General features: G+C 29.9%; 2 protein-coding genes and 1 long non-coding RNA gene across 6 annotated transcripts; all 3 read right to left on the bottom strand.

Moving 5' to 3' along the window:
• Positions 1–32,060: 32,060 nt before the first annotated feature.
• On the bottom strand, positions 32,061–36,457 carry LOC107430319 (2-oxoglutarate-Fe(II) type oxidoreductase hxnY). 3 transcript variants are annotated; one of them, XM_025079458.3, is made up of 11 exons: positions 36,243–36,457; positions 35,898–36,090; positions 35,679–35,759; positions 35,290–35,346; positions 35,062–35,178; positions 34,430–34,530; positions 34,291–34,349; positions 33,928–33,984; positions 33,725–33,770; positions 32,971–33,050; positions 32,061–32,384 (listed from the first exon to the last, which is right to left on the bottom strand). In XM_025079458.3, the coding sequence occupies exons 1-11, from the start codon at positions 36,318–36,320 to the stop codon at positions 32,321–32,323; spliced, it is 933 nt and encodes a 310-aa protein (XP_024935226.1). In that variant the 5' UTR covers positions 36,321–36,457; the 3' UTR covers positions 32,061–32,320. The 3 variants fall into 3 exon arrangements, 2 of the variants coding, with proteins under 2 accessions (XP_024935226.1, XP_015896643.1); XM_016041157.4 differs by having other exon boundaries at positions 35,062–35,183; positions 35,290–35,341; positions 36,243–36,453; XR_009639463.1 differs by having other exon boundaries at positions 32,316–32,384; positions 32,971–33,080; positions 35,062–35,183; positions 35,290–35,341; positions 36,243–36,455.
• An 11,015-nt stretch (positions 36,458–47,472) lies between these two features.
• On the bottom strand, positions 47,473–53,495 carry LOC132804293 (uncharacterized). The gene is made up of 7 exons (XR_009639421.1): positions 53,206–53,495; positions 50,533–50,638; positions 50,372–50,409; positions 49,873–49,972; positions 48,746–49,789; positions 48,569–48,675; positions 47,473–48,495 (listed from the first exon to the last, which is right to left on the bottom strand). It is a non-coding gene; the product is annotated as an uncharacterized LOC132804293 (long non-coding RNA).
• Positions 53,496–55,069: 1,574 nt separating this feature from the next.
• LOC107430315 (E3 ubiquitin-protein ligase HOS1) lies at positions 55,070–62,469 on the bottom strand. Of its 2 annotated transcripts, none has more exons than XM_060818323.1 (10): positions 62,151–62,469; positions 61,094–61,481; positions 60,688–60,822; positions 60,405–60,580; positions 59,277–59,681; positions 59,017–59,175; positions 57,895–58,392; positions 57,024–57,161; positions 55,791–56,524; positions 55,070–55,661 (listed from the first exon to the last, which is right to left on the bottom strand). In XM_060818323.1, exons 1-10 carry the CDS (start codon positions 62,262–62,264, stop codon positions 55,520–55,522), a joined length of 2,889 nt encoding a protein of 962 aa, XP_060674306.1. In that variant the 5' UTR covers positions 62,265–62,469; the 3' UTR covers positions 55,070–55,519. The 2 variants fall into 2 exon arrangements, with proteins under 2 accessions (XP_060674306.1, XP_048320010.2); XM_048464053.2 differs by having other exon boundaries at positions 55,070–55,694; positions 62,151–62,467.
• Positions 62,470–72,089: the final 9,620 nt, after the last annotated feature.

The raw sequence follows: 72,089 nt of genomic DNA, 5'->3' as shown, positions 1-72,089 counted from the left end.
ACCCTTCCATTTAGGGTTTTGAAGAGCATGTTTTACATTCTTCGGTTTAGCTTCAACTTGGTCAGATTACTTGATGCATTATCTGACATGCTTCAAATTTGGATCACCTGACACTTGTGTTAGATTTGTAAGTTTTAGATTGATGCCGTGTTAATGACACTTTAGCTTTACAAATTCTACTCGAGGACCTAGTTTGCACAAAATAGACATTTGATAAACTAGGAAGATCAATATGAATACCAGTAGCTGGTATTGATACAACTATATAACAATGTCTACCAATATCTAAAATATGTGAATTTTTCTAAGCTTTAAGCTCTTTATTAGATGTCAAAGCTAATTCAATGGTAACTAGTTCTCCGTTGGTGTTTACATCATTATGAAAAATTGGAGTTGAAACTAAACTTGGCATCATAGAATTGATATTATTATTTGAAGATTGAAGAATACCTTAACAAGTCTTAGAATCATTCTTCTTATTGGAATTCTTAGTTGACTTAGACAAAGTTGTAGTTTCAGCAACATTTATATTAATATTATTAGATTATCTTTTAGTAGTCATTTGATTTATATTGACAAATTGAAGGCCATTCTGTATCTTCAAAATCCATCAAACTAGTGAATTTCTCATTCTTAGTATTTGAAGGAAAACCAACAGCATAGAATATTGTTTTTTGTTTTAATCACACTTTTGGTAATATAAACTCTCCCTGAAGCATTTAAACACTTATGTCCTTTATGCTCAAGACTATAAAACATAAACACACATTTAGTTGTCTGAAACTAAAACTTGTGAATGTTATATGGTCTAAGATAAGGATAAGAAGCACATCCAAAAACTTCAAGAGGTGAGTAATCAGGATTTTTACCACATAGCTTATGAAATGCACTACAGTAATCAAGAAAAGTTTATGGTAGTCTTGTGATGAGAGAAACTTCTAAATTGAATGATTTCCATAAAATGTATAATGACATATGTACTTGAGCTAGTATGTAGAATTCAACTTATAATGTGCCTATGCTTCCTTTCAGCCTTTTGATTTTGAGAATGTGTACAAAGACAAGGATGTCTTATGAAGCTACAAAGTTGCTTTAGAAAGGACATAAAACTTCTGTACTCACCTTCCTAATCAATTTGCAAACACTTCATTTTATATCCTATGATTCTTTCAACCATTTTATGAATACTCAAAGACTCTGATTTTGTTTTAAAAGGATAGATCCAAGTAAATTAGGTAAAATCATCAATGAAGTAAATATAATATTTATAACCTTCTTTGGAAAGAGTTGGTGTCAGACCTCACAAGTCAGAATTAACAAGCTGAAATGATGAGTTAGCTTTACTGTGTGAAGAAGGAAAAGATTGCATATCTTTACCAATTTTGTAAGCTTCACAAAAAATAAGATTCTTTGTATTAATGTTCTTGAATTGATTAAGCAATTGTAATACTCTTTGGAAAACTGAAAATGGCACATGTCTCAATATTTGTTGCAACATATTCATATCTGTACCAAGATTTTAAATGACAGATGGAAAATCCTTGGTTACATCAGAAAATGTACCTGAAAGTGCACAATCTGAAACATTAAAATTTCTTGGAATATTATTCAAGACAGTATGGCAGAAGTTTTATGAACTTTTATTTGATGCAGGAAGATTTACTCTTATTTGCACTCTATTTTGAGCTTGATAAACCATTTCCAACTTGTAAAGTCTACCTTCAAGAATCTCTTTAGGGAATGTTTGGTATACAGGATAGGTCTGGATCGGACTAGATCATAGAGGAAAGGTATGGATCGGATAAGATCAAACGAGGAAGAAATAGCCTAATCTTATGTTTGGCACAACTTTGGACTGAAATGAACTATTTGGTAATTATTTAAAATAATTAATTTTAAAAGTGAAAAAATTAAATCACATATTTATATTTACAAAAAAAAATATTATATATAATTAAAGTTGTAAATTTGTATATTTATATTTACATACAAAATTTTAATAATTTTTTACACCCACAAATTATATTAATATATTGTTTTAGAAATAAATTAAAATTAAATTATAACATGGTATTTTATAAATAACATTAACTAAAACTAAAAATAATTTAATTTCATATATAGCTAGAATTACAAATATTATAAATTTATATTCATAGACAATTGTAATTTTTTTATGCCCACAAATTATGTTAATATATTGTTTTAAAAATCAATTAAAATAAAATTATAACATGCTAAGTCACAAAGAACAATTAACTAACAATCAAAAAAAAAAAAAAACTTAACATTATATTTAATTAAGAGCTTGTTAATAACATAGGAATACCCACCTCCAATTGATCCTATAATGTCCTCCTCTCTACTAATTTCAACGTCTTCACTCATATCAAACTCAACTTTTCCAAGATCAAGTGGCATTTCTCTTCTAATAAGACTATATATAAGACAACATGCAGCAATGATCTTAATATGTGTTTTTATTGGATAGAAAGATTGACTTCTTAAAATTGCCAACCGCATTTTAAAAACCCCAAAGCATCTTTCTATGATATTTTTAACAAATGTATGCTTTAGGTTGAATTACTCTTCATGATTTACAGACGCACAACCATCTCTCCATTTGGAAAGTTGATATTTTGATCCTCTATATGGTGCAAGAAATCCTTCACCATTAGTGTAACCAGCACCACTAATTAATAACAACCCCAAAAAATAAAAAATTGCCTCCTATTTGTTTATGAAATGTTAGACCACTACAATATACAATTTGAGGATTAGTCTTACTAGTTGGTACTTTTAATCCATTTGGCATGCTTAATGCATCTTGAAGTACTCTCGAGTCTAAAGCGGATCCTTTCCATCCATGTAATACAAATATGAATTCCATATTCGGGTTACATACACCTAAGACATTTGTGGCTATCTCACCCTTACTTATTCAATATCTTGGCTTATCGATTTCAGGTACGTTTACCTTAATACAAGTTCCATCTAATGCTTCCAAATAGTTCTACGTCACAAACAAAGTTACTCAAGTAAAATAATGTTACAAATAATCTAAGTATAATATTATTAACCAAACTACTCCTCGAATGAACCTTGAACATTTTCCATCTACCATGCGAACAATTATTTGACGCATGTTCTGAATATCTCAACAAAATTCCATGTAAGCATAACACTTCATTCAATACTAAATTGAAGTACCTACTAATTGTTTTCTCCGATCTATAAAATCTAGTGAAAGTTTTATGATTCTTTGCATGATGAACAATTATGTGCAGAAAATATACATATTTACTCTTCCAATGTAATAGTACCATCATTTTTAATGTATCCTTCATGACGTAATAACTGACATAAAATATAAAATGTTCTCCTATCCATCCTAAGTTGACTAATACAATTCACATCATTGTCTAACAAACTATTTACTAAAGATGTATGCAATTCTATAACCCTAGTTAGTCGATTCTTAACACCTATATCATTTTTCATTCGCCATGATACATACATGTACATAAGCAAAACTATCATAAAACACATACAAAAATATTCTAATTCTAAATCATTGGCAAGCAACAAGAATGCAATGACATTTCTTCTATCCATATCTACTACATTAAAAAAGAGAACCAAAAAAAAAAAAAGCACAGTAAATTGAGTTGCTATATAATGTAAATAATCATTATAGAACATTTAAAAAATGCATAGAACAATATTAGCAGAAGTAGAACCTATTACCATATAGAATACTACTACAATTTCATAAAAAGCATCAAACACTTTAATATACAAAATTTGAGCCAAGATAATTACTTTGAAGCATGAGGTTAGGAGGAAGATATATATATATATATACATATATATTATATAGTCTTTAAAATTCCTATATGGCCTACATCACCATCAATAATAACAATAACCAATTAGATATTGAAACTTAAACAAACAGAGCAAAATAAAATATGCATAATATCTTCTATTATGGAACCATCCCACCGATCACTAGTGGGCTTGCCTTCATGTAAATCATTCACAATCTGGGAGAAAGATTAACAATGTTGACCATTATCCTCTTGGCTTTTCTAATCGATAAATGAGGAATAAGAAAGGTAAGCTAGCAGGCCTTCTACAACAACAAAATGGCACACTCTGTATTTATGTCAATGGCCGAGAAAAATTTCATTTGTGTATATCCATCCTTTCACATAAGATTTATGGGATTCACATACCTATATGAAAGGAAAATTGTATATATTCAATGTACTTAGGTTATTTTTCTTTAAAACAAAAAACATATTTCATTATTTTACTTAATTAATTTCTAAATAAATTATGAATCAATCCTTTTAATTCTTTTTTCTTTTCTTAATGTTTTTCCTTTCAATGATGAAAGACTCGTGACAAATAAAGAAAATAGGAAAAAACCAAAAATAGAAAAGTTGCTTTGTTTTTCTTTTTTTTTTTTTTTGTATATACATCTTAATTTCCTTTAACAAAAATTCTTTCATTTTATTTTATTTTTTTAACTATTCTGATCATCAAGTATGGAACATTTCTATAAATGTAAGAAACCCAAAACAATTCCAAAATTAAAAACACATATATAACATTTTGCACAAACTTTAAATACTCCAGTAAAATGAAACTTGCATCTTATTGTACATTAAGTTAACATTACAAAGTATCTACATTATTGTTTGGCATTGTAAATGAACCAGAAAGTAGAAAATGAAATAACCATAGCTGATAATTATTTTCAACTCGGAACAGTTCTATTTAAAGCAATAGTAGTCTACTGATCCGTAGTCGCATCACCTTCATTTGAGAGTCCGGAATCATAATGGCAATTGCTGAAGCAAAAGAGTATTATCTAATGGCTCATGACAATTTTAGTAATACTCATAGGAAAGATAGGGAAAAAAAAAGTAAAAACACAATCAATTATAAGAAAAAACATCTTTAGAAAATGCAATCCTAATTTTAACAGTACCATCTTTAGAGAAACTCATATAGAATCCTAACAAATCACATTCAACCAATTTGATAAATTAAATGCTATAGCCACTCCATGATTCCCTAATTCCAGTATATATATAAGAGTCTAGCATGTGTGTATGTGGAAAAGTAAGATGGTGAAAGATAAATGTTTAGAACTAGGCACATATATATACATATATAATACACACTTTAATCAACTTTTCAACCCCTTTTTAGGCTCATATATATACATATATAATACACACACATATATAAGCAATTATAAATGGAAAAGTAATCTTCAACTCAAAATCCACCATCATTAATGGACTTTTCAACCCCAATTCAGGCACATATATATACATATATAATACACACACATGTATAAGCAATTATCTGTATGTTTTAAATGGGATCGCACTATGCCCAAGAAGCTTATCCCATCCTTCTTTCATTAATATCTTATCTTTTTTCCTCTTCTAACTTGTGGGGTCTTAACTTTGAAAACTTTGAAAGATCATAAAAAAAATAGCTAGTCTAAAAGAGAAAAATAAAATATATCTATATATATATAGGAGGAGGCTACAGTGCGGTCCATCAGCATGCAAACCACACCAAAGCTGACACTTTTTGAAAAAAGCATCAGCTTTGCTATGTATGTGTACACAGCTGTACACAACAAAATCGACGCTTTTTTTCAAAGAGCTTCAGCTTTAGTGTGGGTCTGTATATGTAATAATATTATATAATATTATAATTATGAACATATATATAAATCACTCGAGAATGCATGTTTGCACAGTTTTGTATGAAGATTCATTATTAATGTACTGCATGGTAATATAAAAGGTGCAGCACAAAAATGGCATTTTAATCAGATTGCATATTTTAATCAGAGTAAACCAAGATATATTTCCAGCTTCAAATTCATAAGACAAACTCTTAAATTGAAGTTATGTGTCAAATTATATTTCAAATTCACCCTGTTAGCCATACATGAAGAACAATTATGGCTTTAGCCATTTATTACTGTTTCAAGTTAAATATATTTCATTCAATAAAGATAATAACAAGAAAAACCACCTAAGAGATACAAAACAAAGGCATATAGTAAGCAAACCTTAAACCATAGAAAATTGACAGCATAAAAGATTCAATCCTCATCTTCTTTTAATGCTAATTCCTTAAAAATTGTAGAAAGCATACTAAAATCGTTGACTACTTTTCCATCTGTAGGCTTCATTTTTTAATTCATCTTGTACTTATCAAGAACATTGCCACCAATCCAATTAATCCAAGAAGATAGCTACATGTGAAGCAATGAGCTAAGTTACAACCTCCCTTTTAGCCAAGTTGGTTGGTTAATAATGGACACAAAGTTAAAAAAAAGAGGACAAATAACTTCTTAGAATCATTTTGTAGCAATCATAAGTAACACATCAACGACTAAAACTCCATTGCAAAAGCAAATGTCATGCATGCTTAAAAAATAACAACACTATTTTGAATCTGCTGTCATTTCGACATACATTTCCTCATGCAATTTTAAATGAAAAGTAGAAGGAAAACACTGACTATCTTACTTTCTAATTTGCAATAGTTTTATATGGCTCTCCTTATTCCAAATTTGTATATCTAGACCACAAAATAAAGCCTCCAAATTTACAAATCAAGCCCTAATTTTGCAGATAACGAACTCTATTAGGATTAGAACTGAACTGAACTGAACTCCACCATAATAAAGATAAAACATTATGATTCAGGATTAACACAAAAATATAAAAAAATCACATCCAGCAAAGAAGTCACATAGAAAACGAAAAAGAAGAAGAAAATGGCAAACCCAAAGAATAAAAAGAAGAAGAAGAAGGCAGATCGAAGAAGAAGAATAGTAGATCGAGAATAAAACTCACTGAGGTTTTCAATGGGAGAGCTGTGGAGAGAGTAGGGGTGGGCTCGATGTGGGTTGGTTCATTTTTAGAGGCTTTTTTAAACCGAACGGACAAACTCGATTTGTGTTGGGTACAAAACCAAACCAAACTGACCACCACATTCAACCCGAAAACCAATCGTATTGATTGCCATTGGTCAATTTGGGTTGGGTTAATGGTTTGGGCCGGTTTAGGCTTCATGTTGGGCCTTAGCTCAAACTTCTTTATTTATGCTATTTTGAGATAGAAATTTTATACATTGGGCCAAAATTGTATAAAATATTTTTTGAGAACAAATCAAAGCCTCCACCATCTTTGGACCAAATGAACTTTAGAATGCATCAAGAACACGCCCTCCGATACTAAAGGCCGATTCAGATACTACTGTAGAAACTGGAATGGCATATACATCTCTTGCAATTGAAGATAAAATTCGATATTTTATGCAATTATTTTTTCACCAAGCCAAAATATCAAATTTCTTACTCTCCACATCCTCATATGGATCAAACAAAAAATTATCAACCTCATTCTTTATTTCCAATACATTTTTCTCCATTTTTCTTTTTTTAAATTATGATTCTTTTAAACGCCGATGATCATCTATGCTTCCATCATCCAATAAATCCACCATCATCCCACTTTATTGTGCTTGCATTGATTAACTATCATTGTGACCGGACACTTTAGAACTCCCATTCAACCACACCACTTTCATAGGCATCCTTAAAAAGATATGATACATATTCTAGCTTATATCGTGGACCAAGCGCAACAGCAATAAGTAAAAACCCGTTGACATTTCCAAGTGAACCCCAATATTTTTCAAACTTCATCAACATTTCCTTTGCCATATCAGCCATCAAATGGTTTTGACTATTATTCCATTCAATAAGTGCATTATACTTCAAACTCAATTCATGAAAACATATATTAGAAGTAACAGTCAAAGAGGCACTAAATTTTAAGGTAACCTCAAAAAAAGTAGAAAGGAATTTCACAAAAACCCTTGCACTTTCCCAATCTTTAACTTGAGGTGGTCCAGCTCTCTTCCTTCCAACTTCATCTCCTCAAAATATCCAAGAAAAATACCATCATCGTCTATCATCCTATCAAAAGCTTTTTGATACTTTAAAGCCGAGTTCAACATCAAATAGGTGGAATTCCACCTAGTAGACACATCCAAAACCATGGTTTCTTTAAATTCAATCTTCTCCTTTTCTACACATTCTTTAAATTTGTTTAATCTTGAAGGAGATGATCGAACTTATCTAATAGCATTATGAATTCCAGCAATACTATCATGGATTTCCCTTAATCCAAATGTCATAATCAAATTTACAATATGTGCAGCACAATGAACATGCAAAAACTCACCATCCAATCATTATCAACCGTTATTGTGAAAACCCTTTCAATACCCCCCATTCAATCAAACAATCTTTTATAACCTTGCCAATTGTCTCACCTTATGATTTTGGACAATACAAAAATTTATAATTCTCTTATGCAACATCCAATCATCGTCAATAAAATGAGCAGTAAGAGTCATATAATTGTTATTTTGAATGGAAGTCCATGTGTTCGTCATAAGACAAACACTTTGCTTCCTCAATGAAAACACTCTTTAAAGCTTTTTTCTCATCTAAGTACAATTGAAACACATCTCTATAAATTGTTCTATGAGATGGCGGTTCATACTTAGGGTTCAAAGTATTACAAAACTTTCTAAACTCTTCCCCCTCAACGTGGCTAAATGGTAACTCTTCTATAATGATCATTTATGCACATGCAAGCCTACATGCCTCTTCACTAAATGTTGTACTTGTAGACACCAAATTACTACTACCACTTTCAAAATAAAGAACTTGTTGCTTTTTTTTCCACCGTCCTATTACGATACTTTTTGCATTGTTCATCAAATGATTTCGCAACATACTAGTTGCACACCTCTTGGTATCACATGCATAATCTACCCCACAGTATTTACATTTGCATATAGGATTATTTGGATCACTATCTGAAATTTTTTTCAAAATGTTCTAAAACCCAAGATAAAGTCCTAGAACGTTTTCTCTTTTGTGTTTTATAAGGTTCATCTGACTATGAAGGTTAAAACTCAGCTTTCGTTGATTCATTTAGATATTCTTCCAATTCATTAATATCATACAAATAATTGTGGTCCCCATCCATCTAGAACCTATTAAAAACAAAATAAATCTATTGAAAAACATATAAAAAAAAAAGTATAATGAGATTTCATGCACAATCATGTGAGAAGAATTAGTTTTACTTAATTTGCTACATTAAAGTATTTGCTGTTTTTTTGTTGTTGTTTTTTTTTTTTTTCGTTAACTTGAAAAATTAAAGCACAATTGCATGTTCACATTTAAAAGCATTACTTATGGATGGGAATGGAGAAATATTAATATATATTAAGTTTCGAGTACCAGGCCAACCCTATCTATTAAAAAGCTAGGCACAATACATATCTAAGTTTCTTGTTGATCTGTGGGCAAAAGTCTGTACTTTTTCTTTCTAATACAAAAAAGACAACACTTATAAGTTTCATGGGTTGTAAAAGCTTCTATTTTTCTTTTAATTTTTTTTTAATATTAGATCTTGCTATTAATAAAGCTGTTAGAATTTATATTAGGTCTTGTTGTTAATATAAGTTTATTAGATATTTTTTTTTTTTTTAAATGATCAATTGTTTAGAATGGATGCAACTACCGGGAAAAGATGAAAAGGAATTACAAAAAGAATTAGAAGCTACTTAACTGTCAAAGGTGGATGCAAAGCTAATATGAGAATCACACATAGTTCATAGCAACTTCATAGCAATCAAATCATCCATAGTTCACTTCACAATCTCCAAACTTCATAGCAAATAATTTCACAGCCCAAGCTTCAGTACACTTTCCAAAAGTAATTTTTCACCTTCCCACTTCTAATGAACTTCAAATTTCACAAATTGATGCAAAAATAATGAGAAAAAAGGCTAAGTAACTTACCTCCAAATTTCTCAACCAAAATCAAACGAAACTAGGAATCCTTATCCATGCTGTTCTTCTCAAGATGCTTTCTAATTGAGACTGCCTTCTTCATAAGATGATACAAATCCTCTAGAATTTTAGAAGCAAGACCTAATAAAGCAAAACAAGTGTCAATAAACCGTAAAAAAAAAAATGCAAAAATCAAAGTTATAAATGAAACTAAAAACAGTTTAACTCATTATATAAGTACAACAAGCTTTTTGATCAAACTGCAGAAACCAAATTAAAAGAAGTTGATAAAAAAAATTATTTACTCACTCTAAAACATTTAACAAGTAATGAAAGAATTAATAAAAAAATCATTTACTCATTCTAAAACTTTAACAAGTAATTACCAGTAGCTAACTGCTACAATTTCATCCCAAGGGAAAAAAAATATGAAAAATTTCAACCGTGTACTTAGCTATTTTCCCAACAACCGAAATACCAATTTGAATGAGGTAGTCCATACTAGAAAAGAATGACAATAGCTAAAGATTATTACTCACTACTCAGAGAAACTAAATTGAATCACATAAAAGAAAATGAAAAACTTAAAAAAGGGAACTAAAACCTAATAATATGATATGCTAAATCTAAGGCTATATAAATGGAAGGGAGAAGGAGAAGAGTATAGTTTCAAAAAGTAAAGCATGTAAAAGTAAAACCTTTTTTCACAAAACACAAGGAGGAATTAAATCTTACGGACATGATCTTTCCCAAAATAAAGATACAATTTTATTTTTTTTGGCATTACAAAATCAAATGGAGAATTAAATCAATGAAAAAACAAAAAAAAAACATGGAAGCAATTAAACTACAAGTTTAGGAAGACCCAAAATAAAAAATAAAAAAGAAGACAAATAAAAACCTACTGGCTATTGCAAACGAACCTTGTAGTCTTTTTCTCTTCAATGTCAAAAAGATAATTAAAGGAACTTCAGCAGCCAGCCGGATCTATGAGAAAGAGAGAGAAATGAATGAGACAAAAAAAAAAGCGTAAAAATAAAACTCTAAGAGAGGAGCTAGACCACCAATCTGTCAGATTAGTTTCCGACTGTGCCGGACCATACACACACAGAGAGAGAGAGAGAGAGAGAGAGAGAGAGAAAGATAGGAGCTCTTTGAGAAATGGCCAACTTTTGGAGAGTTCAACAGAAATTTGGAAAGAGAGAGAGAGGAAAAGAGCAAGAGAGAGATATGATGTTTTGGTTTTGAAGCATCAGATTTAGAGGAATAAAGGTAATACTTCTAAAAGTCAAAACTAGTAGTGGGTATGGGTCGATTCAGGTTGGGTGGGGTAAAATTTTTCCAACCAGTAAGCCGAACCAAAAATTACAAGTTTTTTTAATTATATAACCGAACTGACCCAATTAAGCTGCTAAAACCAACGTAAACTGACCCAAATATTTTGGTTTGGTTAGTCCAATTCGGATTTTACCCACTCCTAGGAGAGAACACGTTCCGATAAGAGAGCACATTTTAGTGAGAGTCTATCCCAGCATGATCCAAGGGTTTCAACAAGTCAATCCAGTCCCTTTTCAGTAGGATAAGTTTTGCCTTTGGGATAAGTTATCCTATTAATTATTTTTGCTCCTAAACACTTCAATAGGTCCTAACCTAGCCAGTCCCGTAACATAAACCTGCCTTTAAGAACTGCCACTCCCAATTGTTGATCCTTAATCAAAAAGTAATTAGATTGAAAGTCCACAACAAAAGGATTATATTGAATAAGTTTACAAATACTGATAAGATTCTCTACAATATGTGGTACTAGTAATATTATCTTTAAAATGAGGGAATAGGTTGCACAACAAGGCATTGAAGTATAACTAATACTAGTTATTTCCAAACCTTGACCATTACCTGCTAGAAGCTGGCTCTTACCATTGTCATCCTTATGTTGAAGTAAACTTGTACTAACTCCAACCACACGATTTGTAGCTCCACTATCACGATACCAATTTGGATAACCAATAGGAATACATGTTGTAACATTGGCAACAGCTGATGGATCTGAACCGTGAGTCTACATTCCAATAATGAAAGCCTGATTTGAAAAAATTTTGATGCTTGACCTACTTGATTCATTCTAGTGCTACAAAATTGATATAAGGTGCAAAATATGGAAGTGATAACATGTTTTGATTGCCATTGTTATAACCATAAGCTTGAACACCAAAAGCGTGATTATATGGCATCATTGTAGTAACCAATTATGGTATGCCAGTCATATGAGAAAAAAAGTATTGTGCAGAGGAAAACCAAAGTAGTGGGAAATAAGACATATTGGCCACAGATGCTCCTTGGACATTAGTAATTCTTGATGCATTTGAATATTGATGTCCAAGTTTTATGTTAACTGAATTCCTTCTTGGATTGCAACTAAAAAATAACAAACATGGGCTATGCTTGTGTGACCAATTTTTTCACAAATCTAAGAGAGGTCTTCTTTTGCCACCTCATCCTCTTCCTTAAAAAGAACATTGCCTACTGTAATCTGACCTATTTTGATTCTCTTAGTAATGAGAGTATGTGTATGGATCATTTATTATAACCTTTACTGTTGGAACCATTTCTTTCAATCGTGCTTCTTTGATGCCTTTATTAATTGATGACATATTAGCACTTGCACAATTAGGCATTTGTATTGTATTATCAGTATTATGAGTACTACCAACTGATACAAAAGAATTATTATCATAATTAAGCATTGTAGGATATGTATTAACAGAACCTTGATAGTTATGACCAGAAGTAGCATATTGAAGTGCACCAATATGTGAAACAATAGTGTTTTGTCCAACTTTCTTAGAAAGCAAGTGTGCAGAAGTATTCAATTGCTCCAGTTTTGATTCAAAGGCAAGAATATGATTATTAACTCTTCTATGATATCTTGTTCGAACTTAATTCCCAAAAGTGTGGACATAAGCTTATAATCTAACCTAAACCTCCAAGTATATACATCATCAAATGAGTTTCTATAGCTTCATCTCTAACAACATCTAAGTTGTTTACCAAATCTTTCATCTTCAAAATATACTCATCAATATTCAAACTTCCTATCTTAGTGTTTTAACGTAGTTTTCGATAATGCGAAACCTTATTTGAATATCGACTCTCAGTTTCCTACCAAAGTTTAAATGTTGATTCTTTCCAGACCAAAAAATGTGAGTAAAAGAGTTCCTTTGAGCCAACCAATATCGATCTAATCTTAAACATACCAATTCTCTTTTTCTTGACCGAAAATCACTAATGTTTTGTTGGATTTATACTCTTAGAGCAAGCTAATTCATTAGTCAGGAGCCTTGAATAATAATGGACCATAGGATTCTAAAATTAGATCATTCAATGACAAAGTTCATTTAAATAGTTATTAAAATACAAGGAGCCAATTAATTGGGTCCAAGGTGTTATTAAATCCTTTGAGGACTAGAGTTAGCACTTTATAGATATACTATCTACTAGCCTCCAATCATATATGTTTTTATATATTGTTTTCTAAAAATTGAGAATTTCAATTGGAAAAGCAAACACCTTGAGAGAAAAATAGAAATTGTGAGATTTCAGTGCATTTTTTAGGTTGACCTTCTTATTTTCTCTTATTGTGATTAGGTACACACACATATAAATATGCCATGAAGAGAATAACTTGGAAGGGCTTATGAATTAGAAAAGATATTTTATGCATTACCACAAGTTAGTAATTGATAATGAAAATATATCTACTACATACTTCATTCAACTGTGCAATTCTTAGCTTTCGCTATATGATTCCAACAATTGGTATCAAAGTCTATACTCGACCAAAAGTGTGCCAACGAGAACATTAGGTCCCAAAAGGGGTGGATTGTGATGAACACTATGGGTGAGTATAGGGCACTAGTAGGCTACTTGGTGTCCAATCCCATATTGCGTGGGTTTGGCTCAAGGGATAGTAGTCTAAGGATAGATGACCTCCTAGGAAGCTTATAATAAAAAACTCCATACTGTGTGTGGTAGCTAAATTGGGGATAATATCAACAGTGAATGACAATTCCACCAGTGAAAGAGGGGTGTTGCAAATGGTATCAGATTGAATCCATATTTTATTTTCATTTATATATGATGCTTATAAATATATGGCACATAGTGTGATGACCAGAGTGAGCTGGTGTGGGGCATTAGCAGGCTACTTAGTGTTTAATTTCACATCGTCTTGGTATGGATCAGAAGATGGTTCAAATGTAATAATAATAACTTTCATAATGCCAAAATCGTTTTAGAGTAGTTAGTTTCAAGGTTCGAAAGAATTCCAAAGTTAGGCGTGCTCAAGTAAGAGTAATCTTAGGATGAATAACCCCCTAAAAGCTCTTAACCACCAAAAAAAGAAAAAAACAAAACTATACCGAGTGCGGTGGCTATATTAGGGGCAATATCAGCAAAGAATGATAGGTCTGCTAGTGGAGGTAAGGTGTTACAAATGGTATTAAAGTTGGTACTCAACTGAAAGTTTATCAGTGAGGACGCTGGGCCTTAACGGAGGTGGATTGTGATGACCAATATGGGTAGATGTGTGCATTGGCAGGCTATCTAGTGTCTAATCTCACATTACCCAAGTGTGGGTCAAGGGATGGTTCAAATATAATGATTGTCACTCTCATAATACCGAGACATTTTCAAAGCAGTTGGTTTTAGGGTTAAAAAAAACTCCAAAATTAAGCGTGCTCAAGCAATAGCAATCTTAGGATGGGTGACCTCTTGGAAAGCTCTAAACTGAAAAAATCCCAAATTGAATATGCGGTTAAATTGGGGTCAATATCAGTAGAGAGTAACAGGTCTGCCAATGGAGGCAGGATGTTACACAGAGTTTTAATATTCATGTTATTTATAATTTTAATATTATGAATGAATGATTGGCTTTTTACCTTAATACATGATAGAATTTAGCTTATAATTTTTTTATTGCAAATGCAACAAGGAGTCTAATAATAAGATTAGAATTCCAATTGATTTATTTATTTGTCCTACAATTTTATTTATTTATTTTGTAATAAAATTATATTTTTGAAAATATATATATATATATATAAAATACCCGAAGGAAAACTCACAATTGTAACTTTTCATCAACTATCGAGACCTTCTAGATATCAGTTTGAGATACAACCGTGGGATTTTACATATAGGGTTCTAAAATTCATGTTATTTATAATTTTAGTATCATTCATAATTTTAGTATTATGAATGAATAACTAGCTTTTGACCTTAATACATGATAGATTTTTGCTTATATATATATATATATATATAATTTTTTTTATATTGAGAATACAACAAGGAGGCAAATGATAAAATTAGGTTTCCTCCTTGATTTATTTATTTTATTCAACAATTTTATTTATTTATTTTGTAATGAAATTGGATTTTTGAAAAAAAAAATCTATAAAATTCCCAAAGGAAAATGCATAGTTGTCACTTTTCATCCATTTTCGAGACCTTCTGGACATTAGTCTGAGATACGCCTACCATGGACGGATAGTAAATAGAGAGACAAAGCCAACGAGTACTGAAACGTCGCCAAAAATGGTCAGACGAGCCTGCACACACCGCCAAAGGCTACTACAAGTGATTCTCACTTGCCTGTTTTCTTTAGGCACATGATGGTGCATGGATGGTCTGCGTGGGCTGGTTTTTTAGAGGGAGCTTCCCCAAGTGATGATCGACCTAGCTGTAAAATTACACATTGATCGGAGTTTTCTAAGGTCACCAATGATGTTTTCAGTGTTTGGATTTAATAGGGGAAGAGCTACGGTTTGACAATATTGGGCTTAGAAACTTAAAAAACCAGCTCTAGCATAGCCCACACCCTATGGACTTACAAAATCTAGAAAAAGAAAGAAAAATGGACCAAGAAATCAAGTTTGGTCTTTATGGCCGGGCTTATAATTTTTCTTTCTAAAAAACTATGGATAAAGAACCTATTTATTATTCATTTTTTTATAATTATTTAAATTATATAGACATAACATATTTATATGTGCTAGTATGCCATATAAAATAGGTGGTACTATATTATTACATCATATATATATATGCATGATAACATATGATTTATATCTAGATTATATTATTATTAAAAATCCCTAGATTAATTTAATATAAAATATTGATGGATGAAGGGGGCTCCATTAAAGGTCCAGTAATAAAATCGTTATATTATGCCCCAATGAATAAACATAACTGGGTTTTATTAAATTAGACCTAAATTAATTTTAAAATCTTGATTAGGTTATACAGCCCAACGTGCATAATACTTAGATATTAAGATAAGTTTGAAATTAAATTTATGGTTAATACATTCAATTTTAATATTATTAATAATTTTCCCAACAAGGCTTTGTTAATATTAGTAAAAACACAAAAATTATTGGAACAATGATTGATTTTTCTAAAATTAGTTTTGAATTATATGTTTTAGTATTATCTAAGAAAACTCTATCTAAAAAGGTAGATTTTTAAGGAGTTTGAGACTTGCCTCATCTTTCCTAGGAGTTGACTTAGCAAAACACGCTATATATTATGTTCAAAATGGTAGATTTTACTAAAATCAATTTTGAGTTGTAGGTGTTAGTGTTATCTAAGAAAACTTTGTCTAAAAGGTAAGTTTTTAAGGAGTTTGAAAATTATCTCACCTTTCTTGGAGCTAACTTAGGGGGACACTATACATGTCATGTTCAAAGTTTAGCTTATTACAAATGTCTTACCCAACGTAAATATTTATAATGAAAACTAAATTATTGTTACAAGGAACATAAGTAATAAGTCTATTTGCATATTTCTGTATTTGTTATGAATATTACATGTTAATATATGTGCACTTTTTTGGTTTTAAAAAAATGTCAAACCTAAATCTCTTAGCTGTAATTTTGAGTTAAAACCTATGGATGAAATTGACTATGAGCAATGGAGAACCAATCTTTTTATTATCCTTGAGTATGATACTATAATTCATTGTTATATTCTTGCCAAAGTTGTCAATCATCTGCAAAAGCAAATATTCAACTTAAAAGATGGATTAGAAATGATCAAGATTCTGGATAGAATGTTTGCTAAGAGTTGTAGTACTATTAGACAAGCAGCAATAAGTGCATTGATGTACTCTCATATGACTGAAGAAAGTATCCTAGAACATTGTCTCATAATGATAAGGCACTTCAGTCATGCGAAAGTGATGAGAGGCAAGTTGGATGAAGATATGCAGATCAATATTATCTTAGAATCTCTATCTGATAGCTTCAATCAATTCAAATTAAATTATAATATGAACAACTTGAAGCTTTCTCCTATTGATATCATGCACCAGCTTGAGAATGCTAAAAAGACTTTTATGAAGCCAGTAAATGCATAAAGGTTCTAAACTTAAAGGGTAATCTAAAGGTGGAAAAAAGACCAAAAGCATAAAGGAGCAATTCCAGTTGCCAAACCAACTACAATAAAGAAACTGAAAGGCAAGTGCTTCAAATATAGTCAAAAGGGTAACTGTAAAAAGGATTGTCCTAAATCAGGTATGGGTAATTTATATGTAGTGAAAGCTTTCTTAGTGGAAAATTACAATGATAATGGATCATAAGCTACTAACTATGTTTGTTACTCTTTGCAGTGATTCAAACAAACCAGCCCACTCAATAAAAAAATAAAGAAGCTTGACGTTAGGAAATAGGAAACATGTCTTCATGATGGCAATAGGACTAGTGGAGTTACCTTTTAATAATAAAACTTTATGTATATCAGAGTGTTTATTTGTTCCGAAATTTAAGAGGAATTTGGTTTCTATTAGTTGTTTATTTAAACATGGTTTGATAATACGGTTTGATTCCTCAGTTTCAACTAAGAGTAATGGTATTTTATTTGTTCTAGAGAATTAATGAATGGTATTTTATTTGTTCTAGAGAATTAATGAATGGTCTTTGTTTCTAATTCCTTTATCTTATAATATTAATATCATTGAAAATATAGATGATGAGCAACTTCCCTTAACTTAAAAAAGAAAAATATTGAATGAAACCTATCTTGGCACTTGTGATTAAGTTATATTAATTCTTACAAGATTCGTGGCTTGGTTAAAAGTGGAATTTTAAATTCCTTGCTTAGAAGATAAGATGACAAAGAGATCCTTTAAGGCCAAAATAAATCGTGATATTGTACAACTGGAATTGGTGCACACTAATGTAAGCAGACCAATGTGTGTTCAAGCTAGAGACAAGTTTAAGTATTTTATCACATTTACTAATGACAACTCAAAATATAGTTATGTTTACCTAATTCACAATAAGGCTGAAGCTTTTGATAAATTTTAAGAGTATAAGGTTTAGAAATTAGAATCTTGCACAAAGTCGTGTATGTTGACAAGCTACCCAAAGGAACAGAAGGTGAAATCTTTTATAATCCAAAGGAAAAGAAAGTGATTGTCAGTACTCATGCTACTTTTGTAGAGGAGGATTATATGTGAATTTTAAACCTAAAAGTAAGGTGATTCTTGAATAGCTTGACTCAGTTCGAGATCCACCTGAAACTCCTAGGCTTCCACCCCTTGTTTCCCATGCATATTCAAAGAAGGAAAAATCTATTAGAAGTACCTCAAAGTGAACAAGCATAGGAACCAATTTAGGACCAAACTTAAAAACAAGAATGGGATAATGAAGAGAGTAGTTATCACCATAACCATTAAACTTAGATCTTCCTGTACATGTACAACAACTAGTACAGCAAACTCATAGTGGAAGGGTGATACATATACCTAAAAGGTATGTCTTGTTAGGTAAGATGTATAAGGTCATTATAAATAATCCAGATGATGACCCTACCATTTACAATAAAGTACTGGAGGACCACTTAAAAGAAAGTATTAAAGGATGTTGATGTGTAAGAATGGAAAAAGATCATAGATGAGATGGAGTCTATCGATTCTAACTCTATATTCTCTTATAGAAGCACCTTAAGGGATAAAATACATTAGGTAAAATTGGATCTATAAGAGAAAAAGAGAATTAGATGGGAAAGTAAAAACCTCAAAAGCTAGATTAGTGGCAAAAGGTTATATTTAAAGAGAGGGTATAGATGATGATGATACTTTCTGCTAGTAGCCATGCTTAAATCTATTCGAATTCTCTTAGCTATATCAACAGCTCTCGATTATGAGATTCAGCAAATTGACATCAAGATAGCTTTTCTAAATTATAAGCTGAAAGATGACATCTATATGCAGCGATCAGAAGAGTTTATAGCAAAAGGCCAAGAACACATGGTATGCGCGTTGCACAGCTCAATTTAAGGACTTAAGCAAGCAACTAGATCAGGGAACATCAGGTTTGGTGGGTCATACAAATGTTTAGTTTTAAGAAAAGTCTTGATAAACCATATGTGTAAAAAATATTCAAGCTTCAGTAGTAGTTTTTCTAATTCTTTATGTAGATGATATCCTTTTAATAGAAAATAATGTGAAGTTGTTATCAATCATAAAAGCTTACTTGAAAGAACAATTTGATATAAAGGGCTTAGGTGAAGCTACTTATATTCTCTGGATCAAACTTTTACGAGACCAAAAGAATAAAATGTTGGCTTTGTCACAAGTTTCCTACATTAACAAAATAGTGGCCAAATACAGCTTGGAGACTTCTAAGAGGGGATTCTTAACCTTCAGACAATGAATACATCTTTCTAAAAAGCAATCACGAAAAATTTTTAAAGAGAAAGAATTCAAGAATATAAGAAACCTTATGCTTCGACGGTTGGTAGTCTCACATATGCCATGTTGTGCACTGAGCCAAATATCTACCACGCAGTTGAGTAGTGAGTCGTTTCCAATCAGATCCCAAAGTGGAACACTAGGTCGCAGTAAAGCATATACTCAAGTATCTAAGGATAGCGAGAGATTATATTCTCATGTATTATAGTGGGAATCTAAAAACCCTTGGTTATACAGACTTAGATCTCCAAGGAGATATTGACTCTAATAAATCAATCTCTAGCTATGTATTTACCCTAAAAGGAGGAGCCATTAGTTAGAGAAACTCAAACAGACTTGTGTTACTGACTCCACAACTGAAGCTGAATATGTGACTGCATCTGAAGTTGCAAAGGAAGTTGTGTGGCTTAAAAAATTCCTCATGGACAATCAAGTAATACCATGTGTAGATCAGTTCATTACCATTTACTATGACAACAATGGAGTTGTAGCACTATCCAAAGAGCCTAGGTATCACAAGTGATAGAAACACATGGGAAGGAAGTACCACTAAATCTATGATTTTGTACAAAGAGGAGATGTAGTGGTTATAAAGATAGCTTCTGAGAAAAATTTTGCAGACCATTTTACTAAGACTCTATCTCAACAAGTATTTGAGAAGCATATAGATAGTATGGGTCTGAAAAAGGGTCCCAGACTTACTTTAGAGTGAGTGAGGGTTAGTTATATTTATGCTTTAGGAGCAAGACAAGTTGTAGTTTCATTTTATGATTTACTAATATGAAGTTTTTCCTAAAATGTTTATGTACATTATATTTTATGTGTAAAGTCTAGATTAATTATGTAGCATATGATCATATGGATAAGTTCATAGAAAACAAAATCATAGGTTCTCATAATTAATGATTTGTCTCATAGCTGATAAATAAAGTTAGACACTTTATTTAGAATATAATATTTTATGAAATAATATGTCTTGGTTATTATAAAATATTGGAATGAATTATGGTCATTCTAAAAGTATCGAAAAAGATTTAATTGAGGATAAATTTATGTGGAAGGAATTAAATCTCAGACAATATTGGATATGTTATTTTTTTTAATCATGAGTATATTATAAATAGGTAATTAAATGACTATATTTCTTTAAGTTATCAATAAGTAAGGTCTATTATGAATGACAAATATCTTGATGATTTGGGAACATGGTTTTTTTTTTATTTTGATACCAAATATTTATGAAATATACAAAATGGAATTTGTATGAAATGTCCTTTCGATATGTTTTGGTACTCATATATTGAAAGCTATTGGCCAGTGTATTGGATCTTTTAGAAAAACTGATAAGTCAAAAGAATAAATAATTAATTGATCGACAAAAAATATTATCAATTAATTATTGATATTTTACAAAGGAAAAATACATTTAAGATAAACATTATTAATCTTGGAGTTCAAATATACGCTTTTAGTGGAGTAGAACTGGATTACATCAAAGTCACAGGCTTACTCAGAGCAAGTGGGAGATTGTTGGATTTATATTCTTGGAGCAAACTAATCCATTGATCAGAAACCTTGATTAATAATTGGCTATAGGATCCCCAAACTAACTCATTAAATGACAGGATTCATTTAACTAGTTATTGAAATACAAGAAGGAGCCAATTCATTGTGCCCAAGGTGTCATTAAATCCTATGAGGATTGGAGTTAGCAGTCTATAAATATATTATCTACTATCATCCAGTCACATAAGATTTCACATATTATTTTCTAAAAATGAAGAATTTCAGTGGGACAATTAAACATCATGAGAGAAAAATAGAAACTATAAGGTTTAAGTGTTCTTTCAGACTAAACTTCTTGTTGCTTTTGTGATTAGATGTGCCCACACATAGATCTATCATGTAGAGAATAGTTTGGAATGTCTTATGGATCCAAGAAGATATTGTGTACACTACTATGGATTAGTAACAAGTAATGAAAATATATCTATCACGTAATTCATTCAACTGTATGATTACTAGCTTCCACTATATGATTCCAACATGTTTAATTCAATATGATCTCCAATGATTATAGAATTTGAACTGTCTCGTTCATCCTCAGTTGAGTCCTTGAAAGATGAAAATTCAATGAGTTTAACAAATATGTGACCTTTAAGAACATGGAGTAACTGAGAGTTGTAGATGAAGAAGTTCCTCTCATCAAACAAATTTTTGGTTGTATTTTATGTGTTTTGCTTCCTTTCTGTATTGACGTTTTAAAAGATTATATTGGAATTTTTAGCTTATTTTGAGTAATTTCTTAAGAGTTAAGCTAGAGATTTGAAGATAAAGCCCTTTTTTATTGGTTGTTGGAGTGCCCCACTTATTCAAGGATGGAGAACATGCCTCATTTAGCTTCCAAGAGGAGAAAAATTCAGCAACATTTGCATGCTTGCCCATTCTAATGGATACACACGCCTACTTTGGCCATGGAAGAGGAAAAAGGTGGTGTGCCCACCATTCCAAGGAGGTGCCCACACTAACTTAGCTTGTTTCTACATGTGACTAGCCTTTTGTGAAGCTTAAATATTGACTACCACACCAACTTACCTTGTTTATACATGTGACTAGCCTTTTGTGAAGCTTAAATATTGATGTAGTTGGTTAAGTCTATGTCATTAAAAGGTCATGTGACTTATTTTAGAGACAATCTTGTGATCAAGATCAAAGAGAGAAAATTTAGTTATCTAGGTTAAAGATTAAAGGTGCTCTTGATAAATGGCTCTATATATTTATCTAGAGAAACATAACTTACGAATGAAAGGTTAGAGAAAGAATTTAGAGTGTAGAAGACATCACAAGTTAGAGAGGAAAGTTTTTGTTAGAGAGAAAAGCTCTAGAGTTTAAAATTCTTGAAGAGTCCAAGACTTTGAATTTGCTTGGAGTAGTCATCACCCATTGAGTATCTCTTAATCTCTTCATCTCTTCTCTAAATTTCTTTATATTCTATAATAGAATTTTTGTATTTGGTTGAGACAATTGTTAATTCTATGAAATTCTATTTTGTTTCTATAAGAGGCTAATATAAGGCCATTATGTATCTTGGATTATCTATTTGATGGATTGAATTGGTTTGTTAATGGTGTAATTTCTATCCTATTATTTGTATTTTTCTTGGATTAATTTGAGCAATATACCCTATGAGATTGAAAAACTGATTGGGTGTTGTCTAAATTAAAGAATTAGTGCTTGAGTAAGCTTAGTTTGATATATTGAGAGGAGGAAATACAATTGAAGAACTATTGTGAGCTTGAGAAAGCATATTTAGATTTTGAGCAACCTTAAACTTAGTTTTAATTGAGTTTTAAATAATCAATTTGCTTGGGTAGCTAGAGGGAGAATTAATTGCATGGTTAATTGGTAGAATAAAGAAGCTTGAATAAAAGTTTCACATATAATGCTTGCCTTGAGGAAGGAAGTAAATGAATTTAGAAACCCCGTTATTAATAATTGGATATATAATTAGTCATTAATAACTAGGGCTATAAATATGCTTGAATAGCTTATGATCGACTCAAGCTTGATTTGCTTTTATCTCTCTCGAACTCAACTCGCAAAGAAAACAAATCAAGCTTGAATAAGAAATGAAGCTTGTGAGCCGATCTTGAGCAATAATTTAAGCTCTTGAATAACTCGAATTTATCATTTATCTATATTTATATAAAAATTATATTATAAATTTAAGCACATTTAGTATTTATAATACATAAATAATATTTTTATATTTTAAATTTTTAAAATTTTTAAAATTAAATTAATTTTTATAATAAAATTAATAAAATAACTGAAATTATTAACTATTAATATTAAAAGTTTTATTTTAAGAAAATAAATATTTAGGTTTCAAGATTTTTATAATGTAACTAGCCAAGCCAACCCAAGTCAAGCCAAGCTAAGTTAGAACTTTTTCATGTACGAGCTGAACTGAGCTTAAGTAAGTAATTTCAATATTTTATGAGCTTGAATCAAGCTAGACCACTCCTAAAATCATGTGAGCCAAACTTAAGAATACTAATACTCGACTCGGCTTGGCTCATGTACAACCCTATTAATAATCAAATTAAGAAGTCATATGTTAGTCCAAATGAAATTGAATTCCTGGAACTTTTATTCATATAAATCAATTCCAATTTGTGTGGTTTTGATTTTATTTTGCTTTAATTTTTAGTTTCTAATTTAGTTTATTCTTAATTTGAATTGTTTTATGGATTAATTTCCTAGACAAAATTAATTAATGAAAATCTTTAGTATTTGATTGAATAAAAATAAAATTACTTTTAAAACCATCAGTTTTTGTGAGAACAATCTTGTACTTATGTAACTTTATTATTTGTTCGATTTGTGCACTCAAGAGGATTCATTATAATCAAGTTTTCAGCTACGTTGCCAAGGAAGTACTTTCTATTATAAACTAATTAAATCTCAACAAGAATATAATAAAAGATAGAACACAAAGAAAGTAGAGAAAGTGAGGAGATATTCTCATCTTATTTTTTATATTTTTTTAGAACAATGCCACTATATATATATGCTCATATGTGGCCATAGGTTGCAAAAATATTATCCATAAACATAAGAATTAATGTTATAATGATGCTACATCGGTTACACAATTTCTTTGTTAATGATAATAAAGTAGAGTTATACAATATCATAAATCATGACATCCATATTCCTAATACTCCACCTTGGATGTTCACTATTACATAGAATACGAATCCTTAAAACTTAATCATAGTGAAAGAAAAAGAGTACAATGTTCATATGGATTGATAATTTATATGCTAATTTGTCACGTTGAAAACCTTGGAAGGAAAAACCATTGGATCAAAACCTTGGTTAAGGAAAAAGCGTACATTCAATGTATTTATCCCCTTGATTGTAGCATTTTTGATACTTGTGAATGTTAAAACGTCTCATTAAAACATTGTCACAAAAACCCATTAGAATAAAATGTTAACAAGGAAAAAGATCACAATCAATATATTCCCCTTGACATAATATTTCTAGTATGTTTAAAAGCTAAATTGCCCCATTAAAATCATGCAAAGAAAACTTAGTGGGAAAAAAACAATCTCGAAGGAAAAACAGTAATTTATGCATATATTATACCAATATAGTACTGTTAATTCTTATCTCTATAAATTACTTATCATAATGTCTTGTTAAAACCTTATCAGGAAAATCCAATGGGACAAAACTTTAGTGAAGGAAAAAGAATACAGTATGTGTATTATTGTTATGCTTGCTACCCCTAATGTCAACATAAATATAAATACCATATATAATTTCTAAGTCAACAAATTCTAAATAAATATTTAACTTTATTTTAATATGAGCAATGCAATTATCATTATATTCATGCGGTATTATCATAAACTTGTATATCAAAAATATCTTGTATATAAGTTTTCTAAAAAGAAAACTCAATCTTTTATGATAAAAACTCTAACACACTTCAAGTGTGCTTTATATAATCTCATTTACAATTATAATAGCAAATTATCCTCCAAGGATTTCTATCTATTTAGGATTATTTACAATAATAATATTTCTCACTAGTAAATATAATATATTTTTAAATTTTAATGCTACTATTCTAATTTTGGCTTTCTCCCCCTAATGGCAAGAAAACTATCTTATTAAACTCCCCAAGAGTTTTAATATATTATAACCATAGCTATATTAGTGAATACACATATAGGCAAATTAATTTGTTGTTAATATATCATATCGTTCTTAGAGTGCTAATTGAGATGATCATAACTCATTCGTCTAATTTATGTAGTGTTTTGTTTGAACAAGTGTATATCTCGAGGTTTTAATTTAAACAATATCACATCCTTCAAGGATTTCAAATTTCAAAATTAAATATTTCATATAAAATTTCATATACCTATAAATGCAGTTCAATTATTTGGAGACTGTCAAATTTATAAAATATCGAAATATAGTTGTATTTAGAATATGTTAATATATTTCTTCATTGCAAATATTTTTAGAAGACTTGATGCTATAAACTAGGCTTTATATATAAACGTATTCAAACATAAAGTTCATATTTCGGTGTATTAATTGAGATTTTTGAAAAGTTAATACAATTCATTTGGGGACTATAAAATTTATAAAATATCAAAATATAATTGCATTTAAAATATATTAATATATTTCTCCATTGAAAATCTTTTAAGAAGATTTGATGCCATAAATTCGGCTTTATATGTAAATGTATTCTAACATTAAAGTTCATATTTTAGTGTATTAATTGAGATTTTTGAAAAGTTAATACAATTCATTTTGAATTGTTTATTTTTTTAATTTTTTCAATTTGCCAATAATATGTTGATAAAATCTACAATATGATATAATTTTAAGATTATTAATCATTTTTAGTGATTCTATTTAGCTGCTCTGAATAAATTGACAACAATTATCTTCTTGATCTTTAAATATTTAATTATTCTCTTTCATGAGAATCTCTTTAAGAATATTTCTTTTATAAGTCTTTAACCACTTTCCACATCTAATAAAGTTTTAAATTTTAAACACATGTCACTTCTAAGGCTTTTTCAAATATTCCAAGAATTATTAGATGTATATTTCTATTTCTATTTATAAAATCAACTTTTTCTTCGAGGAAATTAAATTTTAAATTTATTGATTATTCACTTTCCATCACGCTCTTGCATCTTTCTAAATATATGCTCTTTTGACATAATTAAAATATATACTTTTTGGCATGAATAGGTATATTAATTAGTTTTCATTTGTAGTATATGCACTTTGATACATATAGATCTTCTAGAACCAATTAAAATTTTTACCATACATATTTGCTCTTCTAAAAATTGTAATAGTAAAATAAAATTAATATATTAAATTAGATTAGGGTTAATATTATATATACCCCTTATAATTTACCTCTATTTCAATTCATCACGTGGTTTGAAACATTCAGAAACATCCCTCACCGATAGTATTTTATGTTAAAATTAACAACAAAGAGTAAAATTTCAATTGCGTTAATTCAAATTTACAAAAGTTAAAATTATATATAATTATGGAAAATGTGACAAAAGTGAAAGGAATGTTTTGGGGTGGTATACCGTCCGCATCCTCATCCTCCTTGTATCTTCTTCTTCCATTCTTTTTCTTTTTGTGAATTTCTTCCGTAGTGCAAAGTTGCAAAATTTTCACTCCATACAACTCATCAACAATCTTTAAATCATGAAAGTAGGATTTTCAAGCCAACATGTAGCAGTTTTGACCTTTTCAAAAAAAAAATCTCAAAATGGGTTTTGCAGAGCACAATAATAGTGTTGACGAAATCACGGTTCTGGTATGGCAAGTTTTTATTTTGGATTTTCATTCTATTTTGGATTTTGATAAGATTTTGATAAGATTTATAGATTTAAGGTTATGGGTGTAGATGAGATTTTGGTATTTCATTCTATTTTGGGTTTTGGTATTTAAGTGGTATATTTGAGATCTTGGTGTGTATATAAACAAGTGATAGCATTTTTTTTTTTTCCTTTTTTTTTCCTAACAATTTTTGCTTGGAATGGCACAAAAAGCTTGGAAATTTGAATGAGATAGATTTTTATTTTGGATAATTAATGACAGAATTGTGTTAGATTCAATCTGTATTTTTTTTTTTTTTTTTTTTTTGGTAATGATAGTTTATGAATTTGGAGGAAGACATTTTTTTTTAATTATTATTTGTTTGTTTGTTATTCTTTTTTTTTTTTTTTTTTTTTGGGAAACAAAAAAAGAAAATTGAAATGGATTATGAGGATTGTTGCTTTATGTTGGTATAAGCTTGGTAATCAAGGAAGAGGAATTGTTCTTGCCAATCGATTGGGGGGACATATGTCTATATATATATATATAGAGAGAGAGAGAGAGATAATTTTTTTCTATATATATTTTTAACTTTTCTTAGACAAAGATAAAATATGTGGAAATAATTTTTTTTTCACTTCTTTTCTTTTCTTTTTTTTTTTTCTTTTTTTTAAGAAAGGGATTTTGTTTTTATATTGACTGTTAAAAAAAATTAATATTTTTTTATATAAAATATTTTATTTATTTCATAATTATAAATCAATATACATTTTTTTAAGAAAATATTGTAAATCAAATTTAATATCTTTGAATATGTAAATATTTAAAATGAATGAGAAAACTATATACTATGTGATAAAATATTTTAATGGTAAAGTGAAAATTGTTTTTTTGTATTTTTAAGTAAAATTTGTAAAATAGCAAATATTAATAATTATGCTAATATTTAAATTAATATATCAAAAACAATCATTTTTAATTAAAAAATAACTTTTTAAAAAAATGTGAGAGTATCTATGACTTTTTATATTGGCAATTAGGAGAGAAAATGTTAGATAACAGAAGGGTACAATGGCGCGGATGTTTCTAAAATATTTCAAATTACAAGGTCAAATTTGAAATAGAGTAAATAAGAAAGGATCTCTATGATATTAATCTTAGAGATATTAATCCATTAAATTATATAAAACGGAAGCGCATTACAAAAATAAATAGTAAATATTACTTTAAGAATGACAATTCTATTGTCCCCTAAGATGTACAACATCAATTTTAAGTATTCCATTTACTCAATTTATAAGATTCAAGATTAATAATTTGCATTTAAAATTGTATTATATTTCCCTTTGATCATATATATAAATTTATCACTCCAATTTTCAAACAGACAATGTACCCATTAGAGGACTATCAAACTCTCCTTTTTTTATGTCTACTTCTTTTCTTTCTTTATCATAACAATGATTGAAAATTTCATGTTCATAGTTACTATATAACTTTTTCATAGCAAATTATATATCCGATAAAATAACGTTCACTTCAAGGATGATAATAGTACAATATTCACTTCAAAAAATATTATGAAATATTTTTAGCAAACTTTCAAGGATGGTTGGCCATGCTTCGTAGTATTAATGCTTCATAAATTATTTTTTGCCCAAATGTGCGTAATATAAATCTTTCATTCTAATAACATAGATGTTTTCAAAATTGTTCAATCTCTCAAGGATGACTTTATTCGTTGGCTAATACTGTAACCATTTTAGCTTGGTAAATTTCAGCATAGAAAGCATACCTTTTGATTCTAAATTCTATCTCCATTAACAAGAAAGAATCATATATTATAGGATTCTCAAACTTCATATAGAGAAAGAATATGTGAATCCAATAGTGTTCCAAATATATACATAGTATATGTAAAATTCATGGTTCAATTTAAAAAAATAAATAAATAAATACAGAAAAGTTTATTTGTCTAAACTGGCGATAAAATAACAGTTGGAGTAAAAGGTCTGTGCTGATATAGTCTCAAACATCAACCTGCATTTGACTTTCTTATGGAAATATTAAATCAAGCAATTCCAGTTGGCAATATGTAACATGCGCCAAAAGAAAATTGGTCAATAGAATTAAATATATATATATATATATATATGTATATATATATCCAAAAAGATCCATCAGTATAATTAATTGTGAGTTAAAGCCCATAAAAAATGATAATACATTAAAACTCACAAAAAGAACTCATCAAAATGAAACTATTAATTAATTTCCAATTTAACATATATTAAGACATCATAAACAAAGTTGCATAAAATTGCAAGGAGTGATGTATATATAAATACACATACATATATATATATATATATAGATAGATAAAAAAAGATACAATTACCATAATGTATATACAAGATAAAAATAGATGGTGATAATAATATATGAAAGGTAAAACCCTTGTTGAGTATACAAGATAGACTACAAGCATATCAAATAATTAAAACATATATTGTACCTTTGGATGGAATATTTCACAAACTAAATACTAAGAATATGTGCATTCTAATATAGGAAAGCTAAATATATAGAGTAGTGAAATATAGATTATCGATAGAAACTGATCATATATATTCTGGCACATGCATGATAGATAATATAGTAAAGACAAACTTCATCATGTAGTTAAACAAAAATATTATGGCCAAAATCCGATAGAATATATATAAATCAATTGTAGACATAGCCATATTTTATAAATCAATATATAAATAAATTCATAAGTCAACGTATGGATGTAAACGTACCTTTTCTGTTAGCTAATGAGGATCTAGAAGATCACTTTATGCATAAATTAAAATCCAATATTTATATGGACATAAACTTACCTTTTCTTTTAGCAAACGAGGATCTAGCAGATCACTTTATCCATAAATTAATATCCAATATTTATGTATAGGACAAACCTTAATCAAAAATCAAAATTGGTATGGATTCGTGTTGATAACATTAAATTAATTAAATCTCAACAAAAATATAATAAAAGATAGAACATAGACAATAGAGAAAGTGGGAAGATAATCTTATCTTATTTTGTATATATATTTTTATGACAAAGCCACTATACATAGGCTTATATGTGATTATAGGTTACAAAAACATAACCAATTAACTTAAGAATTAATACAGTAGGATGTTGCCATAGTTTAAAATATGGAAACTTCCCACAAAATTTTCATTGTTTAAACACATTAAAAAGAAATTTAGTTCCCAAATATAAATGAATATAATTTTCATAATATACACTGGAATTTTTAATATTTGTCCATGATTTTCAAGAAAATTTTCACCATAATATGCATATCAAATCCTTCATAACTTGGTTAAAAAATCTATAATTTCCATGAAAAGTTTAGAAATTTCCATAAAATTTCCATAGAAATTTTGAAAACATATATAATTTTTTTTGTTAAATTTTTTTATCAAAAATTTTTATAAATATTGTTGATATTTAGTAAAATTTTTTGCTAAATTAATATTGTTGACATTTTTTTTTTTTTACCTTTTAATTATCTTCCAATAATTAGGCAAGTAAAAACAAAAAAAAAAAAATCACATTTATGAAACAATATCCAAAATTATATTAGACAAATCAACCTATCGTATTCTTAGAAAAAAAAAATAGTATCACAAGTTATAAGTTTACCTATCTATATTATTTTTTTACAATAATAAATTTGATATTTGTATCGTTATTATAAAGTAAATAAAAATTAAAAAGTAGACAAAAATTAAAAGATATGTGGGAAATATATTTTTTGAAAATCAAAAGTTTAATATTTCGGTATCGATGATATTTAATGCATGCAAACTTAACTTTCAAATATTCATATGGATGATATATTGACAATTACATGCAAATTTATCAAATAAATATATCTTTTAATAATTACTTTTTTTATTTCACATTTTAAAATAAAAATAAGTAATATATAAACAACTCTAAACTACCTAGGAGTTCTTCATTGTATGGAAATGGCATTAATAAAATATAACATAATTATAATATTTATTCTATATATCTTAATAAATAAATAATTTTGTTAATATTTTTTTATATTTTTTTATTAATAATAGTATATTTTTAACTATTACAGCTTATTAAAAATCGATTGATTAAGAAATCGATTTATTAATAATAGTATATTTTTAACTATTACAGCTTATTAAAAATCGATTTATTAATAATATTTTAATTTTTTATATTTTTTTAACATCTATTTAATATTTTTGCAATTTTAATAATCAATTTAATTAATTAATTTAGTCCTAACATTTTAACAAAAATTTTCATTTGTTAAATAAATTTCAATCATTTTTTATAATTTTTTATCGATATACAATAATTTTCGATATTTCAATAGATATATTCATATTTTGAACCATACATACTTTTGTTGATACCAAAATTTTAAACATTAGAAGTTGCAATGGTTATACAATTTCTTTGTTAATGATAAATTACACAATATCATATTCCACAATATCCATATTCATAATATTTTCCCTTTTTTTTTTTTTTTTTTTTTTTGGGTCCAAAAACTAGAGGAAGTGCTTTCATCTAGTTAAAAGCAATTTTCACTAAAATCACTACCAAACAAACCTTTAATTTAAAATATTAAAAGCACTTTTATGGTTTTAAGCAAACACCCAACATGTTTGTTTGGGTTTTTGTTTTCTTTTTTTCTTTTTTTTCTTTTGTTTTTATGAAATACATTTGGACTAAAATTCTCGAAAGAAAAGTACTCCTGAATCAAAGCACCTACAGAAAAAAGTACTACTAAACACACCCTTTAGTCCCTATAAGCTATTTAATGTAATGTTTCCAGACTGAAAAGCTTATCAATTGCATTCAATTATCCCTACAGGGACAATAATTCTCTACAAGCCATTTAATGTTATGTCAAGAAACATTTTTACATTCATCAGATAAAATAGTAAACAAAAGCTCTACTAAAAATAACACAAATATAGTACTTATTAGTCAGCACACATTACAATCCACAGAATCACAACATAGCAAATTTATATATAACAAACAGTCCCATCCGTTCCAAGATAAACTAACATATTATTTTCTTGTTCAATGGAAAATGAAGAAATTTTAGTCAATTTTTATGGTAACTTAAAAATTCATTTACCATTAGCATATGGTCTCATTTGCTTGGACTGAAAGCTCCATGACTCTAAATTTAACGCTAGGAGCCATATGTAAGCCTGAAGCGCTCTTTCATGTAGTCACCACTCCGAATAGGGGGAAATCTGGAAGCGCATTGAAATGAATACTTTCTCAAGTCAATCTTATACAAAAATTCATCACTAGAAGAAGTAAGAAGAAGTATGAAATAACAATTTAAAAGAGATGTTATAAAAACAAAGCAAGTGAAAACAAAATATTAACTTCTTTAATTGGGCATATGTGTTTAAAATTACTAATGAGTGATGACTTTCACTATTAATTTTAAGAATTTCACCAGTTATCAGTCAAGAATGCAGCTTATAAAAAAGCAAAGGGAAAAGAGAAAAATTTTGAATTTCAGGTTACGGATTTGAGATTAATATGTTTACCTACATCAGTAAAACCATCCTAGCAATTTGCGCAAATCACTTGACTTGACACAAAATATCTTTGACATCTTTCATAATCAATGTATACAAATAAAAGCATAACTACACCAGGATTTTATTTGCTATTTGATGCATTAAGTTAAGCAAAGTCAAAATTTGCCAAATACATATGCATAAAGAGCTCAAGCAACTTTTCAATACTAGCAAAGTAAAATGTCCATCTTGGAGGACAAAATAAAATAAAACATAAGAAAAGTGTGGTAGAGAATTTTATTTATACCTTGGGGGAGATGACTCGTTACAACAACTCTCTATGCATTCCACCACACAATCTTCATTGGGATCTAAGAAGAAAGCCACCTGCATCGTTAAAATATTTCACATTCAATCCTGAAAAGGGCAAACATGAAACTTTGTTGGGTCATTTCATGATCATTGATTCTTGGCATAAAAAAGAACTTGATTTCGTCTTTCATGGCATCTGAAACTATTCAGTATGTGTTGCATGTTACATTATTTTTGTTTGCAATTTGTAATAGCTCATCTACAAGATATGCAGGGTTGAAATGTCAAAAATATCACAAACCTATATCCTCCCAAATTAATAATATGTAACCAAATACCCATTAACTTTCTGATAAAATTTCTGAACAATTAATAAAAAATAAAAAGAACAAAAGAAATGTATCTATTACCTACACCTCCAACAATGGAAGTTCAACTGACTTAAGAGAACCCAATTTCATATCTCAACACTTTTACAATTTATGAGTATAAATTGCCGTTATTTGCCACAGGAAAGTTTCCTTAACCTAAGGTTAGTCTTGTTCAATATACAATTTCAAACATAATGTACTTCACTTTCCAGAGTTTTCAGAATTGTCTATTTCTTCTTCAACGTGAAGTAAATTCCCACAAAATGGATTTAACTAGACAACATAAGCACACATCTCTTCAAATAATATTCCCAGACAACTAAGAACACAGTGGAAAATGATGGAGAAAAATGTAAAAGCAAGTAGCTAAATGATTACAGAGTAGCGTTCTTTTCCAAATGGCATCACTCTATGTAGTGTGGACCTACAAATAAGGAAGAAGAGTCAGAAAAATAGGGGGTAAAGCCCAAAAACAAAAGTCTGCTCAATATCTCTTAACAAAATGAATATTCATTACTAAAAAAGACGAATAAGCTCTCTGAGAAGCAACATGAATAGCTCAAAATAAGATGATAAGTTACCTGAATAAACAGTTGGTCCACCTCTCCATCATGTCCCCAATGTTAACAATGAATGCCCTGCAGATTCAAATTTAAACTCTTAAGATAGAATAATAATTTGGTCTTTCATGGAAAAATATGCACAAACCAAATCCACATCCAATTTACATTCATGTTAAGATCTCATTACTTTATTTTGTAGATATTATTTTGTAGAATGTTATTTAATGGAGGCGGTCGAACAACGGAATATGCAATCAGATAAGTTTTTATCTTGTACATATTCAATTCGCCTGGACCTGATATCTTTACACCAGTCATACAGCCATTTAAAAAAACAAAAATAAATAAATAAATAAATAAATGTCTATGTTGTGGACTCACCCATTTATATGGGGAACATCTTCCCAGACCCAAGGTTGTTTAGATTTTTCCCTACAAACCTGTTCAACAAGAAATCATTACAACTTTGAGAACATAAAAGGAATGAGGCCAAGGTCAAACATTAATGACAGAAGCATGCCTGAAGTCCTCGAACACCATCAGATACAAGGAGAGTGACCATTCCATAATCTGAGTGAGCAGAGGCGCCGTATATTTCTTCCCCAGAATCTACAGATCCACCTGAAATTAAATACCAGGAAAACATTAACAACCTTAAATGCTAATCTATGAAGTGACAGCATTTCAGTGGAAACATTAACTTCCTGAGGCACTACATGCTAAAAATTCTCACAAACGTGCTATCATATAAGCTAGCATCTGTATAATTGGACAACTAATGGTCCTGAAATTTTTTTCATATTAAAATGAGCTATTTAACTAACAAAAATGAAACTACTAACCTAAATTTCTGGCAGTCATGCTATAGATGTCTTGATGTGGAGCAACAGTTGTTATAGATGAAGAAAGTGGAAGTAAAACACAAATTAAGCATCATTTTCACATATAATCTTTCTCCCTTTTTTTTTTTTTTTTTTTTGTTTTGCCGTGAACCTTTAACTAAATAAATATATATATGAACTATCTGCAGGTTAGCAATGTGAAAAGGGAAAAGTGGCTATGATTTACTCAGAAACAATAAATCAAACTAGAAAACAAATAAACAATCTAAAGTAATCAGACATATACGGAGGCCAATTTATGGTAGTAAACCTGGATAGTGCAATAGGCGAAGAAACGCTGCTGATCGATCCAAGTTTCCAACTTTCTCGAAAAAGTCTTCATTCAGGTCCAAAGCCAGGGCAATCAGAGAAAGCAATCTTTTTCCAGCTGAACTGAGGCATCCAATCATTTGACACAGTCACATTATTCTTACATATAAAAAATCCAGAATGTAAATGAAAAGTTGTGTTCAACAACAAGATACAGAAATTAACTTACAAAACTTTGCTATAAAAGGATTCCATTGTAGCTCTCCAGCTGGGTAGACTTTCTGTACTTAACTTACAAGGAATTTTGAATAAGATTTATCAACAATCACAAAAGCTCTCTTCCCCACATACTCACAAAGACGACCGAGACTAATTGGAGGAGTTAAAGCACAAATAAACACAAGCATATCTTTTTCTTTGACAATAAATTATCAAATTTCACATCCACCAAAAAAAAAAAAAAAAAAAAAAAAAAATTCTTGTCAATCGCATTGGCTTCTGTCTTAAGCCATGTTTCATTGCATTAAATGTTTGAGCAGGCACTGATAACATTTAAGAGGGTGGGGGGGGGAAGAAAAACAAAGGGCACAGTTACCAAATTGTAACACATGGTTTTACCTTGAGACGGCCATTGATTCAATTTTGTAGGACTGTAAATGTCTTCCAAAGGACCAATATAATAGCTCTCTTTACAGTCACCTGTTAATTTAACAAACGGGTTTCTTTTCATATAGAATTTATAAGAAAAAAAAACCAGAAAGTATTGAGAAAATTATCTCTCTCTATAGATATATATATATATATATATGTATATATATATATATATAAGCACAAAACCTTTGGAAGCAGAGTAGGGGTCAAGTTTCTCGCCAAAGAGAGCAGTATAGCCTCTATGCTCCTTGCGAAACAATTTCATCTTCTCCTCTAAAGGAAGCGAGAAAAACTTCTTGCTTTCCTCAAACAATCTCCCAGTTAGCTCCTCTTCCACACCATGATTCACAACATAGAAGAATCCGTACTCTATACATGCCTGTACACACACACACATATATATATATATATATATATATTTTACCTTTTTTTAGTTCAAGAATTAATTTAATTTTTTTGGGCTTTTTTTTTTTTTTTTTTTCTATTTGACATTTTATATGTGATACTTTCTGCGGCAAAAATTGAACGAACCTGACGAAGTGTACTGGCGGTGGAGGAGCGGTCCGGTGAAGACAAGTCTATAATAGGCAGCTTCAGAGCCTCCTCCATCTCCGTACCGTCCGTAGTGTCCACGGCTATTACAGTGTTAGTGTGAACTGTGGAGTTAGGACGATCTGTTGGCAGTTGACCTCCGTTTATACGAGAAGAAACCTTTTTGGCTACATCAATATCCAAAGATACGAGTGGACATTTACACAATGACAATAAAATAATAAATTTTATTTCAAAAAAAACAATAAAATAATAAAATTGGGATCTAATTTTTATGCCGTGAGTTCCAAATATATTATTTATTGGAATAGTTAAAAGTTAAAAAATAAAAATATTTTGTATAAAATAATATTTCATTTCAAAACTAAAAATCTTAGAAAAATAAATCTACAACAGCAGTGAACTAAATTGCTATGCGGGGATTATATAGATTTCATTTCTGGTAGTTAGTGGTAAACAACATTTTTTTAATGTAAGTTAATAAAGGTAATTATTCATAAAGTATAATTAAAGCATGTTTAGTATGTAGAATAGATGTATAAATGGAATAATTATCACATAAGATAATTTTTTTCTTTTTGCTTTTTTTATTTAAAGGGAAATACAAATATGGAAACTACTTAGGAATATTATGAGAAGACATGCTTCCCATGTAGTCTAAAGCAACAAGATGATCGATCCCTCTAGGGCCCCAATAGCAAAAGAGTGGAAACCAAGACTAAAGTCAGTTGGCAATGGTAAGAATTAGTTAACTTGAGGCTATCTCTTATTATGGCATCTTGTTTTTTTATTAATATATGTTGTAAATAATTTTTATAAATACTCTCTTATATAGATATCCATACCAACTATACGTGTGTATAAATATTTGTTTACTCTTATTCAATTAAGTCAACTTTTTTTTGGTTAGTCAACAACAATTCTCGTATGGTATCAGAGCATTAAAAGCTCTAACAGAATTTTTTGTTTTTCCGATCCAATTTGTGCTGAATTTTTATTTTTTTTTAATTTTTTTTTAACTACCTTCTCTAACTTTGTTGAAACTCATTCAAATGCCTTCTCTCTTAAAGATCTTGGTGATTTGAATTTTTTTCTTGAAGTTGAGGTAACTCCAAGTGAAAATGGTCTTCTTCTCACACAAAGGAAATACAGTTATGATCTCTTGGCAAAGACACATGCTAGACGCCAAAGACGTTACCATGCAAATGTCCACCTCTACAACTCTAACTCTTATGGATGGAACTAATTTGACTGATGCCACTCAGTATTGACAGGTTGTTGGTGGTCTTTAGTACCTATCTCTGACTCGTCTTGATATTTTGTTTGCTGTTAATAAATTGGCCAAATTTATGCATAAGCCTATCGAAACCCACTGGACTGCTGTCAAGAGACTTCTTCAATATCTTAAAGGTACAAATTCCTTTGGTTTATTTCTAAAACGTAACTCTTCATCATCTCTCCATGCTTTTTGTGATGTTCATTGGGTCAGTACTGAAGATCACAGTACTTCAACCTCAGCATATGTCATGTATCTTGGTTCTAACCCAATTTCTTAGATGTCCAAGAAGCAACGTATTGTCTCTCTAAAACACGGTTGCTATTACGACATCTGAATTATGCTGGCTTCGATCTTTGCTATTTAAGTTAAAATTAGCTATACCTCAAGTTCTAGTCATTTACTGTGATAATGTGAGTGCTACATATATTTGTGCAAATCCAATTATTCACTCTAAACTGAAGCATATCAAGGTTGACTTCCATTTTATCTGAGAAACTGCATGTGTATCTCATTTCTAGCAAAGAGCAAATCGCTGATGCTCTAACCAAGCCACTATCCAAATAGAAATTACAGTTTCTTCAACCCAAGCGAAGTGTTCATTCCACCATTAGCTTGAGGGGGAATGATAAGGATTAATTGACTTGAGGCTATCTCTTGTTATGGAATCTGTTATGGCATCTTTTTTTTTTTTTTTTATTGATATCTGTTGTACATAGTTTTCATCAATACTCCCTTGTATAGATATCCACACCAACTGTACGTGTGTACAAATATTTGTTTATTCTCATTCAACAAAGCTAACTTTTTCTGATCAGTCAACAACTCTCATAGACAAGACCATCTGCAACAACATTAGACTGTCGAAAGATATGTATGATGGAGATGCCTATGCCTCGATTGATCAAATATGATAATTTTGAATGATGTTGAAGCAAGGATAATCATTTTGTAATCCATTGACAACTCGTGACACAATAATAGCATAACCCATTTCAACTATGACATTACAAAGATGTCTTTCTCGAACAAGTTTTAATCCGTGAAAAAGAACCCATATTAGAGTAAGGACAAAACTTGTCTTCCCTAAATTCACAATATAACCACAATCCAGCTACCATTACTATCTCTTAACACACTTTCAGCACCAGCAGCATTAAAAGCTTATTTAAAGTGCCATTGTGTTCTATTTGACAAATCATAAAGTAGAAGGATCACATTTAAGCCAAATAGTATTATAACTTTTAGCAAATAAGCCATGCAAAATAAGAGGGGTTATTTCCCACGCATATTGAGTAATAATAGCTTTTGAATCACTAGGCCTTTTGAAATTATAATAAAAAATAAATTAGCACCGGTATTTCCAAATGAGCTAACAAGCAACAACATAATGAGCATGTCAATTTCCCCTATGGGCTGAAGAAAGAAAATCAACTTTACATTTGCTTTTGAAATTAATAGCAAGCCAAACATACCAACTATATTTGAAGAAGTCAGCATCAAAGTCTAAAACACCAAAAATAAACAAATTTAAAACACCAAGAGATAAGCAAACTCCTTTAGCAAATCTACAATCCATTACGGCATGAGACAAATTATCCTCATCCTGATGGCATAAGGGACAAGCAGCAGAAGTGCTCAAACCTTTACCAAAAAACTTTCAATGAACCAGAAGCTAGTATAAAATATGAACATGACAGATTGTTTGGAGCTTCCATAAATAGTGCCAAACAGTAGGCAGACTTCAAATTAAAGCTACCAGAAGAAGAAAAGTTCCAAATCAAATTATCAGCAACAGAAGAATCAACCGAAACACAGATATACTGATAATTTCTTTCAACAAATCCATAGGCACTACATATTTCAATTTATCAATCTGCCGGCAGATGTCTCTTAACAACTCAACCATATTCAAATTCCAAGAAACATTAAGACTATTCGATAAATAATCTTGAAGGCTTTTACCATACAACTAGGGATCAATCCAAAAAAAGAAAGATTTTCCATAACCAATTCTTTAGAAAATTCCTTTTGAAAGCAGATTTAGATTCTATTTAATTCCTTTCCATTGGGAAGAACAAAATAATTTCTTTCAACAAATCCATATGTACTAAAGATTTCAATTTATCAATCTACTAGCTGTTTTCTCTTAACAACTCAGCCATCTTCAAATTCCAAGAGATATTAAGACTATTCGACAAATAATCTTGAAAGCTTTTACCATACAATCAGGGCTCAATCCACAAAAACAAAGATTTTCCATTGCCAATTCTCTAGGAAATCCTTTTGAAAGTAGATTTAGACCCTGTTTAATTCCTTTCTATTAGGAAGAACAAAGCATATTATCATAGTAAAAAATAAAGGTAACAGGATTAAAGTGATATTTACACCTAAGAACCTGAGTACAAAAAGATTGACCATTTTGCAATAATCTCGAGGAAATCTTCATCAAAAAAACCTTTGCTCATGCTACAAGCTTTTTTTGACTTCAAGGCCCCATTTGAACTAGTATCACAATTAATTAAATAGATCTTCTTACCATTTTTACATCCTTGCCATATAAAATTCCTATTAACTTTGTCAATTTCATCATGAATATAATTAGGGAAATTGAGAATTGGCATCTGATAAAAAGGAATAGTGCTAAGAACTGATTTGCATCTGATACGAAGGAATAGTTTTAAGAATTGATTTGCATCTGATACAAAGAAATAGTACTAAGAACTGATTTAACCAAAATAACTTGACTAGCAAAGGAAAGAACTTTAGATTTACTAGTGTTGAGCTTTGTTCCACATTTTCCAAGACAATATTGTAATTAGTCTTAGATCTGCCATCCAAAGAAATAAGCATCCCAAGATATTTTCCAAGGTCAACAACTGATACGAACCTAGGACGACCTGCTCCTAAACCCGTATTATATTAGCCCGGATCTCAATTAAGTTCAAGTTCTAATGGAATGGACCTCAACCCCTAACCAACCTGTGGTTAGAAACCAGGATATAATGTAGACGCCACAATAGGGGATGGAAAACCTATTGATAAGTCAAGCTAAAACAACCAATTCTCTAATGGTGTTTTAGGTGTTCTCAAATAACAAAGAGATAATTAATCTCACAAGTATTTTCTTAATCAAATCAAAGTTTTTTTCTTATTGATAACTAAGCCTTTAAATAGGCTACAAAGCCATGAAATAAAACCCTAAAACATAAGGAAAACCGGCCACCAAACATAAAGAAACCTAGTTGGCCGAAACTATACTTCCTTTCCTAATCTAAGTTTGATTAATTAATTCATTTATATTAAATTAGGAATTAATTAATTTACAATGGAAAGAATAAAATAAAAACCTTCCTAAAGTTATTTGTCCAGAAAATAAATAAATAAAAGCCAAAAAGTAATGGTAGTTTCCTAAAACAAAAAGTAAAAACAAATTAGGAAACTAAAAATGCTAGCCTTTTAATCAAGGTGACTTTGATCAATATTTGACCACTTTGAGCTTTAAATCAGCTTCTAGATTCTTTTTAGAATGCCAAATAAGCTGAATATGAAGTCCCACATGTTTCCCATGCTTGGAAAAATAAGAAAAGGCTAATATAGTAAAATACAGTAAAGCAAGCAAGCAATACAGCAAATTCAGCCAAATTGTTGATGCTGTCCGTACAAGCCCTTTTTGATTGCATTTGAGGCTACTTTAACTTGATTCCATGACCTCTTAGGCATATGTATTGAACCCATAAATCATTGGAACCATTTCATGCTTCCCGGACTCCAAAAATGTACCAAAACCGTCACCCGGGTCCGTATCGGTTTCCACCACTTGGATGCTTAGAATAGGCTTTGTATCTTCAAGTATGGACAAGCTCTGTTGAGATTGATTACCCCCTGTATAAATAATCCCAGGTTGTCCTTAAATCTCTTAATTTGAGCTCTTGTAATTGGCCTAGTCTTCATCCGTGTCGAGTCAGCACCCCAGCGGGTTATCAGTTGAGCGGGCTCGGGTGGAATCACATCAACAACAGTAGGTATATGACTTATATTACAAATTGACTTTTTAGCTACACTTGAAATAAATTTAGAAAAGAAGAGCTTAGATTTTTGAATGTTGATTTTTTGCCTAAAAATTGAGCAAAACTCCTTCAAGCAACTTAAAACCAGAGCAACTTGATCAATAGTAGCCTCAAAAAATATAACCAAGTCATCAGCAAACATTAGATGAGAGACAAAAGGATCTAGAAGTCTTCAAACGTATCCAATTACCATTCAAAACGTGCTGGAAAATGACATGAGACAGCTTTTCAACACAAAGAACAAAATGATAAGGGAAGAGAGGATCCTTTTGTCTAATGCCTCTACTAGAAGTGAAGCTGTGAGTTAACTCCTCATTCTAAATAAGCTAAGTGTTGTCCACTTTGATGCATTGAAGAATTAAATTAATCCATTTATCAAATAAACCTATCTTCTTTAGGGTCTACTCAAAAATTCCAATTCAGTATATCAAAAGATTTTTCCAAGTCAATTTTTCACATGATCATTCCTTTCTTCGACTTGGACTTATTAAAGAGATGCAACATTTCCTAAGCAATAACATTGTTGTTTGTAATCTGCCTCCTAGGAATAAACTGAACCAATTGAGACTAATAATCTTTCCATAATAGGCCTTAACCTTTGAACATTAACTTTACTAATAACTTTGTAAAAAGTATTACAAAGGTTAATAGGACTAAAGTGAAGCATGGTTTGAGGACATTGTATTTTAGGGTGCACAAAATTAAAGTATCATTAAGAATTTTAGGCAAGGAACCCACAAGGCCTTCCTTTGTCTGTCTCTTGACTCCCCTCTTGCCTCCTCCTCCTCCTCTTGCTACTCTACTCGTGCAAATTTCCCAAGATTGCTCTCTCAGGTATTCTTCTATACCCCCATGCCTCTTCTTTCCCTTCAATTTAAGTAATTGCTATTTTCCTATATATTGCAGTTTTTGCTTTTTCATTTTTACTTGATTTTGCCTTCGTTTCTATTCTTAATTTGCTAGGTGACCTAGATCTATGAAGATTTTGGACAACAGCTTAAGGAAAGAATGTCGTATAGTTAACATAACAAAAGGCTTTATCAAGCCTCTCACAAACCAGATGATGACCAAATCTACCATTACTCTAAGTATACTTGGTTCAATAGCTCCTAAGTCAACAAGATAGCACTCCTCAACCAGATCATTAAGGCCAAATTAACAAACACATTAGCTATAACACCAACTTTTTTTTACCTAACTGCAAGCAATTAACCAAAGGGAAAAATTTATCTTACTGATCTCCTTGACAACAAACTAAAGTTTGCACCTAGTATTGGCAATCGTACTTACATATTAAAGCAGTGTATAACCATTTCCCTTTCCTTTGATTATTAATTATAACATTTATCATCTGGTTAGAAAGGGAAATTAGCTCCACATACAAGTCTTCACCCTTCCAAAGAAACTATAAACCATCTAAGAAACCAATAGGGTCTACTTTGATAACTTTCTTCCCATCAATCCAAGAAATACTTTTAGCAGTTTGATCACCACTTATACGAGTTTCTATAAGAACTACGAAATTGACATGATATTGACTAATATAATTCCTTAGACCTATCTTAAACTCAGCATTACCAACTCCTCTTACATTCCAAACATAATATTCATAAAGATAAGATAAAAATGAAGGTTAAAATAGTACCTAAGAGGTAAAGCCATCAACCATATGCTTAGTAACACATGGACCAGCATTAAGCAAAGTATTGATATCTTTATCGAAGACCCAATCATTTAACCATCAACATACCACGACGAATTATCCTAAAAATACCATCCCCTTCTCCCACAGATTCAGCTTCCACAAGAGAGCCAAGAAAATGCAAAAGAAGACCAGAAAATTGCCTAAAAGGTTCAAAGAGAATTTTTTCTTTCTCGTGTGCACGCCCAATAGTTTTGTGATTTTTATGCCATAAGATGAATTGTTATTAAGTGTCTTAGACTTGAAATTGAAGAATATCAATTTCATAGAAATACTTCCCTCATTTTACAGAGTAGCCATTCCTTTCAAAACGATTAGAGAATCCCCAATTATTCTTCCTTCTAGAGTCTATATGGCATGGGATATGGAAGGTGCTCATGCTTATATAACATTTTTTTTATTTAATACATAATATTTTTTAAGAATCTCTATTCAATGGATTCTGTTTATAATGTTATTGAATAATAATGTGTAATTTTTTTATTTTAAAATTATATCTAATTAATTTAAACCTAACTAAAATACAATAAATTGAAAAATGAAAAAATGATTGATGAAAGAAACCATACCCACATAACCTACAAATTTGATGAATAGGAAACAGGAAAAACCAAAGCAGATTCATCAAAACAAAGAGGAAAAAAAAAAAAAAAAAAAAAAAAAAAAAAAAAAAAACCTTTCTCTATCCTTACATTTCTAAAGGTGTGGATTTTGTCTATGTTTTCTATTATTCTATGATCATTTGTAAATCATTTTTTTTTCCCTTTTATACAATTTTTTCTTGGATCTTTCATTTAATAAATATATAATTAATATCTTTTTTTGGAAAAAGAAAAAAAAAACATATATGGTGTTGAGTGGTAGCTTCATTGCAACCATAATTTATGAACCAAAACCAATTAAGTCTATGATTCACCATTTAGAAATTGTGAAAAAAAAAAATTCATAACTAGCATTTAGATCTTAAACTTTTTTTCTTTTTTTAGTCAATATATGATAAATACTTAAAGCCTGTATCCCAATTACTCTTAGTGAAATAAGAAGACTTTGGCTAACCAATTTTTTCTTTCTATCGTTTATGAACCATTGGAGGTTTTTTAAACTTTTTTTTTCTTTTTTTCTTTTTCAGTATGTTTGTTTAATTGTTTTATATCTTAACTTATATATGTTTTTATAAGATCCAGTGACTACATATACCATTCATCTTCTTTGACTTTGCTATCCCCTCTTCTATATTCAAGAAATTTTACAATTTTCTTAGCCTATTTATGTTTTTTTTTCCTCATAAATCCATAATTTACTTTTTGACTGACTGCTAGAACACGTGTTTTGCAAACAATGATATGGTGTTTCAATTTATCAAGAAAATTTGAATTTGCTAATATTTTTTCTAAAATTTATTATTGAAGGATAAACTTAAGCCATTTTCTTCTCCGAAATGAGCTAGAAACTTTACTTACTGTGTAACTCTACATTTTTATTTGTCATAAGTTAATAATTTGACTTTTGATAGTTATGCTTAGTTTTTACTTTTCACAATATCTTTTTAGGAGTTTGGAAATTTTTGGTTTTACATGTTAAAACTGATAATTTTATATATTAGGAAAATAAACTAAAAAGAAATAGCAAAATTAATCTAAACAATAAAATAAAAATTCCTTCCACATGCTTTTTGAATTATTCCCATAACAAACTTTTATGTAGAAATGCTAAAACCTGAGAGCTATATAGATTTAATCTATCCATGTTATTTTTTGTTCATGTTCTGTGCTTTCACAATAGGTACTAGTTATTATGAAGGGGAAATTAATCTTGCTAATTGTAATATAATATCACAATTAATCCATCAACTTTTTGTTTTATTAGTTCTTTCCTATAGTAGTTATTAGTTATTTGTTAATTTGGTTATTTTACTTTTTGATGTATATGTTTTTTTTATTATTTTGTTTTCTATAGGTGTTGTTATAAATCAATGTCTTCATAAAGTTTTGAATTTGACTTTGACAGTTCATCATCAAGCAATAATGGACAATAGCATTGTCAGAATTTGCATTTAAGTATGTATCCCAAAAAGTAGTGAAAGAACAAGCTTTGGCAAACTTTCTGGTCGATCATCCGTGTTTGGAGGTGGAAGGTGAAATGGATCCAGTATAGATAACTTCAATTTCCCTTACAACTTGGAAATTGAGTTTTGACGGATCAAGGAAGCAAACTTCATCAAGGGTGGGAATTGTAATTGAATCAACCAAAGGACAAAAGACACAATTTTCATTCCAACTCACCTTTGAATGTTCAAATAATCAGGTAGAGTATGAAGCTTTAATCATTGGCTTGGAAATTTTGAAGGACCTGTGAGCGTCGATAGTTGAAATAATTGGCAACTTAATGTTATCCTTAAAACATTTGACGTGTGAATATAATTGTCATAGTTTAGCTTTATCGAAGTATTATATAGTGGCCAATCAACTTATATAAAGTTTTGATGATGTAATCCTTCGACGTGTACCAAGGGAATTGAATTTTGAGGCCAACGAAATTGCCCAAATAACATCAGGAGTACACATTCCGGCTGAGTTGACAGAGAAGGTCATAAGTATACAAAAGAGGAATCTCTCAATGTTGAAGGAAAGATTCACAACGAGAGATATCTTTTGTGTAGAGATAGATGAAAGTGACTGGAGATTTCCATTGATAAAATACTTGGAGAATCTCAGTGGAAAGAATGATAGAAGGACTCGCTTAAGAGCAGTTCAATATATCTTATTTGACAAGCAATTATATAAGAAAGGCCAGGACAACTTACTTTTGAAATGCTTGGGCAAATATGAAGCAATGTTAGTAATGGCTAAAGTGCATGAGGGTATCTATGGTGCATACCAAGTAGGAACAACAATGAGGTGATTGATAAAAAGACATGGCTATTAAATATGCCAAAGGGTGTACGGCTTACCAACGTCATGGTCCAATACAGCACATCCCAGCCGTACCGTTCAATCCCATAATTAAGCCATTGCCATTTCAAGGTTAGGCTATGGATTTTATTAGCAAGGTGTATCCTTCATCGAGCAAGTAGCATACCTTCATCATAGTCGCCACCGACTACTTCACTAACTGGGTCGAGGCAAGACTGATGAAAACTGTGAACCAAGCCGATGTGATCAAGTTTATCAAAAAAGATATAATCCACAGGTTTGACATACCAGAAATTACTACTGCCAATTGCCGAACGGTATTCATTGGTGAAGCGGTTGAAACATTCGTCAAGAAATAAGGGATCAAGCTTACTCATTCAATCCCATATTTTCTTCAAGGCAATATTCAGGCCGAGGCAACAAATAAAGTGCTGAAAGGCATCTTAGAAAAAATGGTGTATGTCTATCCGAGGGATTGGCACAACTTGCTATTGGAACTTTGTGGGCTTATCGGACATCAAAGAGATCTAGTAGTGGAACCACAACTTTCACACTAACGTATGGGCACGATGCTGTTCTACCCATGGAAGTAACTGTGAGGTCTCTATGGATTGCCCAACAACACTCTGGCCTAATATAGTCAAGCCATGATACAAGAGATAGAAGAATTGGATGAAGTAAGATTGATTGTGTTGGATCATCTCCAAGTACAGAAGAAGGCTGTGGCAAGAGCATATAACAAGAGAGTGTGATTCAAGGACTTCGGCGAAGGGGACTTAGTGTGGAAGGCAATGCTACCAATTGGTTCCAATGATCCAAAATATGGCAAATGGTCTCGTACTTGGGAAGGACCGTTCACTATGACCAAATATTAAGGAAAGGAGCATATCAACTTTAGGACATTAATGGTACAAAGCATTCCAACTTGATCAACGACTGCTTCTTAAACAAATTTTACCTAACTAGTGGGAAAGGTCATGAAACAGTAAAGGTAAAAGAAATTAATTAGGTGTATTAAATAGGAGATTAAATCTTGTACTCATTATATCATTTGGCATTAATAAAGTTTAGGGCCGAAATTTTCACGGCCATTATTTTTTATTTTTGTATATGGCTTGGCCAATGTTGACCGCTCATAAAATATAATTGTTATAGGCCAAGTTCGAAAAATCAGGCATAGGATGAATTTCATTGTCAATCTCAAACAAGACTTAATAAAATGAAGAAGATACAATTGTTTGGTCGACAAACGGCTAAGAATAAATTTATTAAGAAGTCATAAAATTCAGTGAATTGGTCTAACAAAACAAATAAAACAATATCTAGAGAAGGAAAAACTAATACAATTATAAAAAAAAAAAAGAGGCTACTGCTCTCTGATTACATCATAAGTTGTTTTTCTGAAAGCGTCCCATAAACCATTACACCACTAGGTAGTTTCTTCAGCTTGAGATCTCCTGTTTCTAATTTCTTTGATCTTCTCTTTAGTATTGATAATTTTCTCTTTAACAGAAGTGGCTTGAGTAGACAAGTTCTTGGCATGATTAATTTTTTTCCTAAGATTAGCTTCTTAGTGGATAGTTTTTCCTTCAACTCCTTGATATCAATAGCTAGAGCAGCGGCTTCTTGCTTTTTTGCAGAATAGTCAGCATGCAAGGAAGCCAAATTAGCTTGGAAGTTAGAAAAAGAAGTGGAAAGTTTTTCAACCTCATCAATATCCCATTTTGCAGATAAAAGGAATCCCCATCTTGATGAAAAGAAGCATGGATCTTTGAGGCACAAGATCGGACACTAACATCTAGTAAAGAAGTATTGCTGATGATACCGAACGACTTGTCTAGTTCTTCTCGTGCTTCATCTTTAGTTAAAGCCTCAAAACCTCCTTTGAAAAAGCTAACAACACAGTCAAAAACTTTTTGGACCTTTTCAATTTCAGAATCGTCTGCTTCTATCTCAGTGACAACTAAAGTTTCTACAACCGAAGTAGGCAAGATTGGTCCAAAAAGGTCATCAACATCAAGGAAGGTATTCTTTCCAAGGTCAAATTCAGCCAGAAAAATGAAAGATTTATGCATTATAAAATAATAGATAAAGAAAATTATTTCAACATTTAAGATAACTTGAAGTGTGAGTAAGAAAAAATTACCTTAGATTTGTTTCCTGTTGTGATGGAGGGAGGTTTGGAAATAGCAAATGAGGCCAGAGGCACCAAAGGCAAAATATAAAATTCAACCAAAGGAGAAGGAGAGCGTTTGTCCAAAGTTTGGCCATGCTATCATGATCCAAAGAAATTTAATGAGTTGACATGTATGGATAGTGGAAAGAAAATGCCAAAGACGACTTACCTCCATATTAATAATATCATTGTGCATATCATTTGTTGGAGATTGATCGCCATGAGAAGATGGGATGATAGCCTTTTTATCTTCGCATGCCGGATGTAGTTTTTTTTCTGCATTTATCCAAAAAGTTAGTTTTAGTATAAATAAAACTAAAACCACATTTACAGTGCTAAGTTATACCTGATTCGAGGGTACAGGTTCCCACTTTTTCTGTTTGTTGGAAGTTATTTCATCGGTCGATGAAGGAGCTAAAAGCTGAACGTCAAATGAACAACCCACAAAAGTAAGACAGTTAGTTCAAGCAAAACCACATTTTTTGAAGGATTTTTTTTGCATAAACTTACTAATGTCTAGAGATTGGTTGGAATGTGGAGGTAAAAATGAATCCATTATCTACATGGAATGACCATCGATAGTCTTGGTGGTGGGATTGTGTTTGGAAAAGACATAGATGGCAACATCCTCAACAGGACACCTGAACATGGTATTTACAATCTTGATCCACCAATCATTGAAGTTTCAAGTGGTATTGAGATTAGACAAGAAGACACTGCACTTGAAAGAATAACTGGATTGCTTGAAGGTAGTATTGCATTTCCTTAATTCGTCAATTGAGGAAAGAGATGACCGATCTGTGGAACAAAGATTATAAGAAGATACCCATGGTACATTACTGGCTTGGAAAAGACCAAATTGCTGAGCCACGAGGTTTGGACAATAGACTTCTACATTGCACTGATAGGATTTGAATTTTCAATGGAAAGGAAGATCTTGATTGATCAGCATACTAGACCAAATAATTTTCAAAATATTCATTAATGGAGGGTTTTTCTCTATGCCCTAACAAGGATTAAGTACAGTACTCAACCAAGAAGGAAGAAAAGGATATCTGGTTAGCACTGAAAAAGTTTCCGAAACTTGATGGTCCATGGAGTAGAAGAAATCAAAGCAATTTTTGGTTGAATGTCTCTGCAAACCATTTTGAAGGATTTGACGGCTTAGGAGTGCATTGAGTTAACTTATGGACAGAGATGGCCTCTTCTCAGGAAAATAAGCATGAAGCCAAAGCTACAATATCTATAGAAAATCGGCATGATGTGGATCCATGTTAGCATTGACGACATTGTTGATTCCTCGATACAAGTGACCAAGAATGAGCTGCCCAAATGCATAGGGAGAACCAACAGTAAGAGCTTTAACTATGTGAATGTACCCTTTCATCACCTGTATTGAAGGCACTCAAAAGATGTACCAACACAACCACAAAAGAAGAAAAGAAAGGTGTTCTTGACCCAAGGGTGGTTTACCTTTGCCTTTGATGTTCTTTAGGAAATGGTTGTAAGAAGATTCATGTTTTGGGAAGTTGGCTTCTTCATAATGCAAAGAAGTTCACCATGAGGTCTAAGGCTGAGCAAAACAGCAAAATCCATAAAGGTCGGTGTCATCATCCCAAATCTTAAATAAAAAACATTGGAACAGAATACCAAAAACAAAATGCAACTGTAATGAAGCCTTTGTTGCATTAGATGTCAATACATGATAGACGTATAGCAGCATAAATTGAGTGCAGTGGTCTGATGCTTAAAAATACAATGTTCATTATTTGGAAAGGATGAAGCTGAATATGGGTGCAATGAGTAATGTCGAGAAGTTTGATCCAAAAAAATAATAATAATAATTTAAGATTAATGCAATTGCAAGACGAGCACAAGCCAAAAACAATATGAAAGAACTTGTGTAAAGTTGCCGCATGGAATTGAATTGGATAAAGTAGATTATTTGATATGTGATTAAAGATAAACATACCTAGACAGTGGGTGAAAGTAAAATACTTGGAGAAGGTGCTGCCATGATTAAAGAAAAAATTAATAAATTGAAGTGCCATCATGTTTTATATAGTTTTAAGCAGATAAAAGGTTGATACTTGGTTGTGATTAAAAGCATGAAGCAAGAGAAGACGGACTTACCTTTCTATAGACAAGTTATTTCCTTTGTCGACATCGTTTGGAGGAAGAAGAAGCTCTTTATTAGAAGGCTGTTTCCGCGCAAAGGCGGTATCGGGGGTTTTATTGGCTAAGAAGAGATGGATAAGCTTATCAGCTTTTGGGTAATGGCACATAAAATGAATTTTATGATAGATTTTTACAGGCAGTAAGTCAGGAATATCAATGTGTAGCAGTGATCCCAGTAATCAACAAGAGATTAAAAAAAATAATAAATAAATAAAAGTGCAGCATGGGTGCATGTATAATTAGCATGCATAGGTTGTAATGATGAAGAAACATCAAGACTTACCTATGGAGCCATGATCTTGCACGAAATGAAATTTGCATATGAGTTATGGAAAGTGTGAGGCGGCATGGAGCAAAGTTTATAGGGTGAGAGGTTTCTAGATATAATCTACGGAACTTATGCTTGAAGGAGGATTAGAGAGAGGAACTGCCTTGGCTATAGAGATGGGAATTCTGTATATTTAATATATATATGTATATATATATGTCTAGGGGTGTTTTGTCTTCATGAGATATATATGGAGCATAATGAAATTTGGAAAAGATTTGAGGAATCCCTTTAATTTGGAGGTTTGGGATGGAAGCTTTTGTGAAAGTAAAGTTGTCAGGGTTAATAAGAAGGAATTGTTTTATAGTATGGTTATTTGATATATTCGGTGGGATCCATAAGAAAATCAATACATGGCTGGAGGATGAATTTGGCTATTGCACCGTATCATATCAATCTTGGGATGGAAGGGTTTTTGTATAAATTTGGAAATTAATAACATACTTGGTAAAACAAGGCAAAATATGGCTAATGGGTGCATTCCTTTGATGGAGCCTAATGGATGCATGCAAGATTAGATTGATTGCCACATTTTGGGATGTTGTTAAAATAATAAATAAATAAATAAATAAAGTTCAATGGTAAGAAATTAAATGAGCACGTGTTGGTGTGTTATAACCAAATAATAATGCTAGATATTTATAAAGCTTTTTTTTTTTTTTTTTTGGTTTTTGGGAGAAGCCAAGATTACATGAGGATATTAACACATGGTTTATATTTGCATGGAGACTTGTAGAAGGCCATGGAATAAAATTCAAAGTAGATAATATGCTTTGTAATTTTTTTCATTTAACTACAAAATTACAAAGCAAGGTGGACAATGTTTGGACTAAGAAATTAATTTTCCAAATCAATATTTTTTAATTCATTGAAATATTATTTTTTCAAAATCAATTAAAGAGCATTAGTCCCATATTGATTGGAGATGGCAAAGAGATATGACTTACACATATATAAATTATAATTTTGAGGTTGGATTTTGAAAAAGTCCCACATCGAAAATGCATGAAGTATTTAGAGAGGGAGATCTCTACACACCTCTACATACAACTATGAGACACTAGACTATCTAGTTTTTCTTTTTTTAGAATTTACTTTCAATTAATCTATTGTTATTTGTTGTTCTTAGTTGAAATTTAATTTTTTAAAGTCATTTAATCATTAAGGCAATTAGACTTTATAGATTATTTTTATTCTTTAATAATCAATAGATTATTTTTATTCTTCAATAATCAATTGATTATTTTTATTCTTCAATACTCAATACAATCGAAGTTTGATTCAATTGGTGCATTTTTTTTCTTCTTTCTTTAAACTGTTACAGGTTTGAAGTGGCATGCTCTAATTCAGTTGGCGCATGTTTTTTTTTTTTTTTCTTTCTTTAAACTATTACAAGTTTGAAGTGGCACGTCCGCATATTTAGGAGACGACAGATTGTTGGAAAGTTTTTAACGTTATTCCAACATATCTTTTTGCCTTTAATTGTTAAGGCAACTAGACCTTATAGATTATTTGACCTTATAGATTATTTTTGTTCTCCAATAATAAATACAATCGCCTAAAAAGTGCAATTCAATTAGCACACATTGTTTTTTTTTTTTTTCTTAAATTATTACAGATTTGAAGTGGCACACCCGTATATTTAGAAAATGACAGATTATTGGAAAATTTCCAATATTATTCCAGCAATAATAAATTGTGTTTGATGATGCTTATGATTAAAAAATAATAATTAAATATATTTTTGGGCCTCTAATTTGTTCCCAGTTACAATTTGGCCCTCAAATTTTGTTTTATTTTTTCCATTTTTCGTCAATTTTAATTTTGGTTTACATGTAATTAACCCTTAATTTTCAATTTTTTTTTTAATTGGCATCTTCAATTTTAGTTTTATTTTAGCGTGGGCATTGCGTAGTAAACTTACATTACAAACTCTATTTTTTTTTTTAATCTTATTTTCTAATGTTTTTAGATTTATAATAAGATAAGATATTTAACATTTTTTCTTATCAAAACTTTCCTTATTCAACCCATATTGAAACATAAACTAAAACTTAAAGACTTCAACTGATAAAATTGAACATGTAGGGCATAAACTGAAACCAAAAACTAAAATTGAAGCATTCAATTAAAAATAAATGAAAATGGAGAGCCTAGAATGAAACTGGAGACGAACTGGAGTTTTTTTTTTTTTTTTTTTTGGGGGGGGGCAATTATTAGTGTTAGTATGCAAATAAATTACTAAAAAAATAAAAGCGGTTTTTTCTTCGTTATCAAATAAAAATATAAAGGTTACTTACATGATACCCATTCAAGGAGACAATTGATGGCGAAAAATTTCATCTTTCCGGCCAGCTTGGGACCTTCATAAAGAGCTAAAAGTAAAAAAGACTTTCAACAGGTGCCATTTGAATTCAAGCCATGGAAGCCATCTGTTATACACCTGTCACGTGCTTATACGCTTGTAATTTGAATTCAACCCAAGGATGCCATCTGCTAATACGCACCTGTCACGTGTCCCTACACTTCTAAATCTGGAAAGGTGGAGCTGAATTCTAAGTTCTCTTTCTTTATGTCTTTGAGAGCGATAAAAATGGTTTTTGTTAATATTAAATGGTGAAAAACTCAATAAAGAAGGGATCCAATTGCGATGTGTTAACAATAAATTAGAGGGTTCAAAAGTGTAATTAATCCATAAAAACATCATAATCCTTCATGTTATTTAATCCTTGTCATAAAAACTAAAAAAAAAAAAAATTAGAAAAAAAAATGAAGCAAAGATTTCAAAATATAGGATGTTTTAAGTATATTAACTTCAACCCATACATCTCTTTACTTCACCGCAAGAGAATTTTTATTCTAAGTTGATACAAAAATCAGGGATTGCATATTTACCTTTAAAAAATATATATATATATCAGGGAGTAGTGATGTAGACAACCAAAAAGAAACAGTGAAATTTACTTTGAGGCGTGGTTTAAAAAATCGGAAATATTTTTAAAATATTTGTAAAATTTCAGTTTTTTAATTTATGAAAAAAAGGAACTGAACTCCTTAATAGAAAGGGATATAATATTCATGAAAATTTCCAATAATTTTCCATCAAAATTTTCAAAGAAATTTTCAATATCTATTAAATTTATTTTTAAAAATTTTTTATCAAAAAACTTCACAAATATTATTGATATTTTGCAAAACTTTTTATCAAATTAACTTTATTAATAGTATTTTATCTTAAACTTTTAATTGCATTTTACCAATTAAGCAAATAAAAATAAAAAAAATTCACATTTAACAAACAATATCTAAAATTACATCATACAAGTTTATCTATCCCATTTTTAGAAAAAAAAATAAACTAGTGTGATAAATTACAATTCTAACTACCAATTATTATATTTTTTATATAAATATTATAAAATATGTAAAAATTAAAACGAATATGAAAATTGAAAAATATGCAAAGAATATATACTTTGCATACTCAATAATTACAAAATAATAGTTATGCATAGAATTAACCAATATGATTCATATAGTTCACATATTTATAATTATATATAAAATTACAAAAAAGATACATATTTTAATAATTATTTATTATATATTTTATATCTCAAAATGAAAATGTAAAAAAAAAAAAAAAAAAACTAATAATTTTTAACTATTCAAAATTTTTATATGATTTTAAAATGATACTTATTAAATATAATGTGATTGTAGTAATTATTTTATATATATTTTATTAATAATTATATATTAAACTGTTAACACTTATTATTATCAAGTGATTGACAAAAATATAATATCTATTAAATATTTTTTTACAAATTTATAATCAATTTGATAATTAATTAATTAAATAAATAAATTCTAAAATTTCAATAAAAATTTCTATTTTTCAAAACAAACTTTCATCAATTTTTTATATTTTTTTATAAATTTTGATCGATATTCAATAAATTTTTTTCTACTTTCATATTTTAAACTATCAATATCAAAATTTTAAACATTGTTTTTAAGAATTTCGTGTTAAATTGATAGGGAAGGCATCCTCAGAATCCATAATCGTGTAATGTGCTAAACAACGAAATTGTCATGGCTGTTTCCTCAATTTGAAAGTAGAGAGCTCCAATTAATTCGGCGACTAGGAAGGAAAATGCATACGACAAAATTATGTGTATATTTAGATCAATTGAGCGCTTAAAGTAGTTGTTCCTATAATTCATAACATCTATTATGCTTAAATTACAGCTTAGCAGAAGATTAAATTCCAAAGACTACCTCAGCATTCAAATTACTTAAAAAACAGATTCAAAAATTTTATCAACCCTGCACAATCTGTTCAGTTAACAGCTCGATTTCAATCTTTTGATCACCTGAAGGATGCGAGAAGCAGATGAATACTAGAATTTTGACTCCCATCAAAATTGGAAGTCTCCTTCACTGAGTGTTGGCTGCACAACCATAAACCAGCAGCCAGATTGCAAGTCAGCAGCTTAGTTTTTCTCATCTGAAAAGATACAGCTTTGTTTCGCCACCGAATATTACAGATTTCTCTTCCCCAAATAACTCAAGGAATTTGTCAAGTTAGAAACCGAGTATGTGCAATCTTCATCTCCTTGCAAACCTGTTTCTTCTAGTTCCCCTTGTGGGAGTGGCATGATAACTGGATTCCGTAGCTCTTTGTGGACTCTGCCCCTCTTCATCATCACTGGCTTCATCAGACCTCCATCTTGGTCCACCATTCAAATTTCTGTCCCCAACAGAAAATTCATTCTCCATATTGCTGGAACTCGGTGCAACACATATACCAACCACTTAAGATAAAAATACAAGGAAAAAGAAAAGAGCAAAAGGTAGTTAACAAACATTGAAATTTTACCTCCAAGAGACATTCATTAGATCCTCTGAGGAAGCAATATTCAGAGGTCTATCATCTCTATCTGGCTGGACTGTTTTACTGAAGACACTTTGCTGAATATCCTGTGGAGAATCCTTAAACAAGCCCCGGTACTTGCTGGGTGTATTTGCCAGATCGGCATCCCTCAACTGGTGCGATGAACTGATGTTTTGCAATTGATCAATAATCCTGTTATGTTCCGTTTCTGGTAATATACTCTCAAATGGATTGCCTAGCAGGTTGCTCCCTGGGAAAACTCTTGATGACCTTCTGTTCAAGTTCGTTAATGGAGTAGAATTTACAGCACTAACATGACGAATTCGAGGAGTTGACTTGTCCTCAAAATTAAAACTTTTGTGCACGCTACCTAGAGGCTTTTGTCGTTCTTCAGCATTGCTAAATAATTTTCCATGAAGAATAGAAGAACCATAGTTACCAAATTCAGAGTGATAATTCTCAAAAGATCCACCTCTTTTTATTGGAGTTTCAAAAGATGCAGGTTTCCAGGTAACAGTTGCATGATCAGTCCATGGAACGATATTGGAATTGTTTGATGAAGGAATTAATAAACTGGTTGATTTCGAAAATTGTACTTCAGGAAGATCAGACTTCACTGGCGATTCAACATAATTATCAGTAGCAACAGTCACCTCATGCAACTTTGCAGCCTTCACCTGTTGCTGATGAACTTCCGGCAGCAATGCCACGCATTTATCCTGTACAACAAAACTAGTCAGTTACAACAAAACACAAGAATGCACCACTTCTTCACAGACTCCCAACTTTTGACAAGAAATGAAAACAAAATTCCAATCTAAAACATTATAATTACAAGAAAAGTAAGGAATGCACCAGATACCCACAAAAACACTTCAAAACCTTGCTTTGACCCAACAAAATAAAAACTGTCACATATACCAGGCGACCATTCCTACCAGCACCAAATCTCTTGCACCTCAGAAACATAAACCACTGTTTTCCATTCCTGTTACATAGTGCAACACAAAGCACTTCACGGGTTTAACAAAAATAAACTCATTATCCCATTCAACCCCCCCTCCCCCCACCCACCACACCCCCCTCTTCTCCTCTCTTACTTCCCCAGCCTTATAGAACACAAAGGGAGTAAAAATTCAAGCGACTAAATAACCTCAAAGAACCAAATTCTTTCTGACAAAGATGACCTCATAAGTATAATATGATTAAACCACTTACAACCAATGCTGCTCTCCAGCAACTTGCCAATCTCATTCTGGACAAAACATCATCAGAGACGGAATTCTTTGAGATGAATTCCTGCTCTATGCCTTTAAGTATAAGATCAACTTGGTAGGCTTCAGAATACCGGTAGCGCTGAAATGGTAAACAAAGACAAAGTTTGAATCAGCAAATGCTCTAATAAGTTTCAACACCATAAATTAGTAAAACTAAGCTTTAAGAAACTATATAATTAAGAAACAGTAATGATTATGTTAGAAAACCAGGGACAACAGTTTTGATATAAATATAATGTTACCCTCTACGTGATTAATGCAAAGTGCCTAAAGTTCTGAACCTTTTTAACAGTACAAGAAATATGTAGAGTAACATCCTTAATCTAACAGAAAAGCATCAAATGTGCAGAAAACCAATTTCAAGCAGATATTGGACCCTGTCAAACCATGTTAGATAAAACCAATTCTCATTGGCTAGATTTTCTGCACAAAAATGCATGCAGATATGAAAATAGATTACCATAAATATATATATAAAATGTTATAAGATTTCAAAATTCAAAAATGGGATGGTGTTCATTTGTATTGAAAGGACTTGAAACAAATCTGGAAGCGAGAGAATTAAAAGGAAAAATTGGACATGGTTCTACTTGGAATAATTAACAATTAGATTGTGATACCATTTAAGTTACCATCAATCCAAAAAGCTTAAACTAACAGGAAGTCAGGTCAACTATGTTATGAAGCTAACAGAACACGACATATAACACTCATTAAACATTTGATTCCATGATTATAACAAAAGGAGTTTAAAGTCATGGTGATCTGCGATTACTAATCCAAAGTAAATACCATATAGAGTTGAAAATAACCTGAATATAGAATATAACAAGAAGGCTTCCAACAATTGAAGAGGGATCACCATTAGCGAAATCTAGTAAGCACTTATGGAGATGTTTCTCTTCATCAGAATTCCATGGCAACTCGATCATTCTATCCACCATGTTCCTGCGAATGCAAAGATAACATATTTCGGTCACCAAAACCTCCACCCAATCCCTCCAGCTCCGACATTCAACTTTGGAATCATCAGATACATCTGCAGATGGCCCATACTTCAACTTCTTTTCCCTGACTTTAGCACACAGCATTCTTTGATGTAAAAATGCTTCAGTGAGAAGCCCAGACTCTACTCTGACCCTAACTGCAGTAACAGCATCACTAAGCGAAACAATCTGTGATGTACCATCATGCCCAGAACACCTTAAAACCAAAAGAGCTGCATCAGGATGTCCCCTTTCTAAAAGAACTTGTGCAATCTTAGGATGAGTTGACGGGCCTGAGATCTCTGGAAGAAGGTGACAAGCTTCCTAGGGAATTTATTTCATAAAAAATAATTAGAATGTCAACAAATATTTGGAGTATGGATCATATAATCAGAACGTAAATATATACATCGTACTATCTTGCCTGAAATTGAGCCAGCACTCATCAACAAAATCAATTTTGAAAACATAATCCATTTGTTTCAATTAGTTTACTTAGGGAATGATTGAGTTCATTTTCAAAAAAATTTCAAAAACTTGTACATTGGCCAAAACAAGTAACCATAACCCATATTAGGAGTTTTACGTTAAACTAAAAACATGCAACATGGTAACCATAAAAAAAATAAATAAATAAATAAATAAATTCCAGAAAACATTCGTTTATATTTCGTAATGGCAAGCTGGAATACCCACACACCCATTAGAACTAAGAATCACCCTTCCGGAGAGGCAAGTACATCAATCATTTTTCCTAAAATGCCACAATCTAATAGTCAATGCATTAATATATCAAAACATTAGTTGTGAAAAATATTAAAACAAAAATCTTGGTACCACTGATTAAATTTAAACATGGATATAAATTACAATGCCTTTTAGATAAGATAATGCGCCTTAAACGAATTCAAGCTCAATATGCATCTTGGAAAGTTATCCAGAACCTACCAGCACAGCCTCCTCAGTGTGGTCATCCAGAAGATAGAATATTAAAGATTCCAATAACAAATTTCTGGTAATGCTAAAGGAAGCCGCGAAGTCCTCTAATATATGTCTCCATTCCTCATCAGGCATTGTCCAATGCCGATCAAATAGGTAATAGAGAAACTATCATACATTAAGGAGAAATATTTTGGGTGGGGGACCCTGCCCAATGAGAATTCATGCAATTAAAATAAAAAAGAAACTGAAAAGATAACAAAGGATACAATTGCTTGCTTTGCAACCACCATACCAGAACTGCCACATAGAAAAAGTATATCCACAGCAGCTCGAAGATTTTCGAATGGATAGCATCCTGAAATCCCCTCCATCTGTGACCTGAATATTAACGAAATTCCATCCTTCTGCAAATATGCAACTTTTAATTCCTCTCCCATTTCCGGTGTATATCCACACTCTATCTCAAGATTTGCCAAGGCATCTTCAATGAATAAGGTACCTTCATGTCTAGCGGACTCTTCGGAGTTATTTACTACATCAGGCCATGAACGCTTAATAGCAGCTGATTTTCTTTCACGAAAACTAGAATGCCACGATTTCAAATCAGAATAACGAGATCTCACATTTGCAAGGAATTCATGTCTTATACACCAGATCATAATCTCCAAATGCTGAAAATTAAAAATCACCACAGAGAGAAAATCTTACAAACACTATGCAAATATAAAGTTTCTTGCAATTTAATGGTATACAATCTACATGGAAATACAAAAATGAAAAGGTTCAATCAAACAATAAGAAGTTTGACTTGAACTTAATACATAATGTCATTAATATAAGTAAAACTAGCTAGCAACAAATTTACCAACATAAACTAGTTCAGACATGTGAAATATAAAATTTTAATCTTCTCTAAAATTCTAATATCCAAGTTCTAATTTTTAGTTTACTATCTTAAAAAAATAATCACCTTACAGGAATCTAAACATGATATGGAAGACGATGAATTATTATTTATTTGAAAATAAAGTATGTAATTAGTATGATTCCATAAGTGTGCTTGGTCACACAAAGAGACTCCTGCATGGCTGACTCCTACTAGAGTACCATGATAAAATTTAGCCTTACTTTGTAAGCAAACCAGAAAAATAAAATAAAATAAGCTCTGCAAATGTTCTATATTTGGCTGAGGATCTGTATTTGGGTTCTGTAAAGAGGAAGTCAAAATGCTCCTATGGGACTAAAGTGATTTGACTTTGACTCTATTAGCAATATTATATAGATCTTGAAAGTAATAAATATTCTTGAAAAAACTAAAGTTCCGTCACCAAAAAGGAACAATTAACAATACATGTAAGCAGCATAGTTTAAACAAAAATTTTAGATATTTATACCTGCTTTGTCTTCGATATGCTTTCCTGAAGGCAGTGAAGATCATGAAATCTGGCCGAAAGAGAACCCTTAAAAGATGACTCCAAAACTTCAAGCACATTGGATAATCCAGCCAGCTGTACTGAATATTTAAGAAGCATACTGAACCTAGTTCTCAATTCTTCCACCTCAAGATTATCTGATTAAATCTGTTAAGACATACACACTTTCAAGTTATGGAAAGTGTATGAAAGCCCAAATTAAGAGGCTATAGTCAGCAAAATATTATAAATGCTCTAAGGATACAAATTCCTTGAAGTTCTGTTATGATATTCTGGAATGTCTGCTTGCACCAGTCCTTGACAACCACTTCGTCCAACAAGAAAGCAATGACAGGATCACTAGACACAGCACTTTCATCCATGCAAACATCTGTAATATCTGTTGATTTTCCAGTCAAAGAAACTTAAACTTTGTACAGAGAAACTGAGTATAATTCATGAAAAGATAAGAAAGAATCTACAATGCATCACAATACTCTATTATACTGTTGATTTTCCACTTATTTCAAAACCGTCAGAAAAGTTGTAAGAGATATATAAATAACTAATTATTTTCTAGGAATTTCTCTAACCTACACAGTTGAAATTCCAATATTCTAGTTAAAAATGAAATTTAAAAAGAGAAAAAGAATATATATATATGAGGATACAATGGCATATCAAGGAAACTAAGTTATTCTCCAACGCAACATCAAACAAAGAATAAAGGTGTTGGACATCAGCAGTTAGCTGCTCCTCCCCATCTTTTTCTTGAAATCTCTCATCAAATCTTTTGGATATAAGGCCAGCTTCTGTGCACTCATAGTAAAGACGAAGACGTGTTGTGGTGCCCTTCTTTGGTATTGGGATTCTACAAATCGGGCAAAAATCACATCGTCCACTACACTCAGCACATAATGAGGCATGTCCACATGAGTTTAGCACATGCAACACATAGCGTCCACAGCTTCTCAAGTCTCTTGTTGCTCGACAACGCTCAACTTTTGCTTCATTGCACAACTCAATAAGATCAATAGATGCCAAGTGTTCTAATGCTTCCTGCAATTGAGATCAGAACAAAGAGACATAATTCCTTGTAAAACATGAATCTAGTCTACTCAGACAAGACATCACATTTAATAAACAACACCATAAAGAATCAGGCATCAGTAAATTAAACAACCACATTAATCCTAATGCTCTTTTCAACATACTAAGAGTTCAACAAGATAAGTAGGCTTTTTCTTTAACAGCTACGCAAATATGAGTTGGAAAAAACAAGCAAAGCAACAACATGGTCTATGTACTACCACTCTGCTTCATAGTGTTAACGGTTACTGAAATTCCACCGCTGCAATTTTGGATTTCACAGACAAATACTAATTCCCAAGTTGAATAAATAAGACTAAACGTGAACAAATACAATCTAACACCCAAGAAAGAGCATCCAATGTTACTTTCCAAAAACTTTCATGGTTAAAAACGCCTAGAAGAGTTCAATTGTTTCATGAGCAGGCTGGTGCCTTATATTGGAATGCACTCTTCTAAACATTTGCATTACTTTTTGGAAGCAAAATTTTGCTATGGCATTGACCCAGAATATAATTCAAAGAACGGGAAAAATGCTAACCAGACACTACATATAGAAGCAACAGCTAGGGTTTTACAAAGTCACTCGGTTAAAAATGAATACAGAAAGAAGCCAAAAAAAGATTAAAATAAAAGTACCTGAACAGCTCGGCTACTATAATTGGGAAGCGGAGGTTGAAAAGCGGGCTTTGTGGCGGAACCACCATTAGCAGAGCTGGAAGGTCCGTTAGGTCCATTGAATCTCCTATCCATATCACTCAGAGTGCTCTATGAGCTGCTTCAGTGCAAAAGCAAATCCAAAACCCTAGGTAGTAGCAGTGTTGCGGGAACGAGAGAAGGTGGAGTTAGGGTTTGAGAAATGACGTCACTGAAGTTTGTTCACAGAGGTTTCATGGAGCGAGAGGATTAGATGTTGAGGGGGAGAGGAGAGGGTTTTTGAAAAAGGTAGTACGGACATTTGGATTTTGACGACCTGGCTCTAACAGAAAGCAGGCTGGCTAACGCAATTCAATTCGTCTCGGGTTGCATATAAGCCCACAGGCCGAAGAAATACCTAGACTGGACTAGCCCTGCCCAGTTTGAGTTATTTGGGCTTGACTTTTTTAATATCGGCTGTTCATGATGATCCTATCTACACCAGCCGTCCTCACTCTTTTCCCCCCACTTCGAACTTTGGAAACTAATTTTTTTTTTTTTTTTTTTTGCAATCTTTTTTATTTTCCTCTTATGTTCCTCTGCACAAATAATTAAAAGGTTAATTGTAATACAATACCATATAGTTTGAAAGAATTGCTGTAGTTAGTTCAGGTTCTCAAGATTTAGCATGTGGAATTTTGTAAAAAATAATTGGTAATAAGAAACCTAAATTAAATGATTTTAAATGCAAATTTTTAAATTAAAAAGTTTAAATTGCAACAAATTAAAATAAAAAATATATATAAATTGCTACAAATTAGATCAAATTCAATTTTAATATTGGTAAACTATGACAGAGTCATTAGCCAACATTATTAAAAAAAGAAAATAAAATTGAGGCAAAATGCAATAAAAAGTTTAAATTGCAATATTTTAAATTTTCAAAAACAAAAATAAATAAAAAACAACACTTTAAACTTAAATGTCAAAAATCCCATTCTTTTAAATTCTAATATATTATTGCAATCAACCCATAACACTAGATCATCATTAGGGGGACTTTCTATACATACATACATATATACTATGGTGCGGACGGTCCTGATGCGGACATAGTATTGGTGACGTATTGGTGACGATTTTTTGAGAAATCGTCGTTAATACTATGAAAAATCGTCACTAATACTACGGCCCTCATGCACACCGTTCTCACCATAGAATTTTCATATATATATATATTGAGCGCCACTTTACTTAAATAATTAATTAGGTTATAAATTTAGTGTTTTTTTTTATTTTTTTTTATTTTTTCTCTTGTCCTAGAGCCTTCGCTTTCGTAGTGTCGCACTAATACAAGTAAGTTTTCTAGACGGCTTGTTTTTCGACTCAAATTTAATAGACCATAACAAATTTGCGAACTTATAAAATATATTTGAAAACGTTTTGAGTCAACAAATAGTTTTTATTAATTAATTGTGCGTTCAAACGTAAAGACTGTGTTCAAACATGAACAAGTCTTTCCTTTAATAAAAAACGAAACACCCAAATAAAAAGTTGGGTAGGAAATGAAAAGACAAGTTACCATCCCTGATGTCGAAAGGGTACGAAAATTTCATGAAATTGATATGTAACTGTAACAGATAGCACTAATAAATAATTAAATTAAGGGAAAATTTAGCGGTCTTTCAAATTTATCATAATTCAATTGCAATTTTAATATTTTTTTTATTAAAATTAAACAATCAAAGAGTAAATAAATTATTTTATATTTTTAAAAAATATATATTATATAATAAAATGTTTAAAAATATTTTTTTTCTTAAACATAATTTGATAATTGCAGGATTATTTTAAAAAGTATTTTTTTCTTCATTTCTGGATCTTAAAGAAAAAAAAAACACATTAAAAATTGAAAAAAAAACTAAAACAATAAATAACAATATATAAAATAAAATAAAATAATCTATAAAGAAGATTGAAAATATGTAATTGCACATTTAATATATATATATATATATATTTATTTATTTATATACAAATATTATTTTTTTGAAACATGTAATTTTCTTGACTTTCCATCTGTTCCTCTCTCTTATTCCCTTACTCTACCATGGCCTTTACATATCTCTTTCTATTTTTGTTGTTTTTTGCTGAAACATGGATAGCTATTGTTATTTAAGAAATTAATTATAAACTAATGTATATATTTATTTAAGAAATTAATTCTAAACTAATGGATATATACTATGGTCTTCAAATGCTAAACTAATGATTTAAGAAATTAATTCTATGCAAGACCTTCTAAGATGGAGCAGCAGATTTAAAAATTTCTGCAATGAAATACAAAAAGCTTTGTAAAAGGTTATGGTAGTAATTAAATAAGTTTATTTTTAAATTTATAAATTTTAGGAACTAAACAAGCTTATTTATAAATTTGGTTATATAAACTTTTTTTTATCTTTTTTATTAATTTTATTTATAAATTTATAAAACATACATAAATTTTATTAATTTTCCTATAAACTTCATATTTAAAATTTAAATTTTATTGATTTATATATGTTTTTATTAGTTTTATATTTGATTTTTAATAAAGTGAAAAATGAATTGTTCTAAATTAATATTTAAATCGAGGGGTATACATGTAATTGCAGGTTTTTTTTTTTTTTTTTACAGTAAATAAACATTTGTTTAAAGTAGGTATTGATAGTTGAAATATCAAAAAGTTGGAAAACCGAAGTTGAATTATAGTAAACCTTTGCAGTTAAATTTTTTCCTTAAATCAAATAAACTACGTATAATTTAAAAAAATAAAAACTTAACAAACGACATCTTAATCTTTTATTTTTTTTTTTTCTATCACATTAATCTAATTAGGTGGTTTTTTTAATAAGTTTGACAAAATTAAACACTGATAGAAAAATAAAATAAAACATAATAAAATAATTCTCCAATTAAGTTGTATAAGTTGTATATAGTTAATTTTATTAAATTCATTCATCAAAGAGCATGATTAAGCTAAAATGACAAAAGAAAATCAATAGCTTCAAGGACAGATTTTTTCTTTTTTTATATAGTTTAGGAGATAAAATCAAAATGTGTAATAATTCAAGAGGTCTAAGTATATTCTACTCTAAAACTCAATAATCTAACCTTCTTTGTCGAAAATGCTGTTGGCTATTCTTTTTTAGTTTTTTTAAGAACCTTAACCTACCAGATTTAAACATCAAATCCACCATAAATGAGCCTTCACATAAGGAGGGGGAGATCTTGTCATTGTAAAATCCTTGTTGTCATCGTCAACAGTCCACATTGCGAAATCCTTGTCATCATCATCAATATGCAAGATAGTGAGCTAGCTACACCACACATTCAATTAATCTTCCATACAGAATCAATAATTTTCCTCATCCCCTTATATCTCCAAACTAGTGGCTTTCTCTCCAAAAATCCTCCCTTTTTCTCTTCATTTCCACCCAATAGTGTTTGAGCACCACTAGCAAGATCTCTCTCCTTGGGATAGTAATCACACTGTCCACATTTAAAAAAGGGTTCAAAAATTTCAAACCCTTCAAAAACAAAATTTTTAAATTTTACTAACCATCTCATTTTTCAGTTTGTAATTTTTTATTTTTTTTTTTCAAAGGAGTTCAAAATCTCCAAATCCCTTAAAAATGAGACATAAAATACATTTTCATAATTGAACATACCAAAAATATATATGTATATATATTATTGAACATTTTCATAGTTGAACATAATTGGACAATGCTACAGTTACAAAAAATATTCACCAAATTTATTTACCAGACAATACATGTAAGAATATTATTGGTTGATATATTTATAGATGACTAAACCTCTAAGTGGAAAAGTGAATTAAAAAAAAAATCAATTAAATATTATTGCATCATCTGCCATATTATTTGGTAAACAAATTTAGTGAATATTTCGATAAGTTTGAAATTATTGTTTTCAATTCGCAAATTTTTTTTATCAAGAAGTTCGAAATCTTCAAATCCTTTTGAAAAATAATGCACAAAAGAGTCCATTGTTGCATTTGAACTAACTCAAAAGAGACAAAAAAAAAAAAAGAAAAAAAATTTCATATTCAACGCCATTAATTTGGTGATAGAGGAGAACATTCTCCTTTTTAGAATATTTATAAGTAAATATAAGTAAAACTTTAATAAATGAATGTTTGATAAATGAATAATCTCAATTAAATAATAAAATTATATGGCTCCAACTTGAATCAGTGTATTAAATTAATAATTTCCCTAAATACATAATATAATATTTTTTAGATCCAAATTAACAATTGCCTAAAAACATGTAATAAAAGTAATTTACATGATGCAAACATTTATCAAACATATTAATAAAATTTTGCTAAACAACTTTTATCTTTTCTATTTGGTTTTTTCTTGAACTATGCATCTAATGTGTTTTGCATTTTCTTCATACATTAACCAAACTCAATTTCATCTTTAATTTTCTTACAATGCAATACTCCAAATTTGGTGTATACATATATATATATATATAAATATTTATATCATTTCAAAGCAAATAATTATCAGTTTTATGGCTTGAAAGGTCTTTTTGAAGAAACAATTGATAGAGCACAATTATCATTTGAATCATTATATAGTAAACCTTTGATAAACAAATATCCGATAAATAAATAATTTTGTTAAATAAATAAAATTATTCGGTCCCAACTTAGACCAGTGTATTAAATGATTAAATGCACTAAATGCATAGATAATGATTTTTTTTTTTAAATCCTTTAGGAAACATTGAATATGTAAATTAATAATTGATTAAACTTGTAATAAATAAATAATATATACAATTATTTACCACACATATTAAGAAAATTTCACTTAATTGTTTTTCTTTTATTCAATTTAGCTTTTCGTTTTTTTCATATGGATCTAAAGTGTTTTGTTTTTCCAAGATGTACAAGAAAATAAGATTTGAAACAAAAATTGATCAATTGATTCACAAATTTTTTTATAAATAGAGGTCAATTAATTAGCCCACCAAACAATGGTTTTCTTTGTGGTTATCGGTGGAATTCATTCCATTAGTAGATTTCTTTGTATGGTGAAATTTTTTGTTGATTTTTTTTCTTTATTTGTTAATTGAGTGGTGATCAATCACGTGATTATATTTTTAATCAAACTTGATTGATGTTTTCCTTTATATACATATACATACATACATCTATATATATATATATATATATATATATATATATATATATATATATATATATATATATATATATATATATATATTATAGTTAGTGAAATTATTTCTCAGAAATAGAATAAAATTCTTTTTCAATCAATAAAAATTCATTTATCAATAAATCAGTAAATTATTCATTTGTTGATAAATAAATAACTTCTTTAAGTGAATATTTTTTCATATTTCCATGAATATTTATTTATAGATATTTTATTGTAATTGGTAAACGTATATAATACTACCTGTCATCAACAGCTTATTCTATTACTTTATCATTTTCACTAGAATAATTCAATAGTTGCACAACATTTTGGGTAAGTTATAAATATGCCTTGGATAAAATAAGAAAATATATTTATAATTAGTAAAATTCTTTTTTCAAAAAATATAAAACACTTTTCAAATTAATAAATATTCATTTATCAATTATTTATCAAAAAACTAATGAACTTTTTAAATTAATAAATTTTTATAGTCCACATTAGTATTTATTTATAGGGGTTTTCTTGTAGCTTGTAGAAAACTAATCATCTCCAAACAGATATATATATATATATATATATATATATATATATCCAAAAAATTATCGAATGAAAAGAATTTTGGTTATCAATAAGGAAAAAGATTAGATGAGTTAAATGCTAAAGAAACCTATATCTTAATGTCTATAATATTTATATTATATATAGATAAATTCGCACGTCCTATGTGATTTGACGATTATTAATGATTGCCCTTCATAATCATTTTTTTAAATTCCTCATTATATTAAAACTGCATATATATATATATATATATATATATATATATATATATATATTAATCTAGTCTTTTCAAGTTATTTAATCAAAGGATTCATATTTATCTTTGAAAAACCCTTCAATATTTCATATAAATATTGAAACATAATTTATTGTTACTTAAATTATTTATTACTGTTATAATTACTCTCCATGATTAATTTCTCTCTCTTCTAATTATGTTCAAATGCTATTTTTCTGTCTTATTTGATTTATAAGTTCTAATTTTAACATATAAATATTTTTATTTTACTCTCACCAAGAACCAAAAAAAAAAAAATATATATATATATATATATATATATATATTATATGAAGAAGAGTTTCATGGTTTTTTAATGATTTTTGGCACAAACAATTATGTGTTTTTTCTCTTCTTAAAAAAAGAGTTTAGTGTGTGTATATATATATAAATAGGAAATATTATATATATATATATATATGTATGTATGTATATATGTATAGATATTTGTTCTTTTATAGATCTTATAAAGGATTTTTCAACTTCATCATTTAATTATTTAAATTGTATATTGTAGAAAAATTTCAAGAATATATGGATCTATTTCAAAAAAAATAAAAATAATAGAGAGTAAGGAAAAGAAAAAAGGAAAGAGAAATATGATTGAAACTGAGGAAAAAGAAATTATTTTGGAAGCAATAAATAATTTAGGTAAAAAATAAATGTTATTTGGTTATGAATATAAGACACTTAAGGGTTTTTAAAAGATAAATAAGAACTCTTAGATTAGATAAATTAAAACGACTAGATTATTTGTCAAATACATTTATCAAAAAGCTTTGCAAGGGAACCTTCCCCATATATATATATATATATATATATATATAAGCAATGTTATAGTATCAAAATATTTATCAAATTTATTTACTAAATGATATATTTAAATTATTATTAGTTGATATATTCATAATACATAAATATGGAAAAACAAATATTTAAATGAACAAATAAATTAAAAAAATAAATTAATTAAATATTACCACATCACCTGTTAAATTGTTTGATAAGTAAATTTAGTAAACATTTTAGTAAATGTAGCATTATTGTACACACACACACATATATATATATATATATATATATATGCATACAGGGTAATTTTATTATGCGGTCTATGCGCATATGGATCCGTATCAAAGCCGACATTTTAAAAAAATATATATTGGTTTTGTTCCATGTACATAACACCAAAATTGATATTTTTTTTTTAAAAAACGTCGATTTTGGTGAGGACGGTCTGCACCGTAACCTTACCTTATACACACACACACATATATATATATATATATATATTGATAGGTAACAATAATACTAGAACTACTAAAATGTTCACCAAATTTATTTATCAAATAATGTACTAATATTTAATTGGTTTATTTTTCTAATTTATTTATCCATTTAAATATTTATTTTTATATATTTTGATTATATAAATACGTATTTAATAGATATCAAAATAAATTTGATCAACAATTTAATATATATATATATATATATATATATATATATATATATAGCATTATTGAATCAATAAATATACATATCTATCGTTAAATTGTTATTAAATTCAAATATCAAACTTGTCTGTCTTCACTGCACCCGATTATAACTAAAGGTTAAAATAAAGGGCATAAGTAGGGTTATTGGATATCATCCCCATTAAAGCGCACCTTTTATCAAAATAAATAATAATAAGTAGCACTCTTTTTTTTATTTATTTATTCGAAAGCATGATAAGTAGCAACGCCCAATGATTTTACCAACTAATTGGTAGAGGAAATTTTTATATTCCAAAATATAATGGAAGATGCATGTTACTTATAATAATATGTAAGTCAAAGGCACCTGTTTGGTTCGTGTCAACATTGATGAAAATATGATATATATTTATATATATATATAGAGAGAGAGAGAGTAAGGTTACGGTGTAAATGATCCGCATTGAAAGATGAATATTGACGATATTTTTTGAAAAAATTGTCATTATTACTTATACATAAAGAGAGTATTGACAATGGTTTTTTTAAAAACCGTCGTCAATATTTATGGTCTGCATACGGACTGTTCGCGAGCATACCCCTATATAGATGTTATAAATTTTTAGTTTATGTGGACTTGGATAGATTTTTGGAAGTGCATGATATAAATTCTGGCCATTTGATTTAAGTGGTTTGATTATATGATGATTTAATGGTTAAAATTAAATCAAATTATTTTATTTAAGATTTCGGTGAGGAATTGTCAAAATTAATGGGAATTTAAAATTCCCTTACAAGATTTTTTTTTATATACATTTTGATGGTTTTTAGAAAGAGGAAATTATAGATTTTAGTGGAAATTAAATATTATAGTATGAGAAAATAGTATGGAAAATGAATTATCCAAAAATGTGCTATTTTAAAATTTTTTGAAACAGTTTGATATGCTTTGTTAAAAGACAATGTTATCCTCTTTTTTTTTTTAAATTAATTTAAATATCCTGATATAAATGAACACTAAAAAAATAAAATATAAAAAATTGATTCCAAAAAAATTAATTTTTGAGAAATTAATTCTTCAAAATTAATTTCTTTTAAAATTTTGATATTTTTCAAGCAGATCTAAAAAGAAACATTTCTATATATAGAAAAAAAAAAAAAACAAAAACAAAAACAAAAACAAAAAACAATACTAATAACCCTAAATGAGATTAATTTCTTGATTATGACTTATTTTAGACATATAAAAAATCCAATGATTTAAATTTCTTCAAAATAAGTGGTTTCACATGCTTAAACCAACTTGAGATATTCATCATTAATATCTTATAATATATATCTGATGGTTAATGGTAAATCAATTCATCTCAAAATAATTCTAATAACCTTAAATGATATTAATTGTCTTTTTTGGATTTTTGGCACCATTGCTCTTAAACCTTTTAGATTTACAAATTGCATACTGTACTTCATGTGTAGCACTTATACTTCTGAACTTAACAATTTTTGTCAGCATCAATCTAGCACCTCAACTCTGTTTTTATTAACCCGTTAAGTGCCATGTGCCACGCATGTGGGCCATGATCTCAAGTATGTTATGGGCAGAAAAGGATCTACTTCATCCTTGCTCTTCCTCCTTCCTCCCTTTTCTCACCAACCAAACACAAGAACAAGAGAAACTAGAACAAGAAGAACAAAATCACAGTAAAAGCAAAGGTCTATCAACTTCTTCCATGGCCAACAATTCTGTCGCATTAATTAGACCCTAGTTAAAAAAAACTTGATTGGACTTCATGGAAACCATTTTATGCATTTACTACATAGACCGTTTTTTATGCATTTATTCTCCAACATATTACTGGAGAAATTGTTTGAAAGGGAAAAAAAATAAAAATGCAGCCTGAAACTTTGAAAAAATAAAAAAACTCTTTGAAAAAAAAATCTTTGAAATTCTGGGCTTTGTATTCCATTTTGGAATTCTTTGAAAAAGACTCTTTTGGGTTTTCCATTTTAAAAAAAAAAAAAAAATCCTCTGGGTTTATTTATTTTCTATTTACCTTAAATATGAACTCTCTATCTAAAACACCAAGACTAGAGAGAAGAAAATCAAATGCGGGTTCTTTAGCTCTGTGTAATGTAGTGCCTACTACTTTGCATGACCTTCTCTTTTTTCCTTTTACCCAAAACCTAGTCATGGCGGAGCTTTGAAAAAGCTACAAAATTTATATAATTTTTAGTTGCACCATTCTTCTTCTAGTAGGCAAAACCCATTTCGATTTTCAGCAAAAATGGAGATCCAGATGCTCCATATAGTGTTTCTTCTTTGGTTGTTCTTCTTCCTGGGGCTAAACTAGATCTGGGTTCTAATCGAGCAACTCTTCTA

The sequence above is a fragment of the Ziziphus jujuba genome, chromosome 6 (genome assembly GCF_031755915.1).
Source record: "Ziziphus jujuba cultivar Dongzao chromosome 6, ASM3175591v1".
In the NCBI taxonomy this organism is placed as follows: domain Eukaryota; kingdom Viridiplantae; phylum Streptophyta; class Magnoliopsida; order Rosales; family Rhamnaceae; genus Ziziphus; species Ziziphus jujuba.
The sequence above is the reverse complement of the archived record's forward strand: the minus strand, read 5'-3'. Positions and strand labels throughout refer to the sequence as shown.

What these genes read in the sequence shown, in the direction of transcription:
- LOC107430319 (XM_025079458.3), bottom strand. Translation starts at nt 36,320, where the DNA reads ATGGAGGAGGCTCTGAAGCTGCCTATTATAGACTTGTCTTCACCGGAC. An exon ending in GAATCAATGGCCGTCTCAAG is followed by an intron (nt 35,347 to 35,678) that starts GTAAAACCATGT and finishes TTGTAAGTTAAG; the next exon opens with TACAGAAAGTCTACCCAGCT. An exon ending in TCCTTTTATAGCAAAGTTTT is followed by an intron (nt 35,179 to 35,289) that starts GTAAGTTAATTT and finishes GCCTCAGTTCAG; the next exon opens with CTGGAAAAAGATTGCTTTCT.
- LOC107430315 (XM_048464053.2), bottom strand. Translation starts at nt 62,264, where the DNA reads ATGGATAGGAGATTCAATGGACCTAACGGACCTTCCAGCTCTGCTAAT. An exon ending in GCATATCGAAGACAAAGCAG is followed by an intron (nt 59,682 to 60,404) that starts GTATAAATATCT and finishes TTTAATTTTCAG; the next exon opens with CATTTGGAGATTATGATCTG. An exon ending in CTAATGAATGTCTCTTGGAG is followed by an intron (nt 55,695 to 55,790) that starts GTAAAATTTCAA and finishes ACCGAGTTCCAG; the next exon opens with CAATATGGAGAATGAATTTT.